The following is a 66116-nucleotide window of genomic DNA, read 5'->3' as shown; positions in this document are numbered from 1 at the left end:
GCAAAAGTACTGCTGATCTCATTGATATCGTTCAAAAATCTGTGTGAGAGCTTCAGCTGTAACGTTACACATCGTCATGTTTTGCGGTGTTTTCCCGGTTTACTGCTTCTGTCGAGCAGACACTCTCAGCACTAAAGCGAAATAAACTTATGCCAGAAATACGACGGGACAGACTGGACTTTCAGCACATTAGCCTCGATGGCGATAGAAAAGGTTGTTGGGACTGAAACGCACAGACAACCTGTCCTGTACAACAAAGTAATTTAAGTCTTTTTGAGGAAAGAAATTAGGATGGATTTTGTGTATAAAATAGTCAGTAGTTTTGGAGAGTATAATGCATTTTTTGCTCCCTTTTTTGTCCGTGGTGAATAAGATTTTCTTCCTAATTTTTCTTGTAAATGTATGATGAAAACAACTTATTTTTTCAAACATTAATACTATTGTAACCATTGAGGGATAAGACAAGGGAGGATCCGTTTCTAAACTTATAATCGGAACGCAAGAACCACTGAACACCAACACAAAAGCCGAACGCACTCGCTCGTTTCTCTCTACCCGGCGTTTCCCGAACTCACCGCATTAACCCTATAACTGCCGGCAAGGGCGTAGATTTGGTTTGAACATTGGGGGGGTTTTCATGTGATCATGGTATAAATATTGGGGGGTTGTGGGGGGGTTGTAATGCATAGATTTAAATATTGGGGGGGTTATCTCCCCCCCAACCCCCCCACAAATTACGCCCCTGACTGCCGGTGCGTGCGGTGCGACACTATTAAAAGTTATTAATTCAGGACGTCACTGAAGGCCTAGGTGTTAAATGCACGGCCCGCCACTGATATATATATATATATATAATATATATATATATATATATATATATATATTATATATATATATATATATTATATATATATATATATATATATACATACAATAGCCTGCATGGTTTACCTTAAAAAAGTAAGTAACCTGGTTGCCTTAAGTAACATTTTTAGTTCATTGACATAAAAAACAAAATTGTTGATAAAATCGAGGAGATTGGTTTAATCAACAGACACTCAACATAGTATTTTATCTGAACCACATTAATTAATTATCTAAGTTGATTTGACAAAAGAAAAACTTTTTTCCCCCTTTTCTTTTGGTGGTTATAACCTACACTTTTATGGAAATGTTAATTTATAATGTCCCAAGAAGCTATATCTGAAGCAGAGACATTTTAATTTTGGGGTAAAGGTTTATAAAAGGAAAGAGTTTTGAATTAGTGGTTTGTGTTAGTCTGTAATTATTATATTTAGCTTTAAACTCTAATTTAAAGTATCTAATAAAGTAAGCTACCTGTAGTTAAAAACGGGTGAGACAGGGAGCGAGAAAATAGTCTTGACATAAACATATCAATGAAATGTAAAAATTAAAAATAAGAAATTTGGCGAATTTATCATACAAAATGCGGAGTTTTGCTGTTGACATTAGCCCACGTGCTCATAAAGAGTGACGGAACAGTAATCTCTGTCAGCAGAGCTGGCCTATCAGGACGCACGATGCACACATAAAGCACAGGGATTGGCTGAGGGGCTCGAGCAGTGCTCTACCGTGATTGGTCACAGCCTTCTACTACCTCACGTCAGGAATGGCAGTATAACCAAACGACCACAGACAGACAACGTGAACACGATAAACAAACGTGAAACAAACAAAGTATATGTTTACCAGTTCTTCGAAAGATCGTGTGTTAGGTACGTTTGTTTAAACATTTAGTTGCCAGTATTCATCTCGTTGTCTGTGCTGCGTCATAGCTGGTTCAGTCCGATCAGGAAATAGAAAAAATAGAAAAGTGTTCAGTAAGCAGACTCTGTCCTGATATTACCTCAGCCGATCTATATTAGAGTCTGTATAATGATTGTTAACTTGTGTATTTTGTGTTTGCTGGTGAATGGTCATCGTCTGGTTGTTAACAGGTCACCATGAGCGTTGGTTTCATCGGAGCGGGTCAGTTGGCGCATGCGCTGGTGAAGGGCTTCGCATCGGCAGGTACAGCATTGACACACAACGACCGCCAGAGGCGCCACAACACTAATGATCTGCAACAAAATAAGACTTTACTGCATTAAATACACTTAAATATGGCCATTACTCATTTCTTAAATGTCTGAAAGCAGGCATCACTTAATTAAATAAGCACATTATATCAAATAATATACACTGTAATTATCTCCGGTAGTTGGTAATTATCAGAACAATTTATTTTCAAAAAGTTGTTTATTAACAGAATATGTAATAAAACCTAATGTATCAACACATTTGCTCTTTTTATGATAAAACTGCCTATACAATGCTACTGAAAAAGTTAATACTCTCCCAAGCAATATCATCGGGGGAAAAAGCAGAATGTACAATTAGTAGTCTCTTATTTTAACATGAAAAGTTTATTATATGTGCATGCAAAGAAGTAGAAATCGTTTGTTACAATATAGGCTACACTACCGTTCAAAATTTTGCGATCAGTCGTTTTTAATTTTTAGTTTTGAAAGAAATTAATACTTTTATGCAGCAAGGATACGTGAAATTGATAAAAAGTGATAGTAAACTATTTATACTGTTAGAAAATATTTCTATTTTGAATAAATGCTCTTTTTTAAAAAACTTTGTATACATCAAAGGATGCTGAAAAAAAGTATCATAGATTATAAACAAAAATTTAAGCAGCTGTTTTCAACTATATCATCATATCAGAATGATTTCTGAAGGATCATGTGACACTGAAGACTGGAGTAATGATGCTGAAAATTCAGCTTTTCAACACAGAATTAAAGAATATTTTAAAATATATTAAAATAGAAAACCGTAATTTTAAATTTAAATTATATTATTGTGTTTTTTTTCTGTATTTTCTGACTTCTTTCAAAAACATAAAAAATAGTAACGTGTCCAAACGTTTGACTGGTAATATATATATATATATAGATGTATACACATTTATAACTAATATATACTATAACTTTTGGCTATTATGACTATTTATGTGTGTAGTACCTCGACTTAAAAACTAGATACACCCTTTAACATACATCACATTCTCATCAATACTCAATGTAAGCTGTCCCGTTTCCCTGTCCTGTCCACCAGGTGTGATCGCCACGCACAGGATAACAGCGAGCTCTCCAGACAAAGACCTGCTGACCGTCGCCGGGCTGAGAGTGAGTGTTTCTCGAGCTCCTGACCAGCATCTGACCCATGTTACACTGCTGAACATCTTTAAACACACACTTTCTCTGTACTTCAGAAAATGGGAGCATCCTTCACCACCAGCAATAAAGAGACCGTGAAGAAGAGCGATGTTCTGTTCCTTGCGGTCAAGCCACACATCATTCCCTTCGTTCTGGATGAGATCGGGCCAGACATCGAGGACCGTCATCTCATAGTCTCCTGCGCAGCGGGAGTCACGATCAGCTCCATAGAGAAGGTCAGAAAGCTCTCGGTCCACGAGCCTTCGTGATGATGGTTTAACACATTTAACACATCACCTGTTTTGGTGACGCATTTCATTTAGGAATAATAATGGCAACACTTTACCCAAAGCCTTAATGTATAATGCTTTATAAAGGAAACGTAAAGGTACACCAAAGTTAAAATGCATTATAATATTTGCAGATTCCTTTTCACATCTGAAATTGTTCTAATGCGTTATGTATGTGTTCAATGAATAGATATGTATTATAACTGTGGTTACAATTATTCATGAGATCATACAATACATAAGCCTATAAGGTGCATTACAAACCATAATAATTTAAAGGATTAGTTCACTTTCAAAAAAATGTTTTGCTGATAATTTACTCACCCCGATATCATCCAAGATATCCATGTCTTTCTTTCTTCAGTCGAAAAAAAATTAAGGTTTTTGAGGAAAACATTCCAGGATTTTTCTACACAGAATGGACTTCAACCGCACCCATCTATCCCAATGTTCAAAGACGTGTCAAATGTCCGTCTCAATGCAGCTTCAAAGTCTCGACACGATCCCAGTCGAGGAATAAGAGTCTTATCCAGCGAAACGATCGGTTATTTTAAAAAAATTACATAAAAATGATATACTTTTTAACCACAAATGCCCGTCGTGTACCATCTCTGAGATGTGGCATGTATTACGTCATCACGTTGGAAGGGTCACGAAAAAATAAATAAATAATAATGATTAAAACAAAGATGTCGGTCGATTTTGAAATTGGAGGAGAAAACGAGATGGAGTTTTGAAAATTAGTTTTTCGCCCTTCCCTACATTTTTGAACCGAGTACACAGACAAATAACTTAGATAGATGACGTGACCACGTGACCCGTGGCGCATCGACGGGCATTTGTGGTTAAAAAGTATATATATCTATATATATCTATTTATATATATATATATTAGGGGTGGAGCCGAACCCGAATACGGTATTCGGAAAGGCACAAATAACGTGTTTTTTACAAATACTTATTTTGAACAAATACTTTAAAAAATATTTGTATTCGGGAACAAAAAAAACTTTATATCAAAAAGCTGCGTTTCCTCATGAGACCGCCGTGCGTGCCCGGATGACTGAGTGAGTGTCGGACACAGGCTGCTCCACACAGCAACAGAGAGCGAAAAAACACTTAACTCCATCACTATTTTTGTTGAATAGATGTTTGTACCTTAACTGTGTTCCTGAGGCAGTTTATAACTTTCGGGAAGCCGAGTTTGATCGGGATATTATTCCATTATGCTGCATTATTGACGTCTGCAGTCGTTTACGTAACGTCAGCTGTTTAGCGCGATAATTTAGACAATAGGCTGTTGACAGAGTAAAGTTAACGTTCGGTTAAAAAGGTTAAAAATGCTTGTGTAGTTGTGTCGAATTGTATGCACGTGTGGGAGTTATAATGGTATGTTTAAGTTACTCTGTCTTTTGCAGACAGCAAGATGTAGGCTGTAGGCTTCATAATGTCCACAATGGTATTTTATTAGTTGTTGGTTTAACCATGGATGAGGTAATGGCTGTTATGTTATTTTATTTTCAATGACGTTCCTTGTTTCATTGCTGGATTTATGGAAAAACATCAACCAATATTGATATCATAATTATTATAATGGATATAATTGAAGAATACTTACACTATAACGTAATTAGGAAGGGTAACGCAAACATTTTTTTTTTTACAACTGTTTTGAATTTTACTCGAATACAAATACAAATACTTTTCCCGCCTCAACAAATACAAATACAGATACAAATATCGGCTGCTTTGCACACCCCTAATATATATATAAATTTTTTTTAGTAAATGACTGATCGTTTTGCTGGATAAGACTCTTATTCCTCGACTGGGATCGTGTAGAGACTTTGAAGCTGCATTGAGACGGACATTTGAACCTTCTTTGAACATTGGGATAGATGGTTGCAGTTGAAGTCCATTCTGTGTAGAAAAAGCCTGGAATGTTTTCCTCAAAAACCTTAATTTCTTTTCGACTGAAGAAAGAAAGATATGGATGTCTTGAATGACATCGGGGTGAGTAAATTATCAGCTAAAAAATCTTTTGAAAGTGAACTAATCCTTTAAGTAGCTTTTGATGGCTACAAGAAACTCCAAAAAAGTTGGGACAGAGGCAAAATTAAAGAGAAAATTTTACAGAAAGTCAAGCTACTTTGAAATTACTAGGTGAACTGGTAATAGGTGAGGTATCAGTTTTTTTAAGCAAATTCATCAAAATAATTATAATTATATAAATCCGTGCAGTGTTAAAAAAATAAGATATTTTTAAAGTTCAAATGAAAGGTTATTCATTTGATTTTTGATTTTTTAATTTTTTTTAATTTGATGGACACAAACCAGGTTATTCATAACAAATGAATCAGTCTTGCAAAAACAGCTTCATCTTATCATGTAGCTAACACTTCATTTAAAAATAAAAGGCTTAACACAGTAAAACCAAGATCCTGCACTCTTAACGCACACAATATACACAAACCTGTGATCGCACATCTATTAAATTCTGTTTCGGTCCAAATCTTCCTGTCCTGCAGAAACTGCTGCAGTATCGTCCGGCTCCTAAAGTGATCCGCTGCATGACGAATACCCCAGTGGTGGTGCGTGAAGGGGCCACGGTGTACGCCACAGGCACGCATGCAGAGGTGGAGGATGGGAAGCTCCTGGAGCAGCTGATGGCCAGCGTGGGATACTGCACCGAGGTGGAAGAGGACCTGATTGATGCCGTCACTGGCCTCAGCGGCAGCGGCCCAGCCTATGTAAGCATCAACACACTGCAAAAATGCTTTTCTTATGGTGCGTTCAAGCCATCTCGTGAAGATCGTATTTATGAGTTGAACGCACATGAACACAATGTCAGAAATACGAGTGGGAATCTCTGGGTTTTCTTTAAGACCCGATCTTTACGAGTTGTGGGCGTGTCAATGAGAAACATATCGGAATACCACAATACTTAAAGGGATGGTTTGGAGTAATTTAAACGTAGGGTCCATGACCTCGAGCCAAACTCCTTCCCCAGAGGTTTTTTCCCTTGGTTGAACATTATTAAAGTTAGAGCTTATTTAGAGATATCAGCCGAATGGCTTAATGCGGTCGCTAATGGATCCAAGGTTGTATCTCGTAAATTACTCCACTAATAATGCCTGGGATGGTATCAAACTTCTACAGTAGTACAAATAGGTTCTGTCCTCATAAAACGAGGCATTGGAGAGTTTGTAAGTACATCAGGAGTTTATTTAAATAACACTTGCCTGATGGCGTATGCTACCGCTAACCCGGACGTCGAGGGCACTTTTTGATTTGAGGTGTAACGATACGCTGAAGTGCTGAGTGCCCTGTGTTTTTTACAGTTTTTTTTTATACCGGTCGCCGAGAGTTGAAGATTGGGTAACTTTGGGTAAAAAGCAGCACTCATCACTGTCACTTTTCACCCAACCGACCAATCACAGTGGAGGAGAGGCGGGACTAATACCACACGACCAACCACCACATTCTGCTTGTACAACGTCAACCGATGACAACAACGAGCATAATAACGGAACAAAATCATTTAAAACAAGAGCCAGAGAAAATACGTTACATTGTATCAACATTTTAATATAGAATCAACACAGAAACAAAATATGTGTGAAATGAGATACTAGTAACACTTTCGCGGATATACCGTATCATAACAAGCAAAGCGTCTCAACTGAAAAATGCTGCGCTGCCAAATGCTCTCAAACGCCCATCTGTTGACGTACAAGCAGAATGTGGCGGTTGGTCGGTGTGGTATTAGTCCCGCCCCTCCTCCACTGTGATTGGACGGCTGGGTAAAAAGTGACAGTGATGAGCGCTGCGTTTTACCCAAAGTTGAACATTCTTCAACTCTCGGCGACCTGTAAAAAACGCAGAACGCTCAGCGCCTTGTTACACGCTCATGGCGTTTTAAAAACGCGGCGCACCCATTGAAAACAATTATACGCCAGCTGCGTGAAAAAAACAACAGTTTAGGTTTAAACCAACAGTTGAGATCCGTTGTGTCTTCCTTTGCTCAAAAGCACCTCTGACTGTGAATATTTATGTATCTTTTTATCCTAGGCGTTCCTAGCTGTGGACGCTCTTGCCGATGGAGGAGTGAAGATGGGACTGCCCAGAAGATTGGCTGTGCGACTGGGAGCTCAGGCTCTGCTTGTTAGTGCTTGACTGTCTATGAAACATTTCTCATATTGATAATATGAAAAATTGTTCTGTGTTTAAGATTTACAGTACAATGATGTTTTCAGTTTTTTTTGTTTTTTTGCTAGGGTGCGGCAAAAATGCTCCTGGACTCTGAGCAACACCCCGGAGAGTTAAAGGACAACGTGGCTTCACCTGGAGGTGCTACGATACACGCTTTGCATGTCTTGGAAAGTGGCGGTTTCCGCAGCCTCCTGATCAACGCTGTGGAGGCGTCATGCATTAGAACCAGGTACTGCAATTTCATTTCTGAGGAGTGATTTTCAGCTATAGAAAGGGTCAACAGCTTGCAGGTTATTTATTAAATATAATGTAAAAACATGCATCTACACATAAGTGCACTGTATTTCATGTTTAGTATAGATGTTAGTTAGTTAGTATATAGTCATCAAAGTTAAAAGTTGGTCCATTTATGTTATTTATTTTCAAATGTTTATCTGCATATAGTTAGGCCTACACGTTTATGGCGTAATAATGTCGGTATGTGATCTATTTGTGTCTAGGACCAGATTACAGAACGTGTGTTCGACTCGCTGGAGTGTAGGGAATTTATAACAGAAAGAAAACAACTCAGACTTATTCCTTTTCTAATCTGATATTGAGGGCATGTAAACGCTTGATCGGATTAAAAAACGAAATTGAAAGGATTGCGCATTTGGAATGACGTTAAATAGCGTAATGATGTGCAGAACGAGCTGTTCTTCCTGTTGAATAAAGTCTCTATAAATGAGTGTCCCGTCTTCCCAAAATCCTCCTTTCACTGCGTTTGTGAAGTGGAGCAGGACAACGTCAGTCCTTGTTTCAGACTCTCATCCACAGACGACTGGTTTGTTTGTTTTTTACTGCATGGTGAATATAAGCAGCACGGCAAAACGGTTCATAAGCTCATTGTACCCAAATTATGATCAGAAATGTATATTAAGTCTGCTGTTTAAAACAAATAAAGAACCAATGTAGGAGAATGGTTATTATGCACAAACAACGGAAAACTCTGTATATTTCAATTAAGTACCAAATCTGTCGCACATTGGATTAACGTTACTCCAAGATAATTGAAGAGTTTGCAGCAGCCAAAGCAAGAAAGGTCCTCTTTTAAATGGTGAGTTAATTGTATTAATTCATTACACCTGTCACAAGTCAACAGTAGGGGTCAAATTGTGATTTTTTTTTTTCTCTTAAAAATTTGAACGTAGGGAGCGGCTTATTCCTATTTAGCCCAGAGCTCTGGATTGTCTTCCCCCGACCCTGGTCCTACCAGTTCAGCAAAATAATTGTTCTTTTTACTGCCAGGTACGATCAAGTAGATGATTGGCTCGCCGTGTCCAAACCACAGACAGAGCATCCAAGGCAGGGTCAGATCAGGATTCAATAGGGCAATAAATCAGATGTTATAAGAAATAGAAAAAAAAAAAAAAACAGCCTTGCAGAAACAAGGCCAAAAATAATCATTATTTAGTCTGTTTCATCACTCAATTTCCTATGCACTTAACATACATGCTACTCAACCACGTTCACAGCTAGCAAAAAGCTCATTTCTTCATGCATAAAATAACTACTTCAACAACATATTCTGAACAATTAAACATTATTTACACAGTTATTATGAAAATATGGATTGGATTACGTTTTCAGATGCATTTTTCACATTACATTTCAAATGATAACTCTCCATTTTTTCAAAACTACAGTATATTATAGCAAACATGGAACTCATAGGGAAAAGGTAAGTGAAGTAGGAAAATGGAAAATAAAATATTTTCTTTTGATTTGCTCTTAATCCAGATATTTTCCGTTTTCTTTCATGTGTATTTCTAACTTTTCCCGTTCGTCTCGATCTCTCTTTCCGTCGGCATCTATTACCCTTAAAGCTTGACGTCTGAGGATATTTTTCACTATAATAAGCTATTTTTCGATTATTTAAATTCTCTTTTAAGAGCTATGAACCCACGTCTGTGTCTTTTTCCTTCTTCATCACACTCTACTGCTCTCGTCCTGTTTCTTCACGCTCTACTCCGAACTCACTTACTGGAGGCGGGACTAACCGACCTCATCCTAACAAAACTTTCTTTGGCCAATTTCCCTTTCTAGATTTACATTTTTAATATAATATAAAGTAACTTAAATCTGCTTTCTTTTGTTATTAATACTAAACAGATATTAATAAAAATTAAATGCTTATAATTACTAGTGATCTAGTCAGTGCAAGATTACAAGATCTATTCACAAAACTCCCATTTTAATTTGATGGGCTCACTGTAAACTCTAACACTCAAAATAATTAATTGGTTTGAGTAGGACAGACTTAAATTAAACTGATTAGTTCAGTCAAATTAACTTTTATGAGTATTTAGCACTTTCTTTTTCTTTCAAGTTCACAGAACTGATATATTTTAAGTAAACTGAACTGATTCATTGGTTTGAGATTTATTAAATTATTTATTTTAAGTTAGACAAACTAAAGTTTAACTGAAACGGCTGTGATGTCTATTTCCCAGCATGCTTTGCCGATGGCACTCGAAAAGAAGAGTAAATGCTAAAATTAATTGTAAGATTAATGTTAAGTGGGAGATTTAGTCGTGATTATTGTTTTTGTTATGCTAATTTAGAAGAATTTCTGTTAATGTTGGTTTTAGGATAGTTCCCATCATGGTGACAAGTGGCTTGATTTGAGTGCAAATAATACCTTTATATTGTTGTACTCATTCAGCAAGAGCTTCTATATAACAATACTATGATTAAATAGTAAATATGAGCTTTAACAAGCTAGTTTGCTAACATACTAATTAATACATGTATTGTTAAAGCTAGCTTAGTTTATACTAATGAAAGTGTCCACATTGAGATTACATAAAAGTTTTAAGTTAAATGTATTAATTAGTGTACTCAAACATTTCAAGTTAAGAACAAATAAAATGTATTAGTACAAAATAAAATATGCCTGTTCTGCTTACTTAATCTTTGAATTTCATAGCTTAAAAAAATTGAGGCAATCCTTAAATGTTTTGCCAACTGATTCGGGCTTACCGTACACGCATTTCAAGCCAACTCTTTTCTGACAGGGAGCTTCAGTTCTTGGCTGACCAGGAGAAGATTTCTCCAGCTGCCATAAAGAAGACCACTTTGGACAGGGTGCTTCAGCAGCCGGGTGTGACGGCGGCAGGTGGCGGCGTCAGGACCGGCCTCAACCTCTTTAACAGCACCAACCCCAAACACAAGAAAAACTGAACCTGATCACCACCATATCCAGCTTACAGTAAGGGTGAGACCACTTCAAGAATCGCAGACAAGATGCTAAGACCAAAAATGCTATGAGTTGGTCTCATAAACTTGTTATCGAGTTTTTTTTTCAAAACCTGTACTCTGTTCAGTTGTCTATATTGTTTTTTTGTTTGTTTTGTTTTTCCTTTTTGGCTAGTATGGACCAACTCTAAGAAATTAGTTTCTCTTATACACTGTACACCATGCACTGCACTGTAAAAAAAATGTTTTTAGTTTGCTCAACTTAATATTCCGAGTAAATGTAAAAAGATAACTCAAAAAGTTAATTATTTTCAACTTGACAAATGTAGTTATTTGAACTTTTAAAGATTTGTCAAGCTGAAAATACTTTAATATTCTAAATACAACTTAACTGAGTCAGTGGAAATTAATCAATCTGAAAGTTAAGTTAAGTGAACAAAAACACTTTTACAGGGGACTTTTGCACTGAACACGTCAAAAAAGTAAGTTCACTTTTACTGTTACTTTCACAAAGTTATTCCAACTAAACTTTATAAGTTCAAATAACTTTAAATTTGACAAGTTGTTGTTACTTAATATGTTAAGTAAACATAACTTAACGGAGTTAGTGCAAAGAAGATAACTCAAAAAGTTAAATTGGGTGAACCATTTATTATTATTTTTTTTACAGTGTGTGTAGATTTATCAAACCATGTCTGGTCTAGTCAAAATAAATGTCAGATCATGTTTTATTTTGTAAAGCCTATCTGGATTGACCTGAATTAAATGAATTAAAGTTTTTCCTATCTTTATCTCTACATTGCTCAGTAGTTCTGTGTACTCCGAACAGAGAAAGAAAAAAGGCAAATTCTCTACATGATTGCCCATTGTTATTTGAAGCAAACTGATTGACTCAGACACTATAGCAAACCAGGCTTGTCTTCAATAACTGTAAAACCAAACTAAACGGCAAACTGACCTTAAAATGTTATATATGCAATATTACAGCGTATGTATAAAACAATTGTCATTGCCTCGGTTGATTTCCATTCATTCAGAACTGAATTTTGGGCCTGTCCCAATACCCACACTCACGGTCTTTGCACTTGACCACTTGTCTACTTACATTATGTATTTCCTGCTTTGGAAAAAAACATTTTCAGTCAGTTCAACTTGTGTACTTCATGTGGTAACATAATAACTGGTTTTGTTGAATTATTTAAGATTTCTTTTTTTTTTTTACTGAAGCATAACTGTCAGTAGATATAACCTGATTGCTCCAGTAAGGTAAAATTACTTAATATGTTCGATATAATCTTTTTTGTTTTATAAGATGAAAGTCCTTTTCCACCTTGATGTAAATACACTCAATTTTTTTTCATACAATTTAATTTAGTTTTATTTACATTATTTGTTACGTTTGTTACATCCTAAGTTTATAATTAATTTACTGAGGCTTATACAGTGTTGTTCATCATTATGCACTAAGTATATGAACCACTAAGTAAAGACAGGTGTCAGTATTGAGCATAAAACACTGAGCACAAGCACGATTACACATTAACAAACTATACCATCATCTTTCCCTTTTCTGAAAAACACATAAAATAACACTTTTATACAATTATATTTGAGAGTGGAAACGGCAGCCACTGGTTACAATGGTAATTTAATGATTATTATTTTTAAATAAGTGTGAGTTTTCCTACAACTTGAAACCTTTAGTTTTATAAAATGGGGGTAATCTTTGAAGGATGAACAAATAATGTGCGGGCCTGTGGCCTGTTGCCGACCCCTGCTTTAGGGAAACGCAGCACAATAAGATTAGGTGGATTGAACACAATTAAATTAAGTTGTGACGAAAAAAAAAAAAATTGGAGTGTTTTTTATTGTTTTATAATGTCAATTGTTATTTTCACTTTGATGCAACATAATGTGTATAATAACCCTAAATCACAAGTTCTCATCAAAGCAAAATCTGCCGATCAGCAAGCAGCCGAACACAATCTTTTCTTCTTCTTTGTCCATCAGAGCAGATTTCCTGTAGAGGACTTGAGTCGTGACTATACTGCCCTCTATTGGTCTGTTTCAGTCATGTGTCAAATGTGTCAATCCTGGGCTTTATTGAAAATTGTATGTTGGGTCAATGTAACTCAGTTAAGTTAAAACAGCATTTCTTTGTTTTATGTTACATAAATCTGATTGAATTAGGTTACAACAACAACATTTTAATTTACATGTAGAATCAGGTAGAAATACCTCCTTAAAGCAACAACTGTACATGTTCACTTTTTATATTGCAGATTGAACATTTGAAGTACTGGAATAAAAAAAAAAACAGTGTTAAATATACATTTTTGTCAGGTTTGGTGCAGGATGCCGAAGACGAGGACACGGGTACTTGAATGCAGTTAGTTTATTAATTAAATGAACTCTCAGGAACAAAGGAAAACACTCAAGGACTTCAAAACACACTACCTTACAACGACGACGACCAACACACACTGATGGAAAACACAGGGCTTAAAAGAACTGGGATTAATGGGAAAATTAACAAGACACAGGTGTCGGGAATTTCTAATTAAACAGACAAAAACAAAAACTAACAGGACTAAACCAAAAATCACAAAGACAGGGGGAAACAAGATCACAACAGAACAAAACACATTAACACAATGTGACAATTTTCCATGAAATATTGGAGCTGACAGCCCTTTGAAATTAATGTAAAGTTTAGTCAGGCAGGAAGAGGCAAAACGGATCAAATATGCAGCACTTTTAACTTTAATATACAAATCAAAACAAAAATACAATGAGCAGATAATCCAAAGAAGGCAAAACAAACAAACAGTGTGCAAAACTATACACAACGGCAACTTGCACGACAAACAAAAACTACACAATGGCAGACAAAGAACTGAACAAACAGGGCTATACACAGGGTAATGAGAACTAAACTAAGGGCACACTCAAATAAACAAACTGAATTAAATAAAAGAAAACTTTTCCACGAAATTGAAATACATTTTTCCAACAAAATCTGATTTGTTTGAAATGATTTGTTGTAATCTTGTTGTATGAACTTAAATTAATTTAGTCAGAAAATTGTCATTCTAGATAAAGTTTTGTCAGGTTAACTACGTTTAATTTTTGTCTTGCCTAGATACAATTGCCAAAATAATAATTAAAGCCAAGTTGACTCTCCAATGAAAGTGAAATACTTGTTCAATAAAATTTGGTAACCACAAAATTCAAAAACATTACAGAAAGTCCTCTAAGTTTTAACATAACTGAACATTAAACCCTAACATCAACAAACAACATATTTCCATTTACTGAAAAACACACAAAATAACACTTTCATCCCTTTGATCCTCCTAATGCAGTCTCTTGCAAAGCATGCTGGGGACTACAGATCCACTGCGCAGTAATCAACACAAATGATTCATGTAGTTTTTACACAAATTAATTAAGTAAACTTCATTTTTAAATATATTAGGCTAAAGTTTGATAGAACACAATTAAATTAATTTGTGACAAAATGTTAAAGAATCATGTTACTTATTATTTTAATTAATTCAATAGAACAAGAGGCAAACATAATTTTTTTGAGTGAATCGATAGAACTTTGACAGCAGAATAAAACCATGACAACCATATATTTTCACACCAATAAATGCAATCCTATCAATAATATGCAGTATCATATTTTGGCTATAAGTCGCACCTGACTATAAGTCGCAGGACCAGCCAAACTATGAAAAAAGTGCGACTTATAGTCCGAAACCTATGGTATGTGTTGAATCTTGATATCACAGATCTAATTCTTTAGTATTTATTTTAATATCAGTGTAAGTGACACCTTTGTATTGACCCTTGGTTTTAAAAGAAAACACATGGCCGTTTCTGCAGTACATCATCACTGTGCCAGTGTAAGGCAGATCGAAAGAGCATCTGCCAACGGTGACGTTTACATCCTTCTTCCTTGGTGGAACTTCTAAATTGATGGAAAAAGTTTTAGTTTTTTCATTCTTGTCCTCATGACTGTAAGTGTTTTCTTTTCCGACGGTGGTACTGAGTCCTGCGGAAGCTTCTCCAATCCCTGGAAGCCCAGCCTTCACCTCCACACTGAATGTTGCTGAGATGCTGTCGCTCACAGACCACGAGGTTGTTTTGATGATTTTCTTTGAAATTGCAAGTGTTTGCTGTTGTCTGACAGAGCTCTCATTTCTGTACGTGACGGATTTGATTTCTTCCAATGCCACCTGTGGAATCTCTTTCTCAATAGTGGGATAGTTGACATCCGTAAGAACTACGGATTTAATGTTATTGAGAAACACAAATCCCATGCAGTTCATGTCCGATCCGGATCTTCCTTCAACGCCCAAACAAAACCCAGAGCCGACATTGATGGGGTATTCAATTTTTAAACCCCAGGTTGTCATTTTCACATAAAATTATTTATCTTTGTCGGTCTTGAATTTGATGCCTCCGAGACGTGTCCCATTACCGTTGTCCCACAGGGACAGTGAGGTGATCCTCTCGCCCGGCTGGAAGATGTACTCCGTGTGCTGTCCCTCTGTTTTATCTCGCCCATCTGACAGCAAGACCCTGGCAGCCTTCACCTGCGATGGGCCCACCCATACCCTCTGCAAACTGGCACCATTTGTCTTGCCAGTAAATGAAAACCACTCTCCTTCATTGCTACCAATAAATTTAAGTGTTGTTAGCATCTTTGAAGCTTTTAGATCTGAAATTTGCATGACAGATTATCAGAATCAGCCAAAGATTTAATGACAAATGTAATGTTACATCTGATCTCTCCTATCACTGTTATTATTACAATACTGTTACTCTATTGCAGAGTTCTGTAATGTTGAAGCTGATCCTCGTGAAATACACTTACTTGGATAAAGTGAAGAAATTCTTCTCAAAAGCAGCTTGTCTGGTGACTGTGTTATTCATTCTTAAATACAGAGAGGGGGCCGGATTTCACTGGCAAATCACACCCAGATTCACTAGAGCTCCTCGAGAGACAGAGAAGCAGTTTCATCCCTGAAACGGTTTTGCTTTCCCTTTTGCTAGGGGCTTTCACACAAATTACCCTTTCTGGAAAATTATCAGTGAATCACTGTTTAGAGGATAAATGAGTTCTGGTATAATGCGTTGTAACATAGCAGTAAATTACCTTTTTGACGCTACAGTGTTAATCATTTTATGGGAAATTCCAGTATAACTGCACTCCTGGAAATGTCATACTGTATTTCTACAGTGTACTATGAAGATACCCAGCATGCAGTTGAAGATTCTGTATATCTGTAATGATATTGTAAAATAATACTCTTTAATCCTGTAAATTCCTGGCAATTTTTTTTTACAATTTGTGAACAAAGCAGAAGATATGCACGTGTAATTTTGCAATCGGTTTTGCGACTGCATGGTCCAGGCTGACTGAAATGAAACAAACAGACAAAACAACAACAGACTACAAACTGTTTAATAAAAAAAATACTAATATTTTAACCTCTTTTAAAGGGTAACTAAACACTAAACCAACTTTTTTTAGTTAATGATCTGTACGAATGGAGCTTCATAAATGCTGTTCATTGATTCGAGTACTTTTTTTAACATTTGAGTATAAAGTGTTTTAATTTTCAAATATATGGTGTAAAAACGTCTGAGTGCTGCCCTCTTCAGGTTAAACGGAATCTCCTGAAGCAGGGGTACTCTCTGACGTAGGGTACTCTCTGACGCTGCGAGCTCACCACGCCCCTGGCAGCCCCTGGTATAAAAGCATCTGGTTCCGTCAACACCAGAGCGAGTCAGGAGCTGGAAATTGGAATTACGAGTTTTGAAAACGAACAGGATAGCGTATTTTAGCATCTAGTTAGCATAGCATTTATAGTTATTTAGATTATTTTGTGTAGCCTAGGTAGTTATTTAGCATAGTTGTTAGTGTTGTTAGAAGCATAGTTAGTTAGTAGCATAGTATTGCATCAGTTAGGATAGTGTAGATTTTTAGCATTAGCTTTATCTGTATTTAGTACAGTGGTTAGGCTGGTATAGGTGTAGTGTTGCCGGTTGCAACAGCACTGCTGGACTGTATAACTTCCCACCAGACTTAGAAATTAGGCGCCAGTGTTTACATGCACTTGTGTGCCAAACGCTGCTCTTCCTGCATGGACTCCACAACCGCCGGCGCGTTTTGCTGTTTATTTTTTTTCACATAGCGGCAAAATATGCTTAACGTAGGTCAATAGTAATAATAATCCACTCAGATACTGGACCCATTCTCTCTAGCGCGGCTGCTTCGCTAGCATCGTCGGATGCTGATCGCGAGGCGGGAGTTAATGCGATGCGACACCGCAGTTTGAGCTAGCGGCTCGAATTGATATGGTTTTAGCTCCGTGTCCACAGACAATTCCTCCACTTCAGGTGAGAAAAGTCCTCAACTTTAAATGACCGCTCTGTTGCAAAGCTACTTGCGTCACTCTCCGTCTTAGCGAGTCTGACAGCAGCTGTCAGTCACTGCGGGTCTGTCAATCACCCGCTCAGCCCCGCCCTCGGTTCGTCCGTTGGGCTCTGCCCACTTTTCCAGCATTTTTCAAATATTGCCAGTGGGTGGAGTCAGGCTCTGACCAGGGGTTTAGTTACCCTTTAACTATAACCCACATAGCAACATTGTGTCTGCCCAGATCCGGCCCAAATCTGGCAAACGTGGAAAGATGATCTGGCCCACATGCAGCGTGGAATTACGGCCCTTGGGTGGCCCACTCCTGTTTGCCAGATCTGGGCCACAAGCAGACCATAGCAATGCCACATGTCAGCCAAGAGCAAATAAATAAACCAGAACTGGAGCTTATCTGAGCCACAAAACCTGTGTATATTAAATATGAAGTCATTTCAGCCTTAGTAAAGCCTGTTAACAAGTAGAATCACTGAAGGAAAGAAGAGAACGGAAAAAAAGACAAGCAGAAACACAAGAACTAAAACTGACTTCAGTCACAGCCTTAGATGAAATCCACTGAAGATAAAAGACATTAAATCTGTGAAGATCTCAGTACAACTGACTTCCAGCCACACAAGTGTGAAACCAGTTTAACATTATTTATTTCATACATGTACAAAAGTTCTTGTTGAGAATGAACAGATATTTAGTTGGTGTTTTATTGAAAATAATAAAGTTTGTAGTCACCTTGATGAAGATCAGTTTGCTTTAGTTGGGTTCTTGACTTTGTACTGTAAGTTTTCCCCAGGCTGCTGCAAGTGTGAGTTTATAAAACACATTTGTTATTGCAAGAAAAAGCCAAGAGAAAGTTGATCAGGTGTTTTTGGCTATTGTGATGATGACATAATCATCCTGGACGTTATGTCCCAATTACATCCAGGGGATGTGGGACCAACAACTAATTTATTATTAGTACCACAAACGGGAAAAAAAACGGGGACAACTAAAACAATTTGCAGAAAAAATAGAGGATGCTGAGAATTGTAACAAAACGGTCATCTGTGAAATAACAAAGAGAAACAAGATTAATACACACTAACAGGGACATGCAATAATTGCTTGTCTAAGGCGCACCGTCCTTCCCTGACACCCGCAAGCCGCGGGTACCCACAGTAGATCACAGCAGCACACACAGTGACACGCCGCCAACACGATTCGACAGTCGATCTCAGCACAGCACACACTGACACGATGCCAACACTATCAGACTCTTCTCTCCCCTCTCTCCACTCCAGCTCTGAGGGCTTTATCCATGCAGCTAATTCATCTTTGGCTAAGCCCCGCCTCCCTTAGTTACTGTTGCTATGTTGCGCTGTGATTGGTCAATCTACATTCTAGGGCGTGGCTTAGCCAAAGGCGAATTAGCAGCAACCAGCCGCAGCTGCGAGATTGACGTCACACCACCGGCACATACCTAGAGAGAGAAAACAGGGACCACAAATACTAACCACCACAACACAGGACCCTACGGGACGTAACACCCCCTCCCATTAGAGCAAACACCTAAACACCTAAGTTTGCACCATCCACCACAGCATTTAACAGTCTCACCCACGGGATAACGCGTCTGCCATGATGTTCTCAACTCCCTTCTTGTACTTTATGGTAATGTTATAGTTCTGGGCCAGGAGTGCCCAGCGCATCAAGCACTGGTTGCTGTTATACATTTGGTTTAAAACACAAGCGGGTTATGGTCGGTATATACAGTATATACAGTTGGAAACTAGACCCAACATACACATCAAAATGTTGAAGGGCTAGTAGCAGTGCTAACGTTTCCTTTTCAATGGTCGAATAGTTCAGCTGGTGCTTTTTAAACTTCGCTGAAAAGTAGCAAACAGGCCGACTTACCCCACCATCATCTTCCTGTAATATGTCAGATTCTCTGTTCTCATCCTGTGTTTAAGCTTTGAATTTATGGGTATTTAACATGTATCTGTTAATCTACTACATTAAATCCATCAATATTTCTGTAATCAGTTATTCTGAAGGATATTGAAATAATATAGAGCATTAAAACATTTTGAAACTCCTGCTTGACTCAGGCACACACAGACATCAACTATCAGCGTATGAATCTCAACAATGGTGACAATTAAAAGTGTAATGTCGCAATGCATGCTGGGTTCCAGGATAGTATAAAACTCCCAGCATGCACTGCTGCATGAATAAATATAATATAATATATTATATTTATACACCATTGTTCACCATTGTTGAGATTCATGTTGAAAGATTTTGTATTTTCAGTCATCACATTCATTTACATTGAGACTGTGTATAAGATGTAATCCACTCTGTCTGTGTCAGCAAAGCTGTGTGCCAAATGGCCCATTCAGATGTACGGCCCATAGAAACTGATTGATATGAATGAATAAAAAGAATCAGCATTGCTCAGAGTGGATTAACAAGTTAAATCAATCTCCTGTGGGAGGTCCTAACAGGTTTCTATTGTTTATAGCCCTATGTCTTCATGTATAAAGTTCTGTCTCACAAACAGAATTTTGGGTTAAGATTGTTGAAGGGCAACATGCTAACATCGTTGCTGAAGGACTGCTACACTACAAACCTTCAATAAATTCTTCTCCCCACAAGAAGTCTGGTCAAGCTTACTTATTGTATGTATTGGAGAAATCTAATACATTGGCGAGCCACCCAAATCACTGCTCAGCCAAATACAGCAAAATCTAAAATGTGCGTATTTTTTATATCTCTGTAATTCTACAAGACAGTGTAGCTCTGTTTCTTTTTTTAGGTTTTGCATGAGGTGTGACAAAATTCATCATAGTAACCTATTACTGTAGTTTCACGGTGGTGGTAATGCAATACTTTTGATTAGACACTTAACTTATTAGTGAATGAACAAGCTATATGATGATTATATCATCTTAATCAATATAACTGCAATCATTAACAAGCCGTGCATGTGTGTACAAGTGTGACTTGCAAAAACACAGTTCATGCAGTAAGACAAAATCTAATGTTAATTAATCAAGAGTCCAGAACCCAACTAAAGCAAACACTGATCTCCATCATTGTTACTTCAAACCAAACATTTTCAATTAAACATCTCAATAACAACTTCTGTATGTATGACAGAAATAAAGTCATACTGGTTAATAATAAGTGTAAAAATATGTAATGGCTGGAAGTCAGTTGTAGTTCTTGTCTTCCTCTTTTCTTCAGTGATTCTGCTTGTTAACAGCAGGTTTTCATCACTAATGCTCAACAATCACTTACATATTCTCTTAATTATCTTATCAATGTTACTTTTTACTCTTTGTAGTGTGTATTTTCCTGTGGGGTTGAAATAGTTAACAGTGTAAGATAAAAAGTCACACCCACAAAATGTATTTTAACAGTAATAAACTGTAAGTTATAAAACAGGTCTGGCAACACTGCTGCATGTTGCTTTATTTAACATGTGGTGACTGTAGTTGTGGTTCAGTGGAAATCTCTTTATTTACAATAGTTTTTATAGTGGTCTAAAATTAAATAAGTTCACAATAATACTTTCACTTTATTAATGCATTATAAATTATAGTTAATACATTTAAATGACAGTTGGTCAATTTAAGGCAGTCGATTTCTGCAAGTGAAATTTGTTAACTCAAGTTTTAATTTAGTGCAGTTTTACAGTAACATACTGTAGATTACAGTAAAGAACTGTACAATTAACAGTAAACAGTGTTTCAACAGGGTTGCCAGTATTTTACTGTAAAAAAAACCCTGGTAAGTTCTAACAGTGTGTTGTTCTTTCCACTATGCAGATGTCTTCCTCTTATTTCACTGTCCCATATCCTCTGCCAGCCCTTTTTCACATCAATTTTACTCATCTGTACAAAAAAAAAAAAAAAAAAAGAATTTGGGAGAGAAATTCAGTAAGTGTAAATGACATCACTTAATCATAAAACTTAATATGTGCACAGAGACACAGGAATAAAGTAGATATAATGCATTTCAGGGAGAGATGACTTCAAGTTTGCTGGAATGGTCACAAAAACTCGAATCAATACATAACCCCCCTTTACAAATGTGGTTTAACTTTAGATTGGGTAGAAAACTAAAAGTAAATAGTAGAAGTCGGCATACACACCACAACAAAAATGTCCCCCACATGATCACTCGTATAACGGTAGACTGGAAGCAATGGTTTATAGTTAAAAGAGGTTAAGATATTAGTATTTGTATTAAACAGTTTGTAGTCTGTTGTTGTTTTGTCTGTTTGTTTCATTTCAGTCAGCCTGGACCAGTCGCAAAACCGACTGCAAAAATTACACGTGCATATCTTCTGCTTTGTTCACAAATTGTAAAAAATTGCCAGGGATTTACAGGATTAAAGAGTATTATTTTACAATAAATTGACTGTGAAATTAAAGGAGAACTCCGGTCAATTTTAACATTGAGCTCAATTTTTAGTAAATTTGGAGTGCTGTCAATAAAGAGAACAACGACAAAAAAATTTGCCCTATTGAAGTCAACAGGGTGCAAATTTTTAAAAGAGGATAATACGGTGTAGGCAACACCGATTTTTGTCGTTGTTCTCTGTATTGACAGCACTCCAAATTTACTAAAAATTGAGCTCAATGTTAAAATGACCGGAGTTCTCCTTTAATACATGCTGGGTCATTTTCTTACAAATGACTGTGAATCAACAGCAAAACGTTGCTGAAATCACAGTAATTTACTGCTCTTGTTTTGCTTTTGTAGCAAATTAGCTCAATTAAATATTAATAATCAATCATAACTTGTTATAATTGATTATGAATATTTGGATCAGTTAATCGGATTAACTCCAATAATGCAGTTGTTTCTTAACTTGTAACCAAGAAGACTAACACGCACATCGACACACAGCTTTTTCAAGGTTGGATTTGGCCAGGCTGTAACTATAAACAGGAGAGTCCCAGCTAACAGACTTTCGTTATAAGAACGTTCTCCAAACATTCAGTGTTGGTTCCGGGAATGTTAAAATGTCCAGTTTTCTTGACGTTAGAGGAACGTGTTTTAAAAGGTACACAGAAAAAACTCCAGTGTTATAAATGAACTCTCCTGTGAGTTTGTTTGGTTCAGCCTCAAGAGTGTAAAAGTTAATGAGATAATTATGTGATTAATTGAGTGATGATTGAGGATTATTGAAGACACCTGATGTTAACAAGCAGAATCACTGAAGGAGAAAATCAATCGAATTTTAAGTCACCATTATGGAGATCAGTGTTTACTTTAGTTGGCCAGTTGACCCTTACATGTTAAACTTTAGATTTTGTTATGCTGTTATAACTGAGTTATAACAGACAAATGGACCAAAAAAAAAGGTGATCAAGTGATGGTGGTCGTGTCTTAACATAATAATCATTTGACCTCATTTAGAGCCTAATCTCTGATTTAGATTAATATTATTGATTATAGCATCACAGTGAATCTACATCATAAGATCCATTGACGATATACATTTATTCAAAAGATTTGTTATAAAAAATATTCTGATAAATAAATAAAAAATCTTTCTCTTAGGCTCACACAGACATCAATAATCAGTGTATGTATCTCAACAATGGTGACAAAAATAATATGCAATTAGGAAATGGAAATTACTAAGACAATTCAGATCATAATTTATTCATACAGCAATGCATGATGGGAGCCAATGGATGAGTTTTGATTGGTGGTACCCAGAATGCACATGCTTTATTATTGTCACCATTGTTGAGATTCATATGCTGATTATTGATGTCAAGTGTGTTTAAACAAATAAACTGGTTCAAAGTCTGTTTTTTTTTTTTTTTTTTCAGAACAACTATTAGTTAACATTATTTTTGATTGTACAGAAAAGCTGAAAACCATATGATGTAGAATTAGAGGGCTGCTTTAATCAACAATGTAACTATAGGTTTAGTGACTCAGGTCAAATGATGAAAATTTTCCATCCAACATCACCTGATCACATTATCTCTTTGTTTATCCAGCTGTCGTAACTCATACAGCAGCCAAACAAAATTTAAAGTTAGTAGTTTAAGGGTCAAGAGCCCAACTAAAGCAAACACTGATCTCCATAATGGCGACTTAACAATTATATTTTCTCCTTTTGGTGATTCTGCTTGTTAACATCAGGTGTCTTCAATAATGCTCATTCATCACTCAATTAATCACTTAATTATCTCATTAACTTTAATACTCTTCAGTGTTAATTTAACACTCATATTTTAACACTTTACACTCTTGAGGCTGGAGCCAAATAAACTCCAATCCATGGAGTCCAAAGTCCATTTAACACTGGAGTTTTTTCTGTGTACCTTTTAAAACACGTTCCTCTAACGTCAAGAAAACTGGACATTTTCACATTCCCGGAACCAACACTGAACGTTTGGAGAACATTCTTATAACAAAAGTCTGTTAGCTGGGGTCCTCTCAAAACATCAAGATAATGCGTTCTTTCTCTCAAGGAGAGCTACTTTACTCTGGAAAGTAAGGCTTTAACTGAGAAATGGTCCCTTAAACTATTGGCTTCAATGATCCCTGTATGTTTTAACACATGTTGAAAGATCTTTCTCAAACACAAAACATCTTTCCATATTTCATTTCTGGAAGCCGGGCTAGAAGTGGTAACTTCTATTACAAAGTAAAATCTCACAAGTCTAGAGAAGTCAAAAAACTCATTTTATTATTTAGAAGGAACAATGTTGATTAATACCTTGATTATAATCACTCATTATTGCTTACATAAGACATCACTATGGAAACCAAAGCTTCCAAAGCACAGACATAAACACAATAACAGTGATTATGTAAAGAACAAAGAAGGTCACATCTATGATTCTTGCCACTCTGGTCCAGGACAGCTTCTCTCGTTGGTCTTGTCGAGTTGCAGCCCAACACCGCTTCAGACGGTTTAGGGTATAAGACTCTTCATTCGGCTCTCTAACTGAGTCTGGAGGATTCTTCAAGTCTCGTTCACCGTCTGTGAGAGGGAAAAAAGCAAAGCACGGGTCTGGATAAATTCAGTTTTGTCTGCATAATCATGTATACGCTTGTTCTGATGGGGAATCTTTGCTGATACTCCATTATAGAAAAATAAATGAATTTCACATGTGGTTTTGGGGTGGCTTGTTTAATGTGTGATTGCATGGTTTTATATTTGCTAATTTCAGACTTCAAATGCTATTTTTATCCATCCATCCATCCATCCATTATCCAAACCGTTTGTACTTTTAGGGGCACAAGGATGCTGGAACATGTTTTTTTTCTAATTTACTCAAAGATTAATTTTATTTACATTTCTTTGCAAAAGTACCAAGCGACAAAGCAACCAAATCTTAAACTTAATTTCACAACTAAACCTTAATTTGTGAAGTAAAAGTATAAAATACATGAAAATGTTCCTCATAATCAGATGTTGTGTCGACTCTTACCATCTCGGCCACTAACAGTAGACGTAGTTTCCACTGATCTCTTCTCAGCTCCTCTAGTCATCACATTCACAAGAAAGGTCTCCAGCAAGCCGATGCCAATTAGACAGAAAACCGCACAGCAGTAAACCCCTGTGAAAAACAGGAAACTATGACCATTCTTGTAGTTTGTGTGTGTTGTAATGCTGTAGATGAAAAATATTTAGTGCAGGAAAGGTTTTTAAATCCTGCATAATATTTGATTTCCACAACACTGCTGTATCTCATGCTACAGGGGTCGGCAAGTAACTTTGGCCGCGGGCCAATATTTTTTTTATCCAGTAGATGGCGGGCCAGCTACATGGAATAGGCCTATTCGTTACGGTGAAATCACAAAATATAATGCACACAAACGTTTCCCTACTACTTATATACAACCACTGATGATCATAATCGGTTTTGATGAAGAAAAAAAAACGGAAAAAAAACCCTATACAAATGCAGATTAGAACCAAGAACCTTTTACACACTTGACAAAAGTTATACCACTGGACCATTTAAGCACACGAGAAATTGCCGCAGATACATCTTATTAACGATAAATTAAACCCCATGTACTATTTAAATCGATTGTTGGACATGTTATTGTACATATATCGGATTTAGCATTGTATTACCAATGGACTGTACAACTTTTGAACTTTATTCCTTTTTTTTAATTATTATTTATTCGGGACACAAGAGGTCTGCGCGGGACTGTTTTTTTCCGTCCCGCTCCCACAAGGTTCAATTCAGCAACCGCTTATCCTCGCGCAGTTATTCAGCCAATAAAGTGTAGACCTGTGTATTTCATAGAACATTATGTCTAGTACTATATAAATTACAATGGTTTAATTGGCATCTTTATTTCAAACGACCCGACCGACCGCGACCCGAATATCATTAAAAATATTTTTGGATGACTCGTAACCGCGGGTGACCGCAGGCACTCGTCGCTCATTTTGGATCATCCCGCGCATCACTGATTCACGGGGCCTATTTGTAAACCGTTATAGTAAAAAAAAAAAAAAAAACTGACTTCCAAAATAATCCGGCGGGCCAGAAAATATTGCTGAATCACATATGTACTAATATGAGTAACATATAATTAATAATACTCTTTTTCTCTCCATTTTAATTATAACATTAGACTGAATGATCAGTGATTTAAGGCCAGTGTGATCATCATTAACTAACCAACATCACTTAATCACTTTTGGTCTTGGCTTACTTTACCATAATCAATGTGTTTTTAAACATGTTAGAAAGTCAAGGGTAAAGAGCCAAACTAAAGCAAACACTGATCTCCATCATGGTGACTTCAAACAAAACTACTTTTTTATATAAAATAAAAATGACTGAAATAAAGGCAATGTGGGCTGTGTTTTACAAAAGCATCGTAAGCCTATAGGTTGATCGTAGAGACCATTGTTGGCAATTGTTTTTATGAATAAGTGAAGCTGGTAATGCTGTTTGTGAAGATGTTTAATCCTCCTCTGCTGAGATCTTGAGAGATTTAATGTATTTTATCTTCAGCCGATTTCATCTAATGCCCAGTACACAATGTACGATTTTGGCCTGTCCCAGACGAAGGATGGCCAATCGTGGCGATTTCTGTGGTTGTGGCTCTTAAAGGCACACTATGCATTTTTCAGTTTTTCTCTAACAGCGACCCCTAGAGTCGCTGTGGAGTACTTGTATTTAAGGTTACTGTCGTAAATACCACTCGCGGTTTATTCATGTTATATTCATGCATCATTTATTCATGTTGCAGTGCATGATGGGAGCCACCAATCAAAACACACCCATGGCTCCCATCATGCATTGCAGCATGAATAAATTATGCAGCTGAATTGTCCTGTCATTTTCATTGTTTTTTCCTGTTTGCTTTTATTTTGCTATTGTTTTGTTATGACTTTAGTAGCTTGTGATGTTCAGAGTTGATCTGTTTGTCACTAGTTTGTTTATTGTCACCATTGTTGAGATTCATATGCTGATTCTTGATGTCTGTGTGTCTAAACACAAGAGCTTCTGCGCTCAAAGGTATTTTCAAAATTGTTCATATTGTTTTTGGATCTCTAATTCTAGAATCTCAGGGCTACAATCACCAATTCTAAAATAAGACATCAAGCATATAGTCAAAGATTTAGACTCTTGAGTGACTGAGGTCAATACATTATGATAATGTCATCTTCAAAACATATAATGTTTTCTCTTGCAGTAACAAATGTGCTGTATAAACACAATGTTGGAACAGTCAGAGAAAAACTAACATTAGAAAAAGGCAAGGGTCAAGAGGCCAACTAAAGAAAACACTGAAAAATGAAAAATGGCATAAAACATTACCGTCTAAACTTCTGTTGAATCTCAAGAACTTTTGTAGATTTAAGACAGAAATAAAGTCATACTGGTTAATAGGGGTGTGCAAAGCAGCCGATATTTGTATCTGTATTTGTATTTGTTGAGGGGGGAAAAGTATTTGTATTTGTATTCGAGTAAAATTCAAAATAGGCGTAAAAATCGTAATCGTAAATTTTTTTTTTTGCGTTACATTACTAATTTACTTGTAAGTATTCTTTAATTATATCCATTATAATAATTATGGATATGTAATATTGGTTGATGTTTTTCCATAAATCCAGCAATGAAACAAGGAACGTCATTGAAAAGAAAATAACATAACAGCCATTACCTCATCCATGGTTAAACCAACAACTAATAAAATACCATTGTGAACATTATGAAGCCTGCAGCCTACATCTTGCTGTCTGCAAAAGACAGAGTAACTTAAACGTAGGCCTACCATATAACTCCCACACGTGCATACAATTCGACACAACTACACGAACATTTTTAACCTTTTTAACCGAACGTTAACGTTACTCTGTCAACAGCCTATTGTCTAAATTACCGCGCTAAACAGAGCTAACGTTACGTAAACAGAGCAAACATGAGAGCACCCGACTGCAGACGTCAATAATGCAGCGCAATGAAATAATCTCCCGATCAAACTCCGCTTCTCGAAAGTTATAAACTGCCTCAGGAACCCATAAGGTACAAACATCTATTCAACAAAAATAGTGATGGAGTTAAGTGTTTTTTCGCTCTCTGTTGCTGTGTGGAGCAGCCTGTGTCCGTCACTCACTCATCCGGGCGTCGTGCACTGCGGTCTCATGAGGAAACGCAGCTTTTTGATGTAAAGTTTTTCTTGTTCCCGAATACAAATATTTTTTAAAGTAGTTGTTCGAAATAAGTATTTGTAAAAAAACACGTTATTTGTGCCTTTCCGAATACCGTATTCGGGTTCGGCTCCACCCCTACTGGTTAATAATAAGTGCATTATGTGCAATGGCGCCACCAGGGGGTGGCCAGGGGTGGCCGTGGCCACCCCTGGCCGACTCCTGGCCACCCCACTGGCCACCCCAATGGCCAGTAAAAAATTTAGTAGCATCAGTTATGCATTTCATCCCTAATGCACAGCCAGGCAGGCAAGCTGATCTAGACTTTCGATCGCACACAGTAGCCCGCCCCTCCCCCGCCCCTCCGTACATGCCGCTGTTGCGCGCTCAGACAGCAACAGCTCAGCGCGTGCCCGTCGGTCAACAATTTTAAAAGAAGTTAAGAAAGAAGACGAAGACTACCGGTAAGTAAATAAGTAAAAAATATTCTTTAGTAAAAGAAGACGGGGAATTATGTGTCGTGACGTGCTTTTTAAGTGCCAAATGGTTACAGTATACTGTTACAAATGCTTTTTGATGCGTCTTTGACATGTTTTGACAAGAGTTACCTAGCTAACGTCGTTAGCTGGTGCATGTATATGTGTAACAGAGTTTAAATAATGCTGTTAAATTCATGCATTAATTGGGAAAACTCGACATTGGCTGTTGCATCACTCGCATTTGTGTGCGTGATATTGCGGGCGGAGCTACGCAGAGTCACATCTCTCGTAGTCACATCTCTCGCTGCTGGTAAGTCGCATCAATAAGAGCTGCGTCATAAAAACAGAGTTTAGATTGTTTTCAACAAGTGCAAGGTTGGACTTTATAAACTACACACAAGTTTACTTCATGTGTCTGTTAGTTCCTAGTTTTGTCAGTCGAGTCATAGGCTATGTGTTATTTGCAATGATGAAATGGAGTGTGTGTATTATTATTAACCTGCTTGTGAACTCTGTTTATTTCATTTAAGAAATTCATGCAACGTGATGCACTGTCCATTAAATATAACACAATAAACCAAAGTATATCAGTAGGAGTTTCCTTAAGTCTTTCTGATAGTTTTCTTCAGGCCGGTTTACCCATACGGAAATGTAATATATGTACATAGCCTAGGTATATGAAATATACATATATGAAATATATCCACATATATAAAATATATATACCCATATATATGCCCATATATAAAACCTATTAGAAAATGGAACAATTGACATATAAAACCAGCCCATATATTTGATGTATGTATAATAGTGTTTTTTTACATACATGTCACATATATAATTATCAGTTTTCAAATAGAATTTGTGTAGTATTTGTTTTGTTTTTATGAGCTGGTCAAGAAGAGGTAAAATAATAATAAATAATACATTTTATTTATAAAAGATTCAAAAATGAGATAGAAATTGAAATGAAATGTGGATAATGAGATAGAAATTGAAATGAAATGTGGATATGTAGACTTGATCTGTAGACTTGAAATAAATAGTAAATAGTTTGGCATATATAAATTAAACATATCGGTGACATATATGGTCAAAACATACAGTATTATATAAATAATAATCATATACATCATATTAATATATGTCAATATACTCATTTAATATGTCAAATTTATATATGTTAAAAACCTATATCAACATATATGTAGAGATATGTATATGTGATAGCAATATATTGTCTTATATTTAACATATATGACGGCGTCACTAGCGATATAGGGATATGTCATATATTACATTTCCGTATGGGTTACTACAACAGTAGAATACAATTCTGAAATTATGGTTTATAGTTTTGGTGTGCCACCCCAAGATTTTAAGTGGCCCCATCTGGCCACCCCTATGAAAAATTTCTGGAGGCGCCACTGATTATGTGTAATGGCTCAAAGACAGTTGTAGTTCTTATGTTTCTCTTTTTTCTGTTCTTGTTGTTTCTCTTTCCTTCAGTGATTCTGCTTATTAACATCAGGTGTCACCACTAATGGCCAATCATCACTTAATTAATCACTTAATTATGTCATTAACTTCAACACTGCTTCAGTGTTCATTTTAACACCCTGTAGTGTGGACACATATGTACACTGAGGAGTGTTAATTTAACACTGGGGATTTTGCTGTGCAGGCTTTGCTATCGGGATAATTTGCCCTACTGCGAGTTGTTTTACCATCAAAATGATTTCGAAGCTGTTATATGAAGGTACAATTATTGCATAGTGTGCTTTGTTCTCCTCTTTCGCTTCCTCCTCGTTTTTTTCAGCGCACATAAAAACTACAATTGCCCAAGTGCGATTCTTCTTGCTCTATTTGTTTACCACTAGCGCATGCTGATGACGTTTTATTCTTCTATACTGTCTTGCGTCGTAGTATACGATTGAATAGGTGTTATCATCGTACAGTCTACACGTCGTACCCAAGTTTTTAGATCCATGTCGTATGGTGTGATTTGTAATGATCATAAAGTTAATGAGATAAGTGATTAATTAAGTGATTATTGGGCATTAATGATGAACACCTGCTGTCAACAAAGTCAATGAAGTCAGAGTTTTTTCTGTTCTTGTTGTTTCTCTTTCCTTCAGTGATTCTGCTGGTGTTCATCATTAATGCCCAATCATCACTTAATTAATTGAACGATCGCCTCATAAGCGCTTTGTTCAAATGTCTGAGGTCTAAGATGGGTCGGAGACCAGCATCCTTCTTTGGGACGAGAAAATGACAACGGAAAAAACTTGACTCGCTCTGTGTTAGAGGAACAGTTTCTATAGCCCCTTTTCTCAGCAGTTTCGCTATTTCGGCATGAAGCAGATATGCTACTTCGCTTTTCACTATCGTTACGACCATTACTCGAAAATGCGGGGTCTGCGTGCGAACTGCAGCGAGTAACCTCGTTTTATTATGTTTACCACCCATTCTGACACACCCGGGATGATTACCCATGCTTTTGCTCACATGGCTAGGTGTAGAATGATGTCTAGGCTCGGATCGCTGTGTGTAAGGGATCCGGTAACCTGGTTGACTTGTACTTGTGACACTGTACCTACAGCGCTTATATGAGGAGGTGCGCATTGAGCTATGGGCGCCTGATCTGCATATGATACACATGCCGCGAGAGCGGGAAGTGTTTTATGAAAGTAATTCTTACCTAAATTAAGTAATGTTCAATAATCATGTCTATGTTAGACTCACCAATAAGAGGGATGTTTTCAGCCGTAGAGGGAAGTGTGCTATAAAGAATCAGCAACATCACAGAAATAGACAGGAGCAAAGTCACTTTAAAGCTCACTTTGTCGGCTCCACTTGTGTCAATGAAGAAGGAGATCACATCCAGCACAAGGAAGAAAAATACAGGTATTATAATGTTGATGACATACAGTAGAGGTCTCCTTTTTATGGTGATCTGTCATAGAGAGAGAGAGAGAGAGAGAGAGAGAGAGATTAGCATCATGATGGACTTTAACATTGAGAACACTAAGAGACATTCATTTACATTTATGCATTTGTCAGACACTTTTATCCAAAGCGACTTAGAGTGCGCTTATTACAGGGACAATTTCCCTGGAGCAACATGGAGTAAACTCAGTTTAAACCAGTTCAATGGTCTAACCCACTATAAAATAGGGATGTGTGGCCAGTTTAAAAGAAAGAAAAAAAAAACAGTAGGGTTATTACCTGATTGAATTAGAGAGCTCTCTTCATAGAATTGAATTTTACAGAATTGAACTAATTTCATGGTGATATATGAACTTGGTCATATTGCCTATCACTAAATATAAAATTAATTTCATTTAAATTTTAATGGCGACAAAGATTTGTGTTTGGCTAGAACTACATTTTTAATTTTATGGTAACACTTTACACTAAGGTCTCAATTGTTAACATTGGCACTCATTGAAATACTTGGAAATTCTAAATTTCAACCATAGAGTGTTATTGGAGGATATTATAAGACTTCTAAACATTTGTGAGTTTAAAAAAATTATAATTTTTTAGGTTGGAAATCAAGGGCAATGAAGTTACCATATATGGTTCCTCGCCAGTCTAGGGTAATGTTTTTCCCTTAAAAAGTGTATATATAAAAATATAATAAAAACACATAAACTTGTTACAAACATAAAAATATTTATTTAGGAACATTTTAAATTATTATTAGGAACATTTTAAATTAAATTATTATTAGGAACATTTTCAATTATTATTAGGAACATTTTTTTTTTTCAAATCCAGCGAATTAGGCCACTGCTTCGTGGGTGCACAGCAAAAACTCCAGTGTTCACAGAAAACACTCCAGTGTTAAATTAACACTCCTGGGAGTTTATATGAGTCCACACTCAAGAGTGTAAAGTGTTAAAATATGAGTGTTAAATGAACACTCAAGAGTGTTAAAGTTAATGAGATAATTAAGTTATTAACTGAGTGATGATTGAGTATTAGTGATGAACACCTGATGTTAACAAGCAGAATCACTGAAGGAGAAAATCTCAAATTGTAAGCCACCATTATGGAGATCAGTGTTTGCTTTAGTTGGGCTCTTGACCCTTATATTATTTACTTTAAATTTTGTTTGTCTGCTGTTATTAATTAGTAATAGACAGATGAACAAAGAAAAAAAGTGATCTGTTGGTTATGTTATGACAATCATAATTTGACCTTGATCACTGAACCCTTGTTTCTGACTTCGTTGTTTATTACAGCATAACTGTGATTCTACATAAATATCCAGAATTTTTGATAAATAAATACGGAATAATTTGTTTTAATTATTATTAATTATTTAAAAAAAACTTATTTTAGGCACACATAGACATCAAGATTCAGTCTATGCATCTCAACAATGGTGATGAGCAAAATATTCAATTAGGAAAAGGAAATTACTTAAAAGACAATTCAGATCATGATTTGTTAATTCCGCAATGCATGATGGGAGCCATTAATGAGTTGATTGGTGGCAGCCACTGCAACATGATTTATTATTGTCACCATTGTTGAGATTCACAGGCTGATTATTGATGTCTGTGTTTCTAAATAAAGTGATTTAAAAGTCTCTTGATCAGAACAATGTTTATTAAATATTTTGGATTATGTTAAAAATACTGAAAATTATATGCTTTAGAATCAGAGAGCTGTTGTATTAACCCTTTAGGCGCCAGAGGTTTTTTCCTAAAACGTTTGATTTTGACATCTTAATTTCAAAAGGCTATATCTTAAAAGTGATAAAAGATAGAGACTTTCTGTAAATTAGAGAAATATTAAGGATGACCCAAAGTTTATTTAGGGATTACATTTTCCCATCTAATTTGCATATTATGACGTCATATGGTGGTGGCCATCGTGGATTATAGAATTTTCATGAAATGTCACGAGTTTAAATAATAAAATGCAGCAGTTATTTCCCCCCATACCTTCTGTATGCTATATTGCACAATACTGAATGCTCAGGTAAATAGTTAGTAGTAAACAAACTGTGTAAATCATTACTAATAAATGGTAGAAACAAACCGAATGGATGTAGTGGTTGGCCTTTTGCTGTAGAGATTTTCCATTTACATAGAGTAGGCACTCTGATTTTATATATTACATATATATATTATTCATATGACACAGAAACACAAGTAGACAAGACCTGTTTAGTTGCTCCGTGTCACACCGCCTCTGCTCCTGCTACGAGCAGCGCGGGCGCGGCCAGATCTGCCTCGCGCGCGCGCCGAGTGCGCACAGCTCGGACTACTGTCATTGTCATTGCGACTCCCCACCCTGCCTCCACGTTGCCCCATAACTGTCCTATGAATACTTTGATATCGTCTAACATACCCAGTAGCTTTAGACAAAGTCTTCACCACAATAATGTCGCCGCGATTGCGGAGAGGCACACGGTCAGAAGACAAACTACATGACTAGCGCGGTAAAAAAAAATCTCCCGCCTCGTTCCCCACAACAATACACCTGCAAACTTCGCGATGAACACTCCGACCTCGGGAAACATTGTTCCCACCACTGACATTGGGCAAAGGACCATCTACATTGGGCAAAGGATTCACCGTTTGTGCTTGGTGTAACGTACGGGCTATACTTTCACTTTCATAATCACCGTCAACTTCTGAAGGCAGATATTTCCCTTCAGAACCAGGGTCCGCGAATAGAAGACCCAACACTTCATTGTGGGTAAGCTTTATTGATGCAATTAGATAATAATAATAATAATAATCTAATGCAAAAACTCGCTGACGTTGACAATATTGCTCTGATAAAATGGCTCACTCGCACACTAGCTCCGCTTTTGTTCGCGCTGATTCAATGCGCTCTAGCTCGAAGATTTTGTATAAAAGCATGACGTTTTTTTGAGTTGGGGATGAAGTATAAACATGTCTGCCAACTAGTGGATGGGAGATCGAAGGAAATTTGACACCCTATTTGACAAAATCGGCCGTTTTATTCAGTGCCGCATCTTGTCGAGTAAACTCGACCGTGGCGCCTAGAGGGTTAACAAGTTACACCAAACTAACCAAATATGTTTTGTTTATTTCAGATCACAATATGATTATGCCAAAACATAATCGACACCATCAGATCATTTTTTCTCTTTGTCCATCTGACTGTTACTAATCAGTTACAGCAGACAAGCAAAATCTAAAGTAAATAATATAAGGGTCAAGAGCCCAACTAAAGCAAACACTGATCTCCATAATGGTGGCTTACAATTTGAGATTTTCTCCTTCAGTTATTCTGCTTGTTAACATCAGGTGTTCATCACTAATGCTCAATCATCACTCAATTAATAACTTAATTATCTCATTAACTTTAACACTCTTGAGTGTTCATTTAACACTCATATTTTAACACTTTACACTCTTGAGTGTGGACTCATATACACTCCCAGGAGTGTTCATTTAACACTGGAGTTTTTGCTGTGTGGGAGGAAGTCAGGGTCTGCCACATCATCATCTTCCTTCTCAGAGCCCTCATCATCACTGATGCTGGGGTGGGCTGGCACAACTGTCCCCCTCTTGCCGTAAAAGATTTGCGTAGATAGCTGCAAAGAACAGAGAGTACATTTTTGAGTCAATATCAAGCCCAGTTTGAGTTATTTGTTGAGTAACAGTGAAGTGCAGATCTACTGAAATATAAATAATAAGAAAAATAAGTGAGTAACATTGGACTGGTCTGTCATAACACTTAAGTGCTAAAAATATAAATCCTTTGAAATATTACTCAAATTATTAAAAATGTTTATTTTAATACATTAACATAATTTGAAACCAAATTAATGAATAGGGTATGCATTTATGGTTTGTGCTCCTAAGAACATCTAATATGATTCATGTTTTATAAATACACATTTGTGCATTTATAAATGTTATAAATAAATGTATACATTTATAAAAGATCTGTACTACTGATCTTTGGTATGGTCAAGTACAAAAAAAAACACCAATACATGGCATTTAACTATGATAAAAACTGTTTCAAGGGCATACAACTTAAACATAACGTGTAAATATATAATAAGAAGTGCAAAATATCATTATAAGTATTAAAAACTGTTATAAAGAACTGACCAAAACCACACATATTTCAATATCTATGGCTTGAAAATGTCTATAAATGTGTTACGTTTCCCACTGGATCACTTTATAATGTTATTCAAACCTGTAATAACATCCAATGCACTAGTAAATACTATTCTCCTACTTTATAATCATAGACTGTGGTTATAATGCATTATTTGTAGAAAAAATACTATTCTATACGTATAGGGCGTATGTCTAAATATGGACTTGCGCTAATCTTACCTGAACAGGGCATATGATCAAATATGGTCTCACCATTTTTCATGCCACAAATGTCACTACTTTCAAGAAATCTATGCAAACAACACCTATCTCAACATGCTGCACAACTATTCAACCATAGAATGTGTGAGTTTCATCAACTTACCATTTTTTGTTTTGAAGTTATTAGCGCTGATGTGGGAGTAGGTAGTAGCGCATAATCTCACTTTCCAATATCCGGAACAACACTGAAGTTTGACATGCTCCGCACAAATTCTGATTGGCCAGATGCCATCATGTGACTATCAGTGACGTAGCCTGATCTTCGCTGATTGGCTAGGAGAAATCTATGCGCTCATATGACAACGCAAACAGGCAGGGGAGAGTCAGTTTGCATGCGCGATTAAGTTACCAAATATGGTTCCTCGCCCGATAAAGGGTTAACATGAACTAACAATGAGCAATTCACTTATTACAGTTTTTATTAATCTTCGTTCATGTTAGTTAATGAAAAATCAGCTGTTCATTGTTTGTTCATGTTAGATCACAGTACATTAACTAAGAGCAGCCTCCAAGAGAAGCTTCCAAGTCCTCAGTTCTCATCCTGTTGGATCTGGGTGCTGCCTTTGACACAGTTAACCACCAGATCCTCCTGTCAATCCTAAAGATGAAGGGGATCTCGGGAACTGCACTCCAGTGGTTCAAGTCTTATGTCTCGAGTAGGTCCTTTAGGGTGTCGTGGAGGGGTGAGGTGTCTAAGACCCAACATAGCTACTGGTGTGCCTCAGGGCTTAGTGCTGGGACCACTTCTCTTCTCCATCTACATGACATCACTAGGATCTGTGATTCAGAGACATGGCTTTTCCTACCACTGCTACGCTGATGACACACAACTCTACCTCTCATTCCAGCCGGATGATCCGACGGTAGCCGCTCGCATCTCAGCCTGCACAGCAAAAACTCCAGTGTTAAATGAACACTCCTGGGAGTGTATATGAGTCCACACTCAAGAGTGTAAAGTGTTAAAATATGAGTGTTAAATGAACACTCAAGAGTGTTAAAGTTAATGAGATAATTAAGTTATTAATTGAGTGATGATTGAGCATTAGTGATGAACACCTGATGTTAACAAGCAGAATCACTGAAGGAGAAAATCTCAAATTGTAAGCCACCATTATGGAGATCAGTGTTTGCTTTAGTTGGGCTCTTGACCCTTATATTATTTACTTTAGATTTTGCTTGTCTGCTGTAACTGATTAGTAACAGTCAGATGGACAAAGAGAAAAAATGATCTGATGGTGTCGATTATGTTTTGACATAATCATATTGTGATCTGAAATAAACAAAACATATTTGGATAGTTTGGTGTAACTTGTTAATACAACAGCTCTCTGATTCTAAAGCATATAATTTTCAGTATTTTTAACATAATCCAAAATATTTAATAAACATTGTTCTGATCAAGAGACTTTTAAATCACTTTATTTAGAAACACAGACATCAATAATCAGCCTGTGAATCTCAACAATGGTGACAATAATAAATCATGTTGCAGTGGCTGCCACCAATCAACTCATTAATGGCTCCCATCATGCATTGCGGAATTAACAAATCATGATCTGAATTGTCTTTTAAGTAATTTCCTTTTCCTAATTGAATATTTTGCTCATCACCATTGTTGAGATGCATAGACTGAATCTTGATGTCTATGTGTGCCTAAAATAAGGTTTTTTTAAATAAATAATTAATAATAATTAAAACAAATTATTCCGTATTTATTTATCAAAAATTCTGGATATTTATGTAGAATCACAGTTATGCTGTAATAAACAACTAAGTCAGAAATAAGGGTTCAGTGATCAAGGTCAAATTATGATTGTCATAACATAACCAACAGATCACTTTTTTTCTTTGTTCATCTGTCTATTACTAATTAATAACAGCAGACAAACAAAATTTAAAGTAAATAATGTGAACACTGGAGTTTTTGCTGTGTGCCTGACAGACATTTCTGGCTGGATGAAGGACCACCACCTTCAACTAAACCTTGCGAAGACAGAGCTACTCGTAATCCCGGCTAACCCAGCACTTCATCACAACTTCACCATTCAGCTAGGCTCGTCATCCATAACTCCATCAAGATCAGCCAGGAACCTTGGAGTGGTAATTGATGACCAATTGAATTTCACAGACCACATTGCTAGCACTGCCCGGTCATGCAGATTTGCCTTGTACAACATCAGAAGGATCAGGCCCTTCCTATCAGAGCATGCTACACAACTGCTTGTTCAGGCGCTTGTTCTATCCAGACTGGACTATTGTAATGCTCTCCTGGCTGGTCTCCCAGCTTGCACTGTCAAACCTCTGCAACTGATCCAGAATGGTGCAGCTAGAGTGGTCTTCAACGAGCCGAAGAGAGCACACGTCACTCCCCTCCTCAAAGAATTGCACTGGTTGCCGATTGCCTCTCGCATCAAATTTAAGTCACTGACGTTTGCCTACAGAACAACCACTGGCACTGCTCCCTCATACCTGAACTCATTACTTCAAACATGCCATCCAGAAACTTGCGCTCTGCAAGCGAGCGCCGTCTTGTGGTGCCATCTCAAAGAGGCACGAAATCTCTCTCTCTAACACAGTCTCACCCCAAAACGTCACATACTGACGCGTCTTGACCATTCGGCAACATACGACGAAAAAGGTACCCTTTAACGTCCATATGTGACGATTCGGGAATGGTTGGGTTTAGGTATGCGGTAGGGTACCGCTAGAAGGCGCTGCTGGTGCGCTTATGTCTGCGTCTCATATGGACGTTAAAGGGTACCTTTTTCGTCGTATGTTGCCGAATGGTCAAGACGCGTCAGTATGTGACGTTTTGGGGTGAGACCGGGCTGCTCTCTCGGACCTTCACCATGACTGTTCCCTGCTGGTGGAATGAAGGTTTTATGTTGGATTGTACTGTGAAGGGTCATAGCACTTACATACTGTTGGCCTACTGCTAGTTTAATTGCTTCTATTGTTTCTCATTTGTAAGTCGCTTTGGATAAAAGCTAAATGAATAAATGTAATGTCAACAACATTAATACAACGTTTGATTTTAATAATGTATTAGTAAATGTTGAAATTACATTCTCTAAGATTATTAAATGTAGAATTGCAGTTTAATTTGTTGTTCATGTTAACTAAATGTGTTAACTAATGAAACCTTATTGTAAAGAGCTACCCATTTTATCTTTTATTTTACATTGTCAAACTCAGCATGTAAATCTCTTGTTAATCTGTGGGTGATGCTAAAGGAGAATACTTGGTTTCCACACTGTGGTTACAGAGAAGAGATCATAGTGTCAACATCATCACAATGAGAGAGAATATTGTACACACTGAGAATTGTGAACTTAAATGCAGGATATAATTTGCCATATTTGTGGATTATATGTGCACATTAATGGATTAACAAAAGTCTTCGTCATTGAATGAATCCACTTGTTTTGAAAAAATTGTCAATGATTCAGTGTCCGATTTATAAAGACAGAGTGTTTGAAATCGCCCCCCTATACCCTCATTCACTATTCCCTACATTACTCCACTAATATAGTCCACTTGAAGGAGTGAATTCGGACACTGAGGTCACTGAAGGGCTGCCGCGTCTGCATAGTTTGTTTGCTTTTTGATAATCATTTGAAACTGGCAGCTCCAGTAGTAATGAAAGGATGTATCTTGAACTCAGTCATGGAAACTATAATGTGTAAACCTTAATTTAACCATTTAATAATCTATTAAAAAGGAATTTATACTTGTATGATATTACACTGTAGCCTGTACAGCTGTGGGCGCCATCTTCTGGTCAGACTTGGGAATTAATTTGGCCCGTGACTAATAGTGCATTATGGGTTTTCTCTAGACATTGAGTGTACATCAGTTTTACACTTCTTATTGCGGTGCATTGTGGGATTTAATGAGTGCACTCGATAACGTCCACTATGATTTCGGACACCACTACAAATGGCTGTCCCCTCAAATAGTGCCCTATTTAAGGGTACAGGGGCGGTTTCAGACACAGCCAGACACTTGCTTTTCCTGAACGAATCAGCTGTTTGAATGAAATTAATGACTGAATGACTCATTAAGACAGTGACTTGCTGTCACCTACTGGCGGTTTTAGGCTATGTTTACACGGAAACGATCTGAAGAGAAAGATCGTTATCACATTTTATTCTGCGTTAAAGCAGCACTAGGTTACTTTTCAACCTTAATAATATATTTCCAAGTCTCTTGTGATGGTACATCGACTTACAATAGGTTGAATGACACGTCTGCCATAGCCTGACGGGGTCTGTAGCGTTTTTAATCGTACTTTTAAACTTCGGGTTTCGGGTAGTAACCGGCGAACAAAGAGAACTACAAAATTCGACTGCTTTACGGCATATACGTCACTTCCACCACCACTTCCTTAAAATCGGCCGCGCGAGCCAAACTAGCGTTTGTTTGCCAAATGTTATAGTCATCATGGCCGAAGCAGACAGAAAAGCAAGAAAGGAAAGGGTTTGTCTGAGGAAAGCAAAAAGAGGAAACGAGAAAGTGATCGTATTAAAGGCAGAACGAGGATCAACATTGGGCCAGCGTTTCCTCGCAGGCGTGAGCTGAAGGAGGAGGAGGGGTGCCCGATGCCACCCGTCCCGGTTTTCCAGGGATTATTCTCTTTTTTGAGCGACAGTCCCGTTTTTTTGTGAAAATGTACTTCTAAAGTAGAATTTCCAGGTTTCAAATTAAACCGTTTCCGTCTACTGTTACTGTGTTTTCTTCATAGTTGTGTACAGTACATCCAATCCTGTGTCCGTAAACGGGTAAAAACCATGGTAAAAACGGGTAAAACAGCGGATTGGCCAATGCCAGGCGTTTATTTTTATTTGATTGGAATCTCAACTTATCGCCTAGCAACTGCCTGTGCTGTCGGTCGCGCGCGCGCATCAACACACATCCAAGATGATACAGTGTGAGTTTAGTTGCTAGCTAGCTTTTTAAAAACTGTCTATTTACATCTATTGTGTGAAATGGGGAGAAAGACGGACGAGGAGGATAACCACTGTCTATGAGGATAACACAACAAAGTCGGATGAGCCACCAGTGTCAAAGAAAATACTATTTACAACCTACAACTCAGACTCAGACCCCAAAAAATAATAATAATAATCTGTGTCCCGGTTTTTCACAAATCAAAGGTGGCAACCCTATGCTCGACCGATGCGGACTTTCAAATATCAAATGAAAGCCTATGTCTAAATGGCGTGTACAAATTTGGTAGGGGCTACATTCTTGCAAGTAAATATATAAGATGTACAAAATAATATTTTAGGATACCTAACATGTCTGTGATATTTGTTTATGTGTCTTGCCTCAAGCTATAATGCAAATCGATTTTTAAAATTTAAGATTCATCTATGGTAGCTTGATATTATAATATTGACGATATATGGTTATCTACCACTCAAACATTGCATTGAAGTATCATATAGATTCAGTAAAACGGTAACCAATAGACTAGGCTACTATAATGAAATGACGCTGGCTTGTAAACGTGAGCATCGCGATCATTTGTCGTTTGAAAAAAAATAAAACCCATGAAATTATATTCATATGACTTGCTGAAATATATGCCACTGTACCTGGGATGAAGACATTTCACACGCGACGCAAGCAGAACACCTGCACGTGAACTCCTCCTACAGTGTTCAGGGCTATCATGGTTGTTAACAAATGCACGTGCATGTATGACAGAGTTTACGACAGTAGTAGAGGACAATACTGTTTCCCAACTCTAGGGGGACCCCGAGAGCAAAAAAAATGAAAAGTAACCTAGTGTTACTTTAAGACGAGCGTTATGGGGGAGGGGGGAATCTACGTGCATTTGGTGAAAAAAAGTGTGTGAAATTCGATGTAGTGTGCACTCCAGGCGGCTAGGTGGCAAGGTGAAGCACTAAAAGTGAAAGAGACTCTGACACAGTTTTTCATGTTTAATACGGTAAAGCTGCTGCTTTAACCTTCGGTGCTCTTCGTGTGTCGCTCAAAAATGACAGAATTTTTTATTTTTTTTGTCAATGAAATGAATGATATATTTTAGTTTCATAATGTTTTGTTATTTTCCTGTACTGGCGCATGACTGTGACGTAAACGCATACGCGACACAACGGCTTCACTGTCTAACAGACTTTTGCGTTTTTACCCTTTAGACAGGAACGCGACGGTGGAGCGTGTTTAAGATTTTCACTCTGGAGGGTGGTTTCACTTTTTTGCGTTTTTAAGCCCCAAAAACGCCGTCCCCGTGTAAACAAAGGGCACATCTGATAAAATATTTTTACATTTGATTGATGATTAGATGATTAAATAAGCACACACAAAAAAATGATATATATATATAATTGCCTGCCTTTTTAAGAGTTAAAAATTGAATACTTTAATTTTGGCACATATTTTGGCACTTTTTATTTTTATTTATTTTTGTTTGTATATATATTTAATATTGGTTTACATTCCATACCCAGTACTCTGTACCTGATATATCAGCTGATGTATATCAAACTCTCCAACATCATCATAAATGGTAGTATTAGTGTTATCTATACTGATAAACTCCCACTCTCCCTGGGCCTGAAAAAGCTCCTTCGACTTGAAGGTCATCCATCTTGCACCAGATAATGTATCAAGTCTAATCTCCTGATCTATGGGAACAGACATTAATATTTTATTACTTCATATAAAGTCAAATAGTTTACGAGAATAAACCATGTTAAATTCCATATGTGTTTGTTTATCTAAACTGATTGATGTGTTTCAGAGTTACCTGAATAAGCTGTAGATTGAAACGTTATATTGCAGTTTTGGGTGTCGAAGGGAAACCTGTAGAGATCCATCTTGCAGGCCGTGGTCAGAGATAAAACATCAGTTGAGACTGAAAAGCTATCATTGATCAACAGCACATATGGAGACTCCTTTGTTCCAAAATCTGTCTTGATGCTAAATGGATAAAATATAAATGAACACTGATTACATGATGATTGGTGTTCAAATCAAATGTATTTGCAGACTTGCAGACTACTGAGGATCATGTCAATGGTGTACAATCCTGCTCCTACACTGCAAAATCCCCAAAGTTAAATTAACTGTGCTCAGAGAACATTTGGTCCCACTCTAAAGAGTGTGAGGGTGCTTTCACACTGGGCATGTTTTGCTGCGGTCCGAGCCCGAGCGCCATTGTTCCCGGCGCCCCCCGCAGCGTTGGTCTGGTCTCACACCCAACTTGATTCTATCGGACCCTGGTGTGTTTGCGTGCATCCTACATCATCGCAAACGTGCACGGCGCGTGATAGAAAACAGAACGCGGGTCAATATACTGTGTTTTTTATTAATTTGGTGCTATTATGAGTGAACAACACAGGTTTACTGTGTGTCATAAGGTCGCTTTCTGCTGCTTGCAAACTGACTCCTTTGAGGAGTGGATTTCCATTAATTTGTTGCCCTGATTCAACACGCTATGCGCAAATACACGGCACGCTCTCGCTCGTATTCAAGGTAAATCATCAACACTATCATCCCTTGTGTAAATAAAACATGTGTTTTAGTTTGTGCCTTATATTGTGATCTCACATAGCAGATTATTTTAGTCACAGACAGATACAACAAATACATGATGAATGCATGCAGTTTTGACAAAGCTTTCATCGCCTTTTTGATTATTTCACGAGTCAATTGACGTCAAAACACGCCGCATTTGCGCACCGTGAGCACAGTACAACGGCTGACAGGACAGGCAAGTTAGTGTTACTGACATTTGGCCTGACAACATCTCATCTTAACGAAGATAGCCAACTGATGTAGGACAACGTGCGCCGCTTTTCTCAGCATCTGACAGAAGTGTCACCAGCTTTCACACACATCTTTCAAAATAAAAGTGGCATCAGAAAAACAAAGATTTACGCTTGTTGTTTCTTTGACTGCACACTAGCGATGGTCTTGCAACCCACCAGTTGAGAAACATTGAGTCTATATTTACTATGCGTATATCACTGTCTGTTGTTCTGCTGAAGCTCGTTCGGCACCTGCACATTTCCGCACTCGTTTGTCTTGCGCTGGCGCTGAGGTGCAGTTCTGTCTGTGCATGTCTCACGTTTTTTTTTTTTTGTGGTCTTAAAGAGACGGTTCTGCGTTTAAAAAAACTTAATTCTTGACAATAAAAAAAGAGACAGAAACAGCAGTTGTGAGAGGGGTGGCCAAAGGGGTGGCCAAGCTTAGGCAAAGGGTGGCCATGGCCACCCCTGGCCACCCCCTAGATCCGCCATGGGTGTAAACGGGGCCTGAGTGTGGACTCATATAAACACTGAGCAGTGTTCATTTAACACTGGGGATTTTGCTGTGTGTGGAGAGCCAACCCTTCTTCATCCGGTGGGAAGTATTCATTTTGATTTGCGCAGTGTAATTCACAGAATAAAAAAAAATAAAAAAAAGTTAAAGATTTTTTTGTGTCACGCATGACTACATGTCTATTTCCCTCATATTAAATATAAAACGCATGTGTAGACTGATCTTTTTCTAATGTCTGTACTCTTTTATTAAGGGAGTAGCCTAGCCTATGGATATATAAAAAGACGTTTCAATATATTGGTATTAAATGCATTTTCTGATCATTTATAAACGGGCGTCTAAACAGGCGGTGTTGAAGTAGGCGTTGATCTTCTGCTACGGAGGCGGGGTTTGATACCCTTTGACATCATATTGACGTTCGCTGGGCCTGGGTTCAATAAAAGCTTTTATTGGACTAACAAGGTTTTCAGTTTTGAAACTTTCAGGATATTCTTATAGTATGATGTCAAAAGCTCAAGGAAAATTTGAGTTCTCAGTTCATCCCCCCTTTAAGCCGTATTACTTAATTCTCAATCATTGTAAATCATCTCATTAACTTCAACACTGCTTCTTTTAACACTCTAGTGTGGACACATGGACACGGAGGGGTGTTAATTTAACACAGGGGATTTTGCTGTCTGAAAGCTAAAATAAACCTTATGTGGTAAAAAGCACTCAATATTTGTGATATATGACAGCGCTGAGCTGATCACATGATGCACTAAACACTCTAATCACACCGGTGTGACCGTACGCTCCAGGGACCAGCCAAGACTTCTCACAGACTGTTTTATGTGTAGTGAACAAAGCCTTTGAATCGGTTTAGTCATTTCCTGTCATTTCCATTGTCATACCATTACCCTTATTCTATCCATCATTTTTTTATCGTTCTGATTTATCATTAAAAGGCACAAAAAGCCAAAATAAAAGTATTTTTTATACCTTTCCATTATATTAATGTCTGGAGTCCAGAACATATTTTTAGGGGCTGCATATGATGTGATTCCACAATATTGGTCAGGTTTCCACGTCATATTGGAATTTGGCCAACCCTGGAAAATTAGATGAAGTTCAGAGTGATTATAAGACAGATATTGCACATAAATTCCCCAGTGTTGAATTAACACCATTCAGTGTTCATGTGGGAACCATAAGCAGGGTGTTAAACACTGAAGCGGTGTTAGAGTTAATGAGATAATTAAGTGATGATTGTTTGATTATTGAAGACATCTGATGATAATATCAATGAAATCATCTGAAGATAAAATACAAATATAAATATCTTATTACAAATAAGAGTGTAGTTTGTTGTACCCCTTAAAAAGAAATTTCTTTAAAAGCAAATATCTGCCTTTGCTTTGAACTTTGAGCGTCGCAACTTTGCAGATGTTGTTTATGCTCAAACAGCAACATCACACACTAACTAAAGTTAGAAAAGTTAAATCATAATCAACCACCCCTTTAAGTATCTCATTAACTCTAACACTGCTTCAGTGTTCCTTTAACACCCTGCTGGTGTTTCCCATATGAACACGGACGGTGTTAATTCAACATCAGGGAATTTACTGTGTATGGTTGAAAATCAAATGAAACATCTTATCACAAAATTCTGTAAATTGAGTAACACTTTGTGAGATAAGAATGAAGGTTTTTAAAACACTTACAATTATCAATTTGACCTGTGTCGAGATGCTCTGGGCTTTTTCATTCTGTAGATCAAAAAGAAGTGTTGAGAGATGGCACTACAACTGCTTGATATCCCATAATGAATCATGCTGGACACATACCACATTTGTGATGGAGGTCACATATAGGTCCACAAGAATGGTGGCAGGGTCGAAGTAAGGGACATCTAATGGGTTGTCATGGAAAGTCAAGGGCCACATTCTAGTATTCTGAGAGAACTCGTTCAAGCTGAGACGTTCATGAAGTCTCTTTTTAGCTGCAGCTCTTTCTGTTTCGTTGCAGCTTTCAGCATCAGACTCCTGCCCTGTGCATATGAGACATTCAGTAACACAGCTGAATATATAATCCCAGCACACAGTGAAAAAGAATATCATGTTTAAACATTCGTCTTTCTACATTTCACATTCCATGTCTCTACAATAAAAACATATTGCAAGTTTAAGGCCACATTTACACATAGCCAGGTATTTAGAGAAATGAATATCGGTCTAGGTCCTGGAGGGCCACTGTCCTGCAGAGTTTAGCTCCAACCCTGAAACAACTCTTCTGCCTGTAGCTTTCTAGTAGGGCTGTCAAACGATTAAAATATTTAATCGCGATTAATCGCATTAATGTCACAGTTAACTCGCGATTAATCGCACATTTTTATCTATTCTAAATGTCTCTTGATTTCTTTTTGTCCCATTATTTTTTCTCATTTTAATGCTCTTATCAACATGGAAAAGTGGATCGGCTTGCTTTGTGCAAATGTTTTTTTTTATTGAAATACTGTGTACATATACATATACTGTGTTCAATTCCACACTAACATTCTCACTTGGAACAAATAATCTCTCACACAATGTAACACTGTCCATCAATAAAAGACTGAAAGAAATACTGACGAGGTAACGTTATAGAAATGCACCAGCTGTGTGTGTGCTTGGCCATCAAGTTCAGACTGGACGTGCTGCGATGATAGCTCAGTTCACAACGACAAAACACACAGATACCTTTGGTCTTGTCAATTGAACCATTTGGCAACTTTTTTAAAGTAAACTTAACATTCAGAATCTTATTGGCATCCATTTCGGCGTCTCGCGCTCATCATTCCTCCACTCAAAACGTAACGTTCAGACGAGAAGCGCCGCATCGCGACGCTCGTATTTAAAATTCGAACACGTTATTCTCTATGAGTGTACACACACCGGCGGCGCCATTCAGCGTTTTTATTGCTGGCCATAGACTGAGAAAGTGCGCGTCCGATATGCTATACGCGCTCAGTTGTCCTAGACGCGGCTCGGCGCTGCGCTTCTCGTCCACTCTTTGGCCGGTTCGCAAACCCAAACAAGTGTGTGCGGCGTGCCTGTTGTTTTGTTTCTGGTCTAGCTAGATCCGCTGTGGTGTTGTAGTTTTAATAACGTTACTAGTTGGTGCAAAAGCATGTGAAAAAAACTACAAAGTTTGCTAGGCGTTAATCTCGCAATAAAAAAATTGACGCCGTTAAAATGGGTTTGCGTTAACGCCGTTAATAACGCGTTTAACGGACAGCCCTACTTTCTAGTAATCCTGAAGACATTGATGAGCTATTAGAAAACGATTGTCAGCATTTTTAATATAATCCAAAAGATTTATTAAAAGGTGTTCTGATCAAAAGACTTTGAAAAAGTATTTTATTTAGACACACAGACATCAAGAATTTGCCTGTGAACAATGGTGACAATAATAAAGCATGTTGCAGTGCATTCTGGGTCTGCTGATCACAAATCAAAACTCATTCATATTTCCCATCATGCACTGCGGTATGAATAAATTATGACCTGAATTGTCTTAGTAATTTCTTTTTCCTAATTGAATATCCTGTTTGTCACCATTGTTGTGATTCATACACTGATTATTGATGTCTAAAATAAGTGATTTAAATTTTATACATATATATATACACACAGATCAAAAGTTTGGAAACAATACTATTTTTAATGTTTTTGAAAGAAGTATCTTATGCTCATCAAAGCTACATTTTTGTTAAAAAACTTTTTTCAGGATTCTGAGTTTAAAAAGTTACAAAAAGAACAGCATTTACTTCAAATATCCACTATACTGTTCAAAAGTTTGGGGTCAGTAATTATCTTTCTTTCTTTCTTTCTTTCTTTCTTTCTTTCTTTTTTTTAAAGAAATTAATACTTTTATTCAGCAAGGATGTGTTAAATTGTTTAAAAGTAATAGTAAAGACTTATAAAATAATTTTTATTTTAATTAAATGCTTTTCTTTTTAACTTTTTATTCATCAATGAATCTTGAAAAAAGTATCACAGGTTCAAAAAAAAAAAAACATTAAGCAGTACAACTGTTTCCAGCATTGATAATAAAGCAGCATAATTAGAATGATTTCTGAAGGATCATGTGACTCTGAAAACTGCAAAAATTATGCTGAAAATTCAGCTTTGCATCACAGAAATAAATTATATTTTAAAGTAGGCCTATATAACAATTATGTATATATTATTTATTGTAATTATTGTTTTCTGTATTTTAAATCAAATAAGTGCAGGCTTGAAGCACATGAGATGCTTCTTTAAAAAACATAAAAAATAGTAATGTGTCAAAATGTTTGACCGGTAGTGTACTATTATATATATATATATACTATTACTGCAAAATTATATAAAAAAAATATATAATAAAGTCCATTCACATCACCATTTTGCGTGTTGTTGTCAGCCTACACTTCACATAATAGGCCTGTAGGTGGCGCCTGGGCTTCATTGAACCAACTATGATAGTTTTCAAATGGTATTTCGGTGTATCAATATAACTTACATAAGCTAAATACATGTGCCTTGAATACTACTTACGATTAAAGCGACTTTTGGTGCTGTTTTTTTTTTTTTGCAGTGCTTGTTAGTCAATTAACATCCATTGTTTCAACGACGCAGATCCAGATCGCTTCATAAATGTAAATTTGTCTGTAATTTTCAAACGATTTCTGAATGACTGGAAAATTACGCTCCACTTCACATTGTCCAAAACAATTTGAACTTGTTGTGCCAGATAACGATTGGTCAGTGTATTATTATATATTAAAAAACAGGCATCAATGAATTATGTAATATTTTAAAATATGTTATATATGGATTTTTTATTAAATCAACAGACTACCTTTGATTTTTTGAAAAAAAAAAAAGAAGTTTAAAAATGGTTTGGTTTATTTTTTCCTGCCGTCAAGCCTAGATACTGACTAAAAGAACCATATTTGGCTCGAGAGTTCGGTTCGGTTCCTGAGCAGACTGTGGAATACCGTCTCGGTTACTAACATAACCTTGGTTCCCTGAGATGAGGGAGCGAGTGTTGCGTAAGCCTTAGCTTATGCTACGGGAAAACCCCTTTTCTCGAGGAGATTGAAGCCAAAAATTATCCTTTAATTTTTCTTTAATTTAAAACGCACTTGCTGCAGCAAACAGACCTAAGCAGGACAGGTTGCGCAGAGTCCTTTGGATGCATAATCTGTGCTATGAATCTGTGCAATGCTATGAAATAGCATCGACTATCCAACGTGAAAGGCTCTGTTTTGTGGTAGCCAACCCCTTAGTGCGGCCACCAAAGGATACAAAGAGCTGTTCTGATTGTCTGAAACCACCCACTAAGCAAAATGATGTCCAAAACACGTCTTTGCAACGTCTTTGTCACAAAAGTCAGACGTTGAAAAGACGTCCACTGAGGAGCCAGAATGAAAGTTTTTATGACGTCTTTTTTTGACGTGTTCTGCACGTCCGATATAGACGTCCATGGACCCTTCGAACAAGGTTAACAACTAGTTTAGATGTGGACATTATGGACATATTTTCAACTAGGGCTGGGCGATTTTATCGATTCTGTGATATAAATCGATTTTTTTCACAGCCAAAGTAAAAAAAAGGGGGACCAAGAGCCCAACTAAAGCAAACACTGATCACCACAATGGTGACACTTCAAATGAAACAAATATCAACATCTAAACCTCTGTTAATTCTCACTAAGATCATCTGACAGCAATAGTCAAAGTAATTATGTCTAAATGAGACCATACATGATGTTGAAAATATGTCCACAATGGCCACATCTTAACTAGTTTTTAATCTTGTACGAAGGTTCGATGAACGTCTATATCGGACGTGCAGAACACGTCAAAAAAAGACGTCATAAAAACTTTCATTCTGGCTCCTCAGTGGACGTCTTATCAACGTCCGACTTTTGTGACAAAGACGTTACGTTGAAAAGACGTGTTTTGGACATCATATTTTCTGAGAGTGCAAGCACGATGCTGAACCAACATCACACTGTTACATTGATTTAATAGACTATTATTACCATTGTTTTTTTTTTGATGAAAGTTCAACATTATGTCAGCATTAATTGCGGGCACAACAGTGATGTTGATTCAATGCAGTTAACATTGTTGCATTAACTTTGTTTCAATGGTTTCTAATACATTTTTAACATTTCACATTGACAAAACAGTATTGGTTATATATTACTAATATATATTATTGAGATATTATTAACGGACATGAATGAACAATATCTATTAATTAATATTATCTAGATCAGTGTTTCCCAACCCTGTTCCTGCAGGCACACCATCACTACACATTGTTGAACTCTTCCTAATCAAACACACCTGATTCAACTCATCAGCTCAGACCAGAAATATATGGGTCAGATAAAGGAGACATCCAAAATGTGTAGTGTTGGTGTGCCTCCATGAGCAGGGTTGGGAAACACTGATCTAGATTAACAAGTGTTAATGTTGTCATTTGTGAAGCCTAATGCATTAACTGCTGTTGACAAATTGAACCTTATTGTAAAGTGTTATCATTAAGCAATATGTACTTACCCATTGAGACAAGAAAAACTATTAGCCAGTATAGGTGCATGTTCAATAGTGGAAAAAATTCCAAGTGTCTGAGATACTTATGCTGTACAGGATTCACTCTTGAACAGTCAATCATATGGTCATATTTATACACTGCGAGTGAGCAACGCATTCTCACACCCAATCATAGGCGGAGCCAGGATATTTTCATTTTTGCCTCTCATGCCATTTACATTTTCTTTAAGACTTTTGGTTTGACTTTAAAGTAATGTTGGACCTACATGTCTACTCATTCTCATTAGAGTGTTACCACCATGAATAACAAAAATGTAAAAGCAGACGAAAGTAATAATAAAATGAGAGGAGAACAAATAGGCATTTTGCTACATCACAGAAATTCTTCCACCATATCATTATCATATAGACAAGGTTTCAATTTCTCTGTAAACATCACATTTATTGTTTAGTGACCGTAACTATAATATCAAGTATCCCAGCCATGTGGGCCCCATGTGGGGTTTTGATGGGCTGTCATTTGGGCCCTGCTTGGAAAGCCCAAATGGGGAAATTTGTCCATCGGTTCCACATGGGCTCCATGTACTGTATGTTAGCCCATAGGGACACATGATGGGTCCATAGAGGACTCTAGGAGGGACCCATTTAGATGTTCATTATGGGCTCACATGGGTCGCAATTGGGTGCTAATAGGACCAAGCGTTACACACAAAAACCTTATGGGGTTCACATGGTTGATCACACCGGACCCACAATTGGCCCCATTGTGGTTAACAGATTTTTTACCAGCAAAACTTTCTAGCCACAGATCAGTCATTCTGAATTTTGTTATTCTGAAAATATATTTGCGGTGGAAAACAATAAGACGCACACAGATATCAAGAATTAGCATGTGAATCTCAACAATGGTGACTTCATGCAGAAATCCATGCTGGGAGCCCCCATAGTATTAAACTGCATTGCTGCTTGAAGCACGTCGCCATTGTTGAGATTCATATGCTGAATCTTGATGTCATGGCATGACCCCTGTTTATTGTATGGCCAACACTTCAGATTCATTTATCTCTCTAATTCCTACTTGAAAGTTTATCCTTTAGGTGTTGTTCCTTCCAAGTTACAATTATTTAAATGTAAGTCGGATGTTACAGTACGGTAAATCATTCGGAAAAAAATGTATTGTTTTTTTTTGTTTGAGTATTAGAAACAGTCTTGAAAAATTGCATTGTGAAATTATAACCTAAAGAGAGTGGAAAAAAGCTGCACATGGTAGACTTTTGAAATCAGAAAAAGTTTAATCCACCTTGTTAATTCTGCAACCAGTGGATTACCTGGAAATATGGGGCTTAAGTAGCCTACCCATAAATGCCTTATGATGGCTATTTGTCTGTCAAACTTGAGTTTCCCAAAGCCATTGCTGGTGTGACTCAGGATGTAGAGATGTTAGTTCTCTTGTGTTCAGATTCTGTGTGAGACAAAAAGAAAAGAAAGCTGGAGAGCATTTCTTGTGCATTTTGACCATAGTGGTAAGAGAAGAGCGCCTAGGGAAAACGTGATCAGATGCTGAAGACTCTGAAGAGGAGCCATTTAAACACGCTGACCCAATTGGACCTCCAAGTACCATCATATTATCACAACTGATGAAGATAGATGTGAGGATGAATCAACACAAATAATGTATGAAGGCACCAAGTTCTTCAAACAATGAATGACGTGAGGATTTCCTGTCTAAACTTCCTGCCTTCCGATCCATCCCATGATACACCCCATTCTGAAGCGGTTGAATGACTTTAAAACTAGATCAATGTTTACCGAAGGTTTTACATGTAAGCAAGTTTGACTTTCAGTGGAAACAAGGTATGGATATTTACAGACTGTAAGACTGGAGTAACTGGAAAAACTGGAAGAGAGGGTGACTCTCTGAGAAAAAAGAATTTAACATTTGAACTCTCTCGCGAAAATAGCATTCCCATCCGAGACACAATCACACTGAGTTGATCACCCAAGTATTGTCTTAATTTACATCTCATTCCCCATCTCTCCTCTCCACGTGTTGAAATGCCCTAAAATCCACCCAAAAATCTATATGGTTTAATGTGAGCAATCATCATAAAACACTATACTTGTTTGGTATCATTTGAAATGTCTCAATGCAACTGGTACCAGTACAAACTGGTACTGGTCTCATTCCCACAGAAGTAAACCAAAGTTTTTTTTTAGAGTTTATAGATACTTTGCTCATGGTGGGTGTGCCCTTGTCCCCAAAAGGTGTAAACTGGCCAAACCTGGGACCTTGATTAATGCAAATTCCCATTGATAACACCTGTTTTCCATTAGAATTTTTTATTTATTTAAAGAGATATGTTGCAGGAAGCTCTGGGGAAATCAGATAAGGTTTTATTGAGTCCGCATGTCATGCAAAGAATCTCTCCTTCACACAACTTTGAGATGCTGTTTGCAAATGTCTGTTATAACTATGGTTTTGGGAAACACAGACTTGTTGAACTACCCAGCTAACAAAAATATGTACTTAGAATGTTTTGCTAAAATTCCCAATCAACGTTATTTCTGAATGTTTTTTAAATGTTGAAAATGTCCAGATTTGTTTATGTATTAAGAACGTTATTTTCTTGGTTTTTGTCAAAATTCCATTCTATCATTTTGAAAATATTATAAAAACGAGTGTTTTTTGAATGTTCAAAACATCCATACTTGTAACGTTTTTTTTTTTTCTTTCTTGGTTTATGTGAACAGTAGAGGAACATTTCTATTTTATCATTTTGAAAATGTTATTGTGTTCAAACAACCTGAACGGGGCTCACACACAGACACTCGAGTATCGCTAATTTACTTGCTCTCTCTCCCGCTCTGCCGTGCATGCGCTACGTGGTTTGGAGCACAGTCTCTGTCTCGCGGGCGCGCTCGCTCTAGATTCCAGAGATTTTAACTAATTCGCGGGCATCAGTGAGCCGCTATCAATATGCGGGAGACTCCCGGAACTTCCGGGAGACTTGGGATGTCTGCATTTCTATACTGAAATAATATCGCCATTAAAATTATTGATTTTTCATTAGGCTATTTTTTTGGTGCTCCCTCAGCTCTTGGTGCCCTACGCACAGCGCGTGATGCTCGTGGTTGGAGCGGCGGTACTGTCCTATAGTCGTCACCCTGACATGAAAGTGCATACAGTTTGCCTATAATGTAAATGACTTGTTATTTTATTCGAGCTTTCTATCTATTTGCTAAAAAAATTAAGTGAAATAGGCATTCATTAGTAGTAGGCTGTGTCCGCTGTGTTGTGTGTTTACCTGTGTCCGCTGTGTTGTGTTTACCTGTGTCAGCTGTGTTGTGTGTTTACCTGTGTCCGCTGTGTTGTGTATTTACCTGTGTCCGCTGTGTTGTGTGTTTACCTGTGTACGCTGTGTTGTGTGTTTACCTGTGTCCGCTGTGTTGTGTGTTTACCTGTGTCCACTGTGTTGTGTGTTTGCCTGTGTCCGCTGTGTTGTGTGTTTGCCTGTGTCCGCTGTGTTGTGTGTTTACCTGTGTCAGCTGTGTTGTGTATTTACCTGTGTCAGCTGTGTTGTGTGTTTACCTGTGTCAGCTGTGTTGTGTGTTTACCTGTGTCAGCTGTGTTGTGTGTTTGCCTGTGTCCGCTGTGTTGTGTTTACCTGTGTCAGCTGTGTTGTGTGTTTACCTGTGTCAGTTGTGTTGTGTGTTTACCTGTGTCAGCTGTGTTGTGTGTTTGCCTGTGTCCGCTGTGTTGTGTGTTTACCTGTGTCCGCTGTGTTGTGTGTTTACCTGTGTCCTCTGTGTTGTGTGTTAACCTGTGTCAGCTGTGTTGTGTATTTACCTGTGTCAGCTGTGTTGTGTGTTTACCTGTGTCAGCTGTGTTGTGTGTTTACCTGTGTCCGCTGTGTTGTGTGTTTACCTGTGTCAACTGTGTTGTGTGTTTACCTGTGTCAGCTGTGTTGTGTGTTTACCTGTGTCCGCTGTGTTGTGTGTTTACCTGTGTCCGCTGTGTTGTGTGTTTACCTGTGTCCGCTGTGTTGTATGTTTACCTGTGTCCGCTGTGTTGTGTGTTTACCTGTGTCAGCTGTGTTGTGTGTTTACCTGTGTCAGCTGTGTTGTGTGTTTACCTGTGTCAGCTGTGTTGTGTGTTTACCTGTGTCAACTGTGTTGTGTGTTTACCTGTGTCCGCTGTGTTGTGTGTTTACCTGTGTCCGCTGTGTTGTGTGTTTACCTGTGTCCGCTGTGTTGTGTGTTTACCTGTGTCCGCTGTGTTGTGTGTTTACCTGTGTCAGCTGTGTTGAGTTTACCTGTGTCAGCTGTGTTGTGTGTTTACCTGTGTCAGCTGTGTTGTGTGTTTACCTGTGTCAGCTGTGTTGTGTGTTTACCTGTGTCAGCTGTGTTGTGTGTTTACCTGTGTCAGCAGTGTTGTGTGTTTACCTGTGTCAGCTGTGTTGTGTGTTTACCTGTGTCAGCTGTGTTGTGTGTTTGCCTGTATCCACTGTGTTGTGTGTTTACCTGTGTCCGCTGTGTTGTGTGTTTACCTGTGTCCGCTGTGTTGTGTGTTTACCTGTGTCTGCTGTGTTGTGTGTTTACCTGTGTCAGCTGTGTTGTGTATTTACCTGTGTCCGCTGTGTTGTGTGTCTACCTGTGTCCGCTGTGTTGTGTGTTTACCTGTGTCCGCTGTGTTGTGTGTTTACCTGTGTCAGCTGTGTTGTGTGTTTACCTGTGTCAGCTGTGTTGTGTGTTTACCTGTGTCAGTTGTGTTGTGTGTTTACCTGTGTCCGCTGTGTTGTGTATTTACCTGTGTCCGCTGTGTTGTGTGTTTACCTGTGTACGCTGTGTTGTGTGTTTACCTGTGTCCGCTGTGTTGTGTGTTTACCTGTGTCCACTGTGTTGTGTGTTTGCCTGTGTCCGCTGTGTTGTGTGTTTACCTGTGTCCGCTGTGTTGTGTGTTTACCTGTGTCCTCTGTGTTGTGTGTTTACCTGTGTCCGCTGTGTTGTGTTTACCTGTGTCCGCTGTGTTGTGTGTTTACCTGTGTCCGCTGTGTTGTGTGTTTACCTGTGTCAACTGTGTTGTGTGTTTACCTGTGTCAGCTGTGTTGTGTGTTTACCTGTGTCCGCTGTGTTGTGTGTTTACCTGTGTCCGCTGTGTTGTGTGTTTACCTGTGTCCGCTGTGTTGTGTGTTTACCTGTGTCCGCTGTGTTGTGTGTTTACCTGTGTCCGCTGTGTTGTGTGTTGACCTGTGTCAGCTGTGTTGTGTGTTTACCTGTGTCCGCTGTGTTGTGTGTTTACCTGTGTCAGTTGTGTTGTCTGTTTACCTGTGTCAGCTGTGTTGTGTGTTTGCCTGTGTCCGCTGTGTTGTGTGTTGTAGCAACATTGACTGCCATCTGGTCAAATTAGGGAATCGCGAACACTTCATTCATTGTGTGACCGGACGAGAGCTTTGTCTCTTTCTCCATTACACACACACACACACACACACACACACAAATAGACATGTAATATGACACCAACCATTCCTTTGCATTAGGAGCACACACATACCAAAACACCACATGGCCTCAGACAAAGGAAAGGACTTTCACCATAAAGTCACCCTTAAAATGTACCAAATATAGCCATTTTATGTGTTAAGATGTGTTTATAAACCATAGGAAAGCATATATATGTCCTAGTGTAACATTAATCGAACTTTAAATGTCTATACTAATGCATAATAATATAACTTTGTATTCCTATTAATGTTAATATGATGTGTTTCGTATCTTTGTAATTCTCTAAATCTAACGGAGTCGAATTCCGATAGCAGAATGCAGTAACGTATATTGTTTTACACATTTCATATTTCTGGGGCCGAAAAGTTTTAAGTCAAAAGCTGTGGTAATCCGAGCAAGAGGGATGTTCCCAGCGGACAAAGAAAACTCTCCCGCTCTCAGATCACTGAAGGTGATTGGACGATCCGCCATGAGAAGGCGTTATCCTTACATTCCTTTAAAAGAGAGAGCCCAAAGCTCCTCCCGTCTCTTGCTCTCTGCTCCCTGCCTTCATCACTGCTCATCATGTGACGTCTCCGATCTAAACTCCCTCACGGAGTTCCCTGCTTTTATTTTCTTTATAAAGTTTCTTTTGTTTAATTTCCAAATTCCACTTTGTTCGTTTCCACCTACGAGTCGAACGAACGGAGCCTGAATTCCTTCAGCAACTTCACTTTCAACCAGCTTTCAAAGCTCCCGCGGAAACGTGCTCTGGCAACGAGCACGCGCCCGGCTCCGAAACGACACGGGAGAACGCGCCTCAGACACGAGAACACGCGCATGCTGGACACAGCTCATCACACACAAACGAACCTTTTTTGCAAGTATCAAACTCTGACGAGTGTTAATGTTTTAAGGTTTGTTTTGATTGATGTCTCTCTCAAAGGTCTGTGATGTTTGCTGTTCTATGGTCACACGTGACCATTCTCTCTCTCTCTCCCATCCTCTCTTTATCTCTCTCTCTCTGTCCCGCAATCAAATCGAGCGCGGGCCCCAGAGCGCCCCTCCTCAGAAATCTCTCTCTCTCAACTTCTCTCTCTTATCCGCTATTCGTGTCTTGTATTGTTTACTGTAAATTATGTACATAGATATAATCGGTGTATAATCAATATGTGTAATCCGTTATATTCTGTAGTTTGCATTTATTAAAACAATATATTCAAGACTGTGTCTGTGAAAAAATGCTCGTAAAACCACAAACGTCAATGAGATTAAAAGATCCAAGAGCTGCCAGAGCTCTTATTATTTACTAGTTTTAATTTTATAAACACAGGAAAATTAATGTTCACGGCCAGAAAATTAATGTTTCTTGGAGGTTATAAGGAGATAGCTTTACTGAGAGGTTGATGGGTGATCTTTGACGGTTTTTGCAGGACAAACACCTATCTGATCATTACATGAATTTCCCTTAAAGGTTATCTCATAATCGAAATTAAATAAGATTATTGATATGAATGAGGAATTATAAGACGTTGTGATCGATTATTCATATATTCGTATAATCTATACATTTTCAATTTCGATAATTTAATGTAAAGTAATATGCAGAATATTAATCATATTCATGATTAGTTATTAAAATTCCCTATAGATCATTCGAGCTGATTCATACGGACCCAGGAGTCCGAAGCATAAGGCATTTATATTACATTTTGGTGGAGAAAATTACGCGCAATCTCAAACTTTGTGTTTTGCGAGCAAATCAGTTTCAGTCTGTCTATATTGTGTATTAATGTAATGCGCGCGCTCCAGCGAGAGCCCACGCGCTCCCATTGAGGAAACAAGCGCGCCCTAGTAAGGCAAAAACCACGCGCGCTCACTGAAGGACTGTTAGAAGGCACGAAGCCGATCTCAGTCAAAGCAAATTGAATGTTATGTTTAACATTTTCAGCCCCTGTTAATTGCTAAAATAAACTTCGATGTATTATATTAATATTGTTTCGGTAAAGAGAACAGAATCTCTGTACATGTCTCGGACTGTACATTCTTAATATTGTGTTACCCACGCGCGCGCTCCAGCGAGAGTCCACGCGGTTCAGTGAGGAAACGCGCGCGCCCTAATGCAAAACCCACGCGCGCGCTCACTGAAGAACTGACTGGCGCAGAAGCCAGCTCAGCTCAAGCATATTAACAGACGCTGGAAGTGACAATACCGGTAAATGTCCTAGAGAAAAGAATCTCTGTTCAGCCTGTAATTAATATTGCTTTAGCCCGCTTGAAATCAAACGAGTTTCTTTGTTCACGCGGTAGATTGGAACAGAGCGAGTCTCCTCCGTTTCGATAATAGGCCTAATAATAATATTAGATCGTTAAAATAACGATAACTCCTGGTCGAAAATTGGATTAGCTACCCATTTTGTAAACCTAAGACATTTTTAAATCATAAGTGCTATTGTGGTTAAATGTTTACGGGAACCCAACAACAGATGATAATTCCTGTGTTCACAATTGTGTTTTGCAGCGAAGAAACCCTGCTTCACGCTCTTGTGCAATAGCACCCACAGATCCGCAGATCTTGTCCCTTTGTGATTTCTATTACAGAAAATCAGCACGTGACTGAGCTGAACGCTCCGAGCTCTTTAGAGTCACATTTAAAATTGGTTGTAATTCCGCGGACTAAACACCAGAGGTCCTTTTAGGTGTTCAAGTCTCAAAATACGCGCCCCAACGACGTCACCCTGCGTGAGCACCGCCTCCCACTGACGTCAGCCTGCATGAGCGCGACTACGCCATCTCGTGGCCGTTTCAGATAATGCTCTCGTACTGCTAAATCCAAGTGTTCTATGATGAATAGTGAATTAGCTTATGTCTAAATTCTCAATAATTATTGGCATTTCCAGCTTTGCTCGTGCGAATATTATTTTGTGTTAGACAATTTTCCTGCTTGTGACTGGTACATTTACTTTGAGTTTGGTTCAAACAAGAGTTGAATTAAAACTTAAATTAAATCCCAGCCCAGCCATTGAGAGCCCAGTTAGAGGGAAGTCCGCCACCTAGTGGCCGCCTCCCGCTAAAGCGGTTCATTCAACTCGCTTTCTGTTTCCAATTCTGTGTGAATTGCTTTATTTCTGTTTTCTCGTCTGATTATTTTATAATAATTACTGATACTTTAATGCATCTTAATTATTGTACAATATCATTCTGATTTCTCAATTCCCTTACACGCGTATTTAAATTCGAGTTTAGACCAGATTTAAACTTTGGATTTAAATAGTGTTTGGCTGGCAGCCACTGTCATCCACTAGAAGGAAACAGCGCCACCACGTGGCCTTGTGGATACTAAGTCGGTGCCACTCTTTTCCTCCTTTCACTCTTTTGAAGTGTGTACTTATTTCATCTTTCCCTTCTGATTATTTCATAGTAATTACTGATGCTTTAACGTCATCTGGATTATTATAAAATATCACTCTGATTTTTACATTTCTGCACAGGCTTATTTAGATTTGAATTCAAGCCAGTTTGAATTTAATTTGAATGAGTTTGTCTGTCCAACCAGGTTGACCACTGAAAAGAGATACGCCCCCTTGTGGGACAAACCCACTACTGCGGCCTGTCTCTTCTTCTGGGGTCATCCTGTCTTTCCATTATTTTATTTTATTATTATTATTTTTTTTTTTTTTTTTTTTCCAAAAAAAAAATTATTACAATTTTTTTTTATTCCTAATTTTCTTATCTCTCTTTTAGGTTAGGTTATTCTGATAATCACCAACATTATCATAATTCCCTTTTTGTTTTACCATTATTTCAAAGCCTTTGCCTTTATTTCTACATACATAATTACTAAACTTGGTTTAAACAAGAAAGCCTTAATTGACTTTAACTTTCACCTGTTTACCCCTTTTGTGTGTTTATGTGTAGTTCTCCCTAGGGCGCTGTGGTGATTTGACAGTCATCTCTGGTTGGTTTCCAGCGAGCGGGGTCACCTGGCCGTCACGACCGACACCGGCCGTGCGTGAGTCTCGGACTCTTCTGTCTCTTACCATTGGGGCGGCACGCAACTGCTACATCAGCAATTTAGCACTCCAAGGGTAAAGTCAACCACGCCAGCTGACACACAAGGCAATTTTCGGGACAATTACCTGAACCAGGGCCTGCTGCAGGGGCAGGGTTCCGGGGAAAACCCAATTTTGTCGTGCTGTCTGGCAGTTGACACCTTGGTGTTGCCAGGTTGTGTTTAAGGTCGCAAGTTGTTTGAGAAGGTCGCACCGTGGTACACAGAGTAACAGAGGGCCCGGGTCCACTGTGGTCGAGTGTTTGGGACCGTCAAGAAGGTTGACCGCGCCGCCGGCTCCCTCCTGAGTGACCTCATTTCACCCCAGGCAGACTAAATAAGGTAAAACCCATACACTTAGTATAAGCCACAGAATATTAGATATTCCCCGGTCATTTAAGTGTTTGGCCCCTATCCTTTTCTCCAAGCCTCACCATCTTCCTAGGTTTTCAACCCCGATAGCCCCCACTCACCTGTAGGCCCTATCGTAAACTCTGGCAGTGGTAATAGGCTTAGGCCTCCTTATTCTCTCTGACACATACCGTGTTACTATTGTTTGATTTTATTTCACTTTGATCTGTCCTATCCTTTGTTCTGTTGTGATTTGTTTCTTTCATTTCACCTAGAAACAGTAACCTGAGAGAGCCATCAAGGAAACTAAGTAGTGGAGTGACCACCAGCAGCCGGGGCCACCACGTGACCCGCCAGGCTACTGCTCGTCACAACCCCTAGTGCAGGTCCTCAGACGACCCAAGTTAATTGGCTCCGTGAACTGTCTAACTGTTGGCATCAGTTAGCCCCAAAATTCTCATAAACGGCATAGCCGTATGATCATAGCTCGTTAACCTTAAAACGAACTTGCATTGGTCTCTTTGTGTGTGTGTGTTCTGTGTTCTCTCTCGCCTACAGTGTGCCAAGGTCACGGCCGTCCAGTATGGCTGCCCAGTGGGACGAACTCGAGTTGTGGTTGAGAGCCATGACGACCGACTTCCTGCCCGGAGACGCCGCTGACACAGAGCCCCGGAGCCGAGAACAGCTGGACACCGACCTGGTCGAACTGATGACCCACGATCCGACACAGAGCTACAGCTACAAGGACTGGGCCAAAATCGTCGGAAGCCTCGCACACAAACTCGTCGCCCAGGCACGGCTCAGCGAAAGGAGCCACATCAACCTGGAGCAGGAAGCAGCAGCGCTAAAGCTTCAAGCAGAGGAGGCCCGGAGGAACCAGGCCCACACCCAAAGTCGTCTAGAACAGCTACTTCTCCTGATCGACACAGACCAAAGAGAACAGTCGGAGAAAGAAACCTGTAAAGAACTCGACGAAAGACTCCAACAAAGTGACGCTCTCCTTGAGAGAGCAAAGACTGAACTAAGAGACAAAAACGCTAAAGCCACAGCCTGTGAAAAACACTTACAGGTGGCCAGAGCTGAAATCCATGAGCTTACTCTGCAGAGACATGATCTCAGAGACGAACTTGACATTGTTCACAGAGAACTGAGCCATTCTTACAGACTTAACAGTGACCGGGTAGGGGAAACACACACCACAAAGTTTCCCCTGACCAGCCGGTACACACCAGCCAGCCCACAAAAACCCCTGTCAGCAGAAAGGGGGGGGCCCTCACAGAGAACACTCACCGCTAATCGCGGCACAGCTCCCAAAGCTGAAGGGGGCGGAGCTGAAAAGGGTCAGAATCCCCTCCAGACGGATTGGGCCCCCAGCCACAGCTCTCCCCCCACAAACGTTGACAAGTTGGCCAGAAACATCCCCACGTTCACTCCAAACCTTGCAGGAGGCCATGATGTACATGCTTACCTTCAAGACATTGACTTTCACCTGCAAACTGTCGCCAACGTGACAGCTTGGGACAAGTTTTGCCTGCTCAGAATTACTTCTAGCCGTGACGTGCGCAGCTTCCTAGACCGTCAACCAGAGACTGTCAAAAGGGACTACCAGCAGCTGCGACAAGCTTTGATCCGTGAATTCTCTGATCCAGAGTCAGATCAGGGGTTCATCGCCGCCATGGACATCAAACAGGCCCGACCTGAACACCCACAGACCTACTACGGCCGACTCCGACACGCCTACTTCGGAGCACGAAACGAGCCCGGTATGGAAGAAGATGCCAACTTCAGGACGCTGTTCCTCCGAAATCTGCATCCCACAGTGAGTCACCACTTAGGCGTTCTGGCCTGTCCACGTAGCATGTCCACCCAACAGCTACGTGACTTGGTCCACAAAGCTTACACCAAGCAAAAGACTATTTCCAAAAAGACTGTAAAAGACCCCACAATCGACTCTGTCTCTGAGCACTGCTCAGAGCTAGACACAGAAGGTGCCCAACAGCACCACAGTCACAGACTGTACCACAGAGAGTCAAGACCGTTCCAAGCCAGCAGAGGGCAGCACAACCGTGACGGTGCTCATCCAAAGCATCGGAGCGAGCGCTCTAAGAGGTTCTGGGACCTGCATCACCCGCCGTCCAGAACTCCAAGCCCAGAAAGCCAGCCCTGGAACCCCTCTCGACATGCTACTGGTAAGCCCAAGCCTCATCGCACACCAGAAAAACACAGTGCAGCCACGTCGGAGACAGCAGAGATCGTGAGGATGCTGAAAGAGTTTCTTCACAAGAAACATCGCAAGAGAGACAAGGACGAACCAGACATCTTATGTCTAAGCATAAGAACTGAAACCAACACCCTGTCTGACTGCCATCGGCCTGAGCCAAGCACCACGAACACTGCTCGTCCCCCACAGACTACAGAGCTAGCTGTCACATCACACACTGACAGCTCCACTCTAGCACCACAGCTGACAGCTGCACACCCCACACGAAACAGCACAACACATCACACCTGGGACCAACATCACAAAGTCCCAGGAAGTGCTGTCCCGGCTAGCTGCCCCCGCAGCAAGCCACACGTCCCTCCCGGGGACAACCCACCAGACATTGTTATCAAATCGCAACCCATGAACTTTGCTGTTACATCACCAAATAGCAGCTCCACTCACTCACTCATTGTTGCATCACAAACTGACAACATCTACCATTCACTCCGGCTGACAACAACAGCCCCGGTGCCACAGTTTCTGGGAAACCTCCTTGAAAGGGGGGTGACCAGGAAACCCTACCTAGCCTGCACTTTGGAGAAGGAAGTGAAACTTGAAGCCTTGATAGACACAGGAGCAGACCTCACTGTGATCTCATCTCAACTTTTCAAAAGACTCAAAGTCAAAGCTAAGAGACAGAATCGAACTCTTGAATCCCACACTTGTGAGCTAAATGTGCATTCATACAGCCAAAATAGCATCCGGCTCGAACAGCTAACTCTAATCCACCTGTCAATAGGTTTTATGTCGCTGACTCACCCTGTGTACGTTTCACCAATGAACACTCATCCACTCATCATTGGCAAAGACCTGCTGGATCATTTCGAGCCCTTACTGGACTTCAAAAAGCGAACTCTTTGGGCCCAAGTGCCAGAACCTCTCCCCATCCAGTCACACAGGCCACCCGAGCCAGACTGTCAGATCACAGAGGTCACGAGACTTTCCACAGAGCCAGACTGTCAGGTCACACAGTTCATGGGAACTCCCACAGCCAGTCACAACGACACAGACTTAGCAACAGGTCAAGTTTCAAGTTCGCTACCCTGCACCTTCCAGCCCACAAAAGACTTTAACAAATGCTGCGCCAAGGTCAAGACTGACCTGCAGCCACATGACCAAACTCATGCCCGCGCCAAGCCTGGCGCACTAAACGGAAAGCGGTGGTCACACCCGACCCACCCACCAGCCCTCACAGTTGCAGCGACTACACACTGCATAAGACTTTTACAGGCTACACGGCCTAACACTGTCCCGCTTACGCGGGCTCCGCTGTCGGCAACACCCAACATAGCGGACATGCGGGCTTCTGACACCACAACAAAGACTTTGCGTTGCCACCACTTATACCCCTCCTGCCACCCTTGCACGCCGTCTAAACTCACTGACTGCCAGTGCCTCAAACCGCTACATGACATGCACACGCTGCATGCAGACAACATTACGGGTTCTGCACCTGTTGACATCACAGCGCAAAAGCTTGTGGTGAACAGTTGCAAAAGGGGGGTCATGCCAATGTTTATCTATGATGCATCATGTGCGGCACAACACAACACCAGAGTCACTGACGAGACATTGAAGCAAGCGACCGGCTGGCAGAAAGATGTGACAAAACATGGGCCAAGGCGAGCTAAACCTAGCTGCCACCCACAAAGCAAAAGAACTGCCCTGTCCAACCAAAGACAACCCTCGTTTGCCTCTTCCTTCCCTTTCTCTCTCTATCTCTCTGTCATCTGTACCAGGTTGCTGCTGTGGGTCGTCATGCTGTGCTGTCAGCCATCCAGAGGACAGCTGCCACCGAGAGAACAACTGAGACTTCTGATTACCGACTGCGGAACCTACACTCAGCCATTGTATGGTCGACTCATCCAGTCCCGCCCGGTCTACAGAGCACACCACCCCAGCACCGCAGCCCCATACACCTGGGCAAGTGCCCAACGGACAGAGGACTCCCTCCCTCACGCCAAAGCCAAGGTCGAACATCTGCTCAACCAACTGGAGAAAGTGACTGCCACGCAATCAGGACTCCTAAGCACCAACCACCGATCCGAACGGTTCCTGGGAGCGTTGCTCGGAGCCGTAGCTGCCGCCAGAACTCTTTTTAACATTGGTATGTCCAGTGTCAACGCAGCGAACCAGACTGTGAACTCAATGAAACCGCTGTTTAATATCTTCCAGAAAGACTTTGCCCAGACTCCGCTGTTTACAGCACTAACGACAGACATGCTGTGGGAGGTTAGCTCCTCCACTGACAGCCTAGCCACAGGTGTAATCCCACCGTACCTGAAACTCTTAAGCCTTGTGCGAACTGTGCTGGCTTCCAGCATCACCACGCCGGCTGACCCTCTACAAACACACCTTGCTTACTCTCTGGGTTGCGCCACCCCACTTCACGTCAACCCCGAGCAGAGAGAAGTGGGTTTTCTCCTAAACCTACCCATCATCGAGTCAAACCGAGCCTACAGTCTCAAAGACATTGTCAACATCGGGTCCTGGAAAAGCAGGACCCAGTTCAAGATATGCACTCCAGGCGTAGTGGCCTACCACGACAGCGACACCCTGCTGTACCCGGCCTCAAACCTGCACGGGTGCACCTTGACCAAAGACAGTCACTATCTCTGCCCTAGCAAGCCCGTCCTCAGAGACAACACTGGAGGACTCTACAAGTTGCAACCCCTGGTCAGCCACACACGCTGCCCTGCTGAAGCTAAGCCTCGCACACAAGTCACAGAAACACAAGCAAAGATTGTAGGTGAACGATGGCTGGCTAACACACCTGCGCACACAGCCACTGTCACTCACGAACAGCATGATACAACCAGCCGTGTCAACCTGCTCAGCCAGAGTATGCCGACTCAAGTGCCGACAGGTGCCATCTCACACCTTGGTAACCTGTCATGGTACCATCTTCCGAGCAAAGAGTACCAGACAGCACTGGAACTCCCATCCTTTAAGAACTACAACGTCACCTTAGATCCAGAAGGAGATCTCTGGTTTGAGAAAAGGGGGTCCCAACTCACGAACATTGCTCCTGGCAACACAGCCCTCCAAGCATGGGCAACCGCCAAGCCTGAATACCTCACCTGTGTCCAAACCTGGACCGCAGCTGATACTGTTGTATCTTTCCAAGGTCACCGACCACGCCCGACACTCGTCTCGGCCTTCATCCTGCAACAGACGCAAC

At 39.0% G+C, this 66116-nt stretch overlaps 2 protein-coding genes and 1 pseudogene across 4 annotated transcripts; 1 reads left to right on the top strand and 2 right to left on the bottom strand.

Annotated features, from left to right (window-relative positions):
- Positions 1-1578: 1578 nt before the first annotated feature.
- Positions 1579-11763, top strand: LOC306999016 (pyrroline-5-carboxylate reductase 1, mitochondrial-like). 2 transcript variants are annotated; one of them, XM_079613412.1, is made up of 8 exons: positions 1579-1736; positions 1959-2031; positions 3127-3197; positions 3284-3463; positions 6046-6267; positions 7589-7681; positions 7795-7958; positions 10786-11763. In XM_079613412.1, exons 2-8 carry the CDS (start codon positions 1965-1967, stop codon positions 10949-10951), a joined length of 963 nt encoding a protein of 320 aa, XP_079469538.1. In that variant the 5' UTR covers positions 1579-1736; positions 1959-1964; the 3' UTR covers positions 10952-11763. The 2 variants fall into 2 exon arrangements, with proteins under 2 accessions (XP_079469538.1, XP_079469539.1); XM_079613413.1 differs by having other exon boundaries at positions 1579-1841.
- A 2884-nt stretch (positions 11764-14647) lies between these two features.
- On the bottom strand, positions 14648-15678 carry LOC307010347 (aerolysin-like protein; annotated as a pseudogene). Its single transcript has one exon. The product of its transcript is annotated as an aerolysin-like protein (transcript).
- Positions 15679-21085: 5407 nt separating this feature from the next.
- On the bottom strand, positions 21086-50904 carry LOC307003631 (5-hydroxytryptamine receptor 3A-like). The gene is made up of 10 exons (XM_079622320.1): positions 50796-50904; positions 46045-46247; positions 45922-45966; positions 45200-45309; positions 42702-42874; positions 42413-42579; positions 31284-31494; positions 24863-24991; positions 24260-24411; positions 21086-21289 (listed from the first exon to the last, which is right to left on the bottom strand). Exons 1-10 carry the CDS (start codon positions 50833-50835, stop codon positions 21146-21148), a joined length of 1374 nt encoding a protein of 457 aa, XP_079478446.1. The 5' UTR covers positions 50836-50904; the 3' UTR covers positions 21086-21145.
- Positions 50905-66116: the final 15212 nt, after the last annotated feature.

The sequence above is a fragment of the Phoxinus phoxinus genome (assembly GCF_949152265.1).
Source record: "Phoxinus phoxinus genome assembly, chromosome: 1".
NCBI classification, from domain to species: Eukaryota; Metazoa; Chordata; class Actinopteri; order Cypriniformes; family Leuciscidae; genus Phoxinus; species Phoxinus phoxinus.
This window is presented reverse-complemented; position numbering and strand designations above follow the sequence as displayed.

Bases quoted from the DNA above. Each gene is read 5' to 3' on its own strand.
- LOC306999016 (XM_079613412.1), top strand. From the start codon at position 1,965: ATGAGCGTTGGTTTCATCGGAGCGGGTCAGTTGGCGCATGCGCTGGTG. The intron at 3,464-6,045 runs GTCAGAAAGCTC...CCTGTCCTGCAG, and splicing joins CGATCAGCTCCATAGAGAAG to AAACTGCTGCAGTATCGTCC. The intron at 7,682-7,794 runs GTTAGTGCTTGA...TTTTTTTGCTAG, and splicing joins TGGGAGCTCAGGCTCTGCTT to GGTGCGGCAAAAATGCTCCT.
- LOC307003631 (XM_079622320.1), bottom strand. From the start codon at position 50,835: ATGCACCTATACTGGCTAATAGTTTTTCTTGTCTCAATGG. The intron at 46,248-50,795 runs GTAAGTACATAT...TCATATGCACAG, and splicing joins AGTTTTTCTTGTCTCAATGG to GGCAGGAGTCTGATGCTGAA. The intron at 31,495-42,412 runs GTACAGAGTACT...TCTCTATGACAG, and splicing joins TACATCAGCTGATATATCAG to ATCACCATAAAAAGGAGACC.